Raw genomic sequence first — 72,089 nt, 5'->3', positions numbered from 1 at the left:
TGTTATCGTTTTACCTGCTCGGGACGAGCAGAACTAAGCTTGGGGATGCTGATACGTCTCCGACGTATCGATAATTTCTTGTGTTCCATGCCACATTATTGATGTTATCTACATGTTTTATGCACACTTTATGTCATATTCGTGCATTTTCTGGAACTAACCTATTAACAAGATGCCGAAGTGCCAGTTCCTGTTTTCTGCTGTTTTTGGTTTCAGAAATCCTAGTAATGAAATATTCTCGGAATCGGACGAAATCAACGCCCAAGTTCCTATTTTCACCGGAAGCATCCAGAACACCCGGGAAGGACCAGAGGGGGGGCACTGGGCCCCCAGACCATAGGCCGGCGCGGCCCAGGCCCTGGCCGCGCGGCCCTATGGTGTCGTCGCCCCTTCGACCCTCCTGCGCCGCCTCTTCGCCTATTTAAAGCCCCTGGATCGAAAACCCTGATACGTTCGACGAAAACCACAGAAACCTTCCAGAGCCGCCGCCACCGCGAAGCCAAGATCTGGGGGACAGGAGTCTCTGTTCCGGCATGCCGCCGGAACGGGGAAGTGCCCCCGGAAGGCTTCTCCATCGACACCGCTGCCATCTCCACCGCCATCTTCATCACCGCTGCTGCTCCCATGAGGAGGGAGTAGTTCTCCATCGAGGCTCGGGGCTGTACCGGTAGCTATGTGGTTCATCTCTCTCCTATGTACTTCAATACAATAATCTCATGAGCTGCTTTACATGATTGAGATTCATATGATGATGCTTGTAATCTAGATGTCATTATGCTAGTCAAGTGAGTTTTACTTATGTGATCTCCGGAGACTCCTTGTCCCACGTGTGTAAAGGTGACAGTGTGTGCACCGTGTGGGTCTCTTAGGCTATATTTCACAGAATACTTATTCACTGATGAATGGCATAGTGAGGTGCTTATTTATATCTCTTTATGATTGCAATGTATTTGTATCACAATTTATCTATGTGCTACTCTAGCAATGTTATTAAAGTAGTTCTATTCCTCCTGCACGATGTAATGGTGACAGTGTGTGCATCCGTGTTAGTACTTGGTTTATGCTATTATCATGATCTCTTGTAGATTGCGAAATTAACTATTGCTATGATAGTATTGATGTGATCTATTCCTCCTACATATGCATGAAGGTGACAGTGTGCATGCTATGTTAGTACTTGGTTTAGTCTTTTGATCTATCTTACACTATAAGGTTACTTAAATATGAACATTTAATTGTGGAGCTTGTTAACTCCGGCATTGAGGGTTCGTGTAATCCTACGCAATGTGTTCATCATCCAACAAGAGTGTAGAGTATGCATTTATCTATTCTGTTATGTGATCAATGTTGAGAGTGTCCACTAGTGAAAGTGTAATCCCTAGGCCTTGTTCCTAAATACTGCTATCGCTGCTTGTTTACTGTTTTACTGCGTTACTACTGCTACAATACTACCACCATCAACTACACGCCAGCAAGCTATTTTCTGGCACCGTTGCTACTGCTCATATATATTCATACCACCTGTATTTCACTATCTCTTCGCCGAACTAGTGCACCTATTAGGTGTGTTGGGGACACAAGAGACTTCTTGCTTGGTGGTTGCAGGGTTGCATGAGAGGGATATCTTTGACCTCTTCCTCCCTGAGTTCGATAAACCTTGGGTGATCCACTTAAGGGAAAACTTGCTGCTGTTCTACAAACCTCTGCTCTTGGAGGCCCAACACTGTCTACAGGGAAAGGAGGGGGCGTAGACATCAAGGTGTCAAATTTAATTACTAGCAGAATCCAGTGGAACCTGCGGACACGATACATGCTCAATCATGCATAACTCATCGATTAGCCGGCCACATACCATGTGTAACACCCCAAATTTCAATAAAAAGAAAGTTAGAGAATTCCAGAAAAGCAAAATTTCAAACCAACAAAAACTTTTTAAATTGCATATAGTACCATGCATAGGACTTGTGCATTTGAGTGATATGCCATGATGATTGTTATTACTTGTATTTGATATGCTCTAAAACCCTAATGTGATCATATTAAGATCACCAACCAAATAAATCAAAGAGGAAGAAAATCCATTAAATGAAAAACCCTAAAAACCCTCACATATGCCCTATGGCATTATTATAAATTTTGACCCTAGACCAATTTGGTCTTCACCAATAGTTGAATAATGTTATTAAACACTTATTACAACTTTTGGAATCAAAGAATCACAATTCAAATGAAATTCAAACACAAATCTGGCTCACATATGATAATGGTCAAAATGTACAATTATAGTCTGATCACTACTTTGAGCCATTGCCATTCAATTTTCTCAAACCAAATCTTGCTAACTCTTTGCACCATTTCAAAGTCAACATCAAGGTGAACAACTTTGGTAAAGATCACCATGCCAAAATCATCTTTGATCATGAGCAATGCTCATCCAAAGTCACAACTTTTTAACATAGGCAACATTCTCCACTTAGCCAATTTTGGCAAAACTTGGAATTTAACTTTTCCACCACCACCTCTAATCACCTCTGGTCAAATACAAATTATCTAAACACTTACATTTCAAATAGATTCACCTTTTGAATTATTTCAAATTTGGATATTTTTGCAAATTACAAAATCGGGCACTATTTGCAACTATTGCAAATATTGATCTACACAACCTAATCTACTCCAAACCTAATCTACATTGTCCCCTGGTCCCCTTAAACCAAATCAATGCCAAATAGCATGCTAGGGAGAGAGAGAGCAAGCTAGGGCATGGCCATGCCGGCCATGCCACACACGTCGAGCTCCCCCCTCCCTTTCTTCTTCCCTGGCCATGGCCACCGTGCCAAACCGCACCAGCACACCACCCTAGCCCTGCCTAGCACCGCCGTTGTCGAGGAGAGCGACGACACACGCCGAACGACGCGCGCCCAGAGCGCGCTCACCATGCCGATGACGTCGCGCATGGACATGCGCGCAGACGTCACTGGCCACGCGCCGCGCCGCCACCCTGCGCTCGCCCTGGACCCGTTCTTGACGCCTTGAGCATCACCACGACACCTGGACGCTGCCAGACACCCGCCAGACCACGACCCGCGCCCACCGCCACCGGAGAAGGAAACCCTCCTCCGCCGCGGACGCGACAGACCTGGAAGCAATGCGACACAACCAGGCCCTCCCCGACCAAGCTGTCGCCGCCATTCGCCTCGCCTGGACACGTAGAACACCGCTACACCCTCACCTAGCTCGACCAGCCACCGGAAGCGCCGCGCCATGGTCGACCGCCACCCTGCCCCGCAGCACTCAAGCAACGCTATAAAAGGAGAGCTCCCCTTGCTGATCCAAGCACACCACCAGACTCCCCACCTCTCACAGCCACTCAACCACCTCACCGTTCATCTGATTCACGCCGGAGAAGGGCCAATCGCAAGATCGCCGCCGCGGAAGCCCTACAGAAATCGATGGCGAACCAGACCACCTCGAGCTCCGCCACTGCTACCAGTCGCTTCGCCGTCGTCCACAACTTCACCGAGCATATTGCCAACCCTAGCTGGAGCCACCGTAAGCCCTCCGACCCCCTACTGCCGCCGCCGCATCGTCGGGTTCTCGTCGGAGACGACGATGAACCACGGCCGTGGATCCTCGATCTAATCCAACGCCCCAGACTCGCCCATACCGATTCGGGTTTAGTGAGCCGCTGACAGGCGGGACCCCCTGTCAGGCAGCCCGCGCGGCACTGGACCATGGCTGGGCTGGCTTGGGCCGTTCAGTTTGAATCTGGCCCAGTAGTTTTTCCCGCCGGCCCTTATAATTCAAACTCGATTTAATTAATTCCAAATGATTTTGAATACTGCCTCCACTTTGAAATTCAATAGATTTAAATTGGCTACACCAAATTTTGTGAAATTTATATTGTTGGAAAGCTAGTAAAATTATCTATCCAATGCCACTGGTCCCATGACCAGATCCATTGTAGAATTAAATTGATAAAAATAACAAGGCAGGGACTTTTCCCTACTCAAATAATTATTAAAAATCAACCAAAATAGATATTAAGTTATTTCCAACTCTAATAGCTCACATTTGACTTACACTAATTGATTATGCAATAAAATGGTGTGGTCACTTTGCATGATCATGCCATAGTTTAATTAATGGATGATATGGCTAGTTTAACTAGTTGATATTGTCCAAAACTATTAAAGAAGATTATGTGGAGTCTTATACTTCATTTAAACTTGTCTCACATGAATTCATGGGATGTTTGTACCTCTGGTCCAAACTCTCTTATATGAATTACTTGAGATTTAAATCATATGTAGTGTATTAAATGATATGAGGTGATCTACCTCATTTAAATCATTTTCCCAAATGATGATGATGAACATTTGACTTAGGTCAATATGAGTTCATATATGATTGTTTGAGAAATTAAATCTTAAGAAGATTTCAATGAGAGCAAATTATTTCTCAAGAACCCTATGGAAACTATCATTTACATATTAAATACAAAGAAGTGATTTCTATTTAAACAACACAACCCATGCACCCTAAGTAGATTATTTGTGTGCATAGAATAGTTTGTGTGTTTATATGTGATGTATGGAATAGCCATTGAATTAGTGAGTAATTATACTCGTATTTAAATTTAGACGGTAGCACCGGAGAGTACGCCGAAGAAGAAGGTTGCTACCAAGAGGAGGAGGAGGAACAGTTTGAGAACTACCAAGGCAAGCTAATATTCTTGCAAAGTGCAAAGCCCCTTGGGGCAAGGCACCATGATTCTTACCTTTTCTTACATAAGCCTATCCCAAGTTTTTACTTGTTTTCTCAATAAGTTACTTTTAGAGTTAACTTTGGTCAAAGTACAAGTTGGTTACTAGAGTAATGAAGTTAGTCTCCATCAAGCAAAGCAAGATAGCACCCCTCGTGATTTAGAGCTAGTGCTAATGAAATAAAACTTGACTACTCTAGATGGGAACAATGTGAATTTGAAATGAATTTGAAACCTTGGAATGATGATGCATTCCATTGAATGATTTTTTGAAGGTGAATATGACCAAGAGAAGATGGTGATTTTTGATAAACAATGATGTTGGTTTGAATGCGATACCTTTCCAATTATTAAGTACCCCCACAATACCTGATTATGGGTAGGGCTTAACTGGAAGTTTATGCATCTTAGTATGGGTTCCCTCTGAACACACGTCATAGGGGTTACGCTTGAGGCTGCCTCCGTTGTTGAGAAATGATGTGAAATTGAGGTGAATTGTACGGCCAAGCTCGTGCAGTTCCTGTGCTGATTGGTCTTCACTGGGAGGCCAAGCTCATGGGGAGAGGTGCTCATACTAGGATTTGTAAGTGAAAGGTTATGGTTGATGATCCACGTACTGTGTTATGATGATTCGGGGTAATCCCGACAGATGAAATCAAATGTTGTGGCACAAGTGTGCAACCTCTGCAGAGTGTAAACCTATTCGAATAGCCGCGTCCACGGTTACGGACGGTTGGAAAGGCCATACAGTTTCCAATGTCATACCTTTGAAAATGATGTTGAAAGATGATGGTGAAATGACTTGTGGTGAATTGAATTGAAATCACCACTTGAATGGTGGGAATGACACTAATGTTCCCACTTGAGTTAGTGAGCACTTGGATAAGCTTTTCTCAAATATTGTGAACTAAAACTAGCTTTATGCAAATAAACTAGAGCTTAGCAAACCCTACTAGAATGTCTAGCACTTACATTAGTATTAGTTTGCGAGTACTTAAAGTACTTACGGCTTTGTCCCTGGCTATTCAAATGGCCAGAGTATGAAGATGAACAAGGTGATGACCAACAGGACGCCTACGACAACTAAAGCGCCTTCCGACGTCAAGCGTTGGCCTGTGGACTAGAGAGTCCTTGTATCTTACGCTTCCGCTATGTTGAACTATGAACTTGTGTTTGTTCGTTGATCGATAGATCAACTATTCGTGTAATATGGATCGTGTGATTCCAAATTTGTAAGACTTATGGTTTGTAATGAATGATGACTGTGATACTTAACTATTATGCCTCGCAACAACAATATTCCTGGGATTGCGATGTATGACATAATAGGCATTCGGACTTAAAAATCCGGGTGTTGACAAGTTGGTATCAGAGCCATTGTTTGACCTTAGAAGACCTTAGTTAGAATGGGCGTTCTGAAAAATTTAACTTTGAAATCAAATGAAAGGAAATATTTGTGAAAATTTCCTTACACTCTTGTCTTTGAGACTTTGCCAAAATTTGATGAATCATGTTCTATCTTATTTGAATCAACTTAAAATTTTGCCACACTTTGCACTCTCTAACTTACTCATCCAATTCTCTTTCAGATGGAGCCGAATGAACCCATCAACACCAAGTTTTATCAGCTTGGGAACGGAGGGAGCTTGATCTTCGAGCACGACCTCAACGCCGTCTCTGACTTCCTTGGGCGCCCACACCCCGAGTTCCACGGGGTTCAGTTGGACGACACGCCCGGAGGAGAGTTGCAGTGGGTGATCACTGCCGACTTGAGGGGCAAGATGGAGCCTCCCACTTCGGAGAGGATCCTCTTCTCCTTCCGCGAGAGCAACTGGCTCGACGGACTCGCACGTGGCCTTCAGGAGGCACTTGAGCGCCTCTGTGGACAGAACATGGTGCGCATCCTCGCCTCTCGCTACGCCCACCTTGTGAGGCGTGATGCTGCGGGAGTGCCCATGGAGCTGCAGCCGCACCCGGAGTTGAGGCACCATGCTGAGCACCTGGACTTCATGCTCTACCAGACTCAGCGGGACCTCGACGCCACTCGCGCTTACGCGAACCAGGCCCATGCTCACATCACCGAGCAGGGTGAGGCGATCAAGCTACTCAACAACGACCGCAAGAGCCTTCGCCAGCAGCGTGCCAAGAAGGACGCTACGATTCGTCGCCTTCGCGCCAGGATCGCGTCACTTGAGGCCACTGTCAAGGCCCAGGAGGATCAGATTCGTCAGCTGGAGGATGACGACGGAGGCATCGACATTCAGGGAGGAGACGCCTTCCTGAGCGACGACAACGACTTTGAGGAGGACGAGAACACCGAGGAAGAAGACTACGAGTTCCTGGAGGCAGGACCCGACGACTACGTCCCGGTCGATGTCGAGGATGAGGAGTAGTTGCACTAGTCTCACTTATGTAGGTGTGAGTTGTATCCCGTCCCTTGTATCGTAGCATGAGAATGGTTCTTAAAACCATTGGAGTATGTGTGTGTAGTTGGTACTATGTGTTGAATGAATGAATGAATGTTATGTTTGTCATGAAAAGATTACAAGTTTTCAAATTGTTTTCAAACTTAACCAAAATGAGCCATAGAATGTTCCCTCTTATCTCATGATCTTCTATATCTTCAGATGGCCCCTCCAAATCGCACCAACGATGCGATGTTGCAACTGCTGCAAACCATGCTTGCCGACAGGGAAACAGAAAGAGCCGAACGCCAAGCCAACCTCATCGCTTTGCAGAACATCGCCAACCAAGGCCATGGAAATCATGACCACCCCGGATCCAAGCTCAAGAACTTCCAAAACACCAACCCTCCGGTGTTTAGCAAGACCGAGGAACCCCTCGACGCCGACGATTGGCTCCAGACTATGGAGAACAATCTGGAGGTTGCCGGAGTGGAGGCCAACGAGAAAGTCTTGTTCGCCACTCACTATCTCGCTGGACCAGCCCGCGCTTGGTGGACAAGCACCCGTGCCATGAACGGAGGTCAATTCATGACTTGGGAGGATTTCAAACTCAAGTTTAGCAAGTACCATGTACCCCCGGGTCTTATCAAGAAGATGAGGGATGAGTTCCGTGAACTGAAACAAGGTCGCATGACGGTGGTGAAATACCGCGACAAGTTTCTTACACTGTCGAGGTATGCCCCTGATGAGACCGACACCGTTGAGAAGAGGAAGGAGAGATTCCTGAACGGACTGCATGATGAGATGCAGACTGTCCTCGTCAACATCCCCTTCGCCGACCTCGAAGCCCTTGTTGACTCCGCTATCCAGATGGAGGGCAAGTTAAACCAAGCTAATGAGAACCGCAAGCGCCGCATGGCAAATCAAAGTGGATCAAGCCACCCCCAGAAGTTTCGCCCTAGCTCAAGCGGAGGTTTCACTCCAAGAAACAACAAGCCCCCGATGCAGAACTCTCGCCCCGGTTATCAGAACCGGAGTGGAGGAAACTCCAAGTCAGGAGGCTACAACAACAACTACAACAACAACAACTACTACAACCGCGCTCCACCCCGAGCCCCTAACAACAACAACAACAACACCAACACCGCTCCCAGAACCGGAAGCAATGCCGTGCCCGTTGCGAACAAGCAGGACAAGACCACCATCACTTGCTATGAGTGTGGTGTAGTGGGGCACTACTCCAACGAGTGTCCCAAGCGTCTTGCCAAGCTCGCCGGCAACACCGCTGCACCTGCTCAGCAGCAACGCCGTGTCTCCACCGGCAAGAAGTTCGCCCCCAACAACCCCAATAACCGCAACGGCCGCCTCTACCACATGAACGCCGAGGAAGCCCAGGAAGCACCAGATGTTGTACTGGGTATGTTTTCTGTCAACCACATCCCTGCCAGAGTGTTGTTTGATTCCGGAGCATCTCATTCTTTTGTCACCGAAGACTTTGCATCAACAAGTAAAATTCAACCCCTCAGTTTGAAGCATGTTATGATAGTTCAAATCCCCGGATCAACCACCAAAGCCAGAAAATTTTGCAAAAATGTACCAATCAAAATCCATGATGTAGATTTCTATGCCAATCTAATCATACTGGGAACCAAAGGTTTGGAAGTTGTCCTAGGAATGGACTGGATGTCAAAACACAATGGATTGATAGACTGTGCCAGGAAAGCCATAACCATGACTAGCAGCACCGGAATCGTAGTAGAGCACGTCTCTGAAAAACTACCCAGAAAATTTACCTGCAACCAAAGTGTATCCAAGCCAACCCTGGATCAAATCAGGGTCGTTTGCCGCTACCCTGATGTGTTTCCGGATGATCTACCCGGTATGCCCCCGGATAGGGATATCGAGTTTATCATCGAGTTAATCCCCGGAACTGGACCCATAGCCCAGAGAGCCTACAACATGAACGCAACCGAGCTTGTGGAGCTGAAGAAGCAAATATATGATATGTTGGCCAAAGGTCTGATTAGACCGAGTGCATCCCCCTGGAGATCACCCGTCTTGTTTGTGGACAAGAAGGATGGTGCAAATCGTTTATGTACGGACTATCGTAAACTTAACGATGTCACCATCAAAAACAAATACCCCCTACCCAAGATAGAAGACTTGTTTGATCAACTCACCGGATCCAAAGTTTTCTCCAAGATCGACCTTAGAACTGGATACCACCAACTGAAGATCCGAGCCACCGACATTCCGAAAACTGCCTTTACCACCAGATATGGGTTGTATGAGTACAACGTCATGTCGTTTGGACTGACCAATGCCCCCGCTTATTTCATGAATCTCATGAATAAGATCTTCATGAACTTTTTGGACAAGTTTGTCGTTGTGTTCATCGACGACATTCTTGTCTACTTCAAGTCCGAAGAGGAACAATTTTGGTGGCACGGAATGAAGAGAGAGATCGGTAGCTATATCGCCAAGTGTGATATCTGTCAGAGAGTCAAGGCAGAACATCAACGACCCGCCGGACTGTTACAACCCCTCCAGATTCCAGAATGGAAATCGGACTCCGTAGGAATGGACTTTATCACCGGACTGCCCAAATCCAGCAAAGGCAATGACTCCATATGGGTAGTGGTCGACAGATTGACCAAAGTCGCCCATTTCATCGCCGTCAAAACCACCTATCAAGGCCCAAAGTTAGCTGAACTATACATCTCCAGAATAGTCGCCCTGCACGGAACCCCAAAATCGATAGTGTCAGATAGAGGATCACAGTTCACCTCAAGGTTTTGGCAGAAAGTGCATGAAGGACTAGGCACTCGCCTAAATTTCAGCACCGCCTATCACCCTCAGACTGACGGACAGACTGAGAGAGTAAACCAGATACTGGAGGACATGCTTAGAGCATGTGTACTGGAATACGGATCCAAGTGGGAAGACTGCCTACCTTACGCAGAATTCTCTTACAACAATAGCTACCAAGCCAGCCTACAGATGGCCCCCTTTGAAGCCTTGTACGGAAGGAAGTGCCGTACCCCCCTGAACTGGTCGGAAGTCGGAGAGAGCCAAGTTTTTGGCCCAGATGTTCTTCGTGAAGCCGAAGAGAAAGTACACAAGATTCGCGAGTACCTCAAGACGGCGCAATCCAGACAGAAGAGCTACGCCGACAAGAGACGTCGGGAGATGACCTTCAAGATCGGAGACTTCGTCTATCTCAAGGTATCCCCCTTGAAAGGAATGCAGAGATTCCAACTGAAAGGAAAGCTTGCACCCAGATATGTCGGACCTTTCAAAGTCCTCAGCCGCCGAGGAGAAGTATCCTATCAACTGGAGCTACCGGAAGAAATGTCGGCTGTGCACGACGTGTTTCACATCTCACTTCTCCGGAAGTGCCTTGAAGTCCCGGAGAAGACCGAAGTGTTCAAGAACATCGATCACCGATCGGTGGATATCAACAAAGATCTGACTTACCACGAAGTGCCAATTCGCATTCTGGAAGAAGCCTACCGAACCACCCGCACCCGAAGCATCAAGTTTCTGAAGATCCAATGGAGCAATCATACCGAGGATGAAGCCACATGGGAACGCGAAGACTTCATGAAGAAGGAGTACCCAGATCTCTTTAGTACCTAACTTTCTTTTCGATCTCGGGATGAGATCTTTTGTAAGGGGGAAGGGTTTGTAACACCCCAAATTTCAATTAAAATAAAGTTAGAGAATTCCAAAAAAGCAAAATTTCAAACCAACAAAAACTTTTTAAATTGCATATAGTACCATGCATAGGACTTGTGCATTTGAGTGATATGCCATGATGATTGTTATTACTTGTATTTGATATGCTCTAAAACCCTAATGTGATCATATTAAGATCACCAACCAAATAAATCAAAGAGGAAGAAAATCCATTAAATGAAAAACCCTAAAAACCCTCACATATGCCCTATGGCATTATTATAAATTTTGACCCTAGACCAATTTGGTCTTCACCAATAGTTGAATAATGTTATTAAACACTTATTACAACTTTTGGAATCAAAGAATCACAATTCAAATGAAATTCAAACACAAATCTAGCTCACATATGATAATGGTCAAAATTGACAATTATAGTCTGATCACTACTTTGAGCCATTGCCATTCAATTTTCTCAAACCAAATCTTGCTAACTCTTTGCACCATTTCAAAGTCAACATCAAGGTGAACAACTTTGGTAAAGATCACCATGCCAAAATCATCTTTGATCATGAGCAATGCTCATCCAAAGTCACAACTTTTTAACATAGGCAACATTCTCCACTTAGCCAATTTTGGCAAAACTTGGAATTTAACTTTTCCACCACCACCTCTAATCACCTCTGGTCAAATACAACTTATCTAAACACTTACATTTCAAATAGATTCACCTTTTGAATTATTTCAAATTTGGATATTTTTGCAAATTACAAAATCGGGCACTATTTGCAACTATTGCAAATAGTGATCTACACAACCTAATCTACTCCAAACCTAATCTACATTGTCCCCTGGTCCCCTTAAACCAAATCAATGCCAAATAGCATGCTAGGGAGAGAGAGAGAGCAAGCTAGGGCATGGCCATGCCACACACGTCGAGCTCCCCCCTCCCTTTCTTCTTCCCTCGCCATGGCCACCGTGCCAAACCGCACCAGCACACCACCCTAGCCCTGCCTAGCACCGCCGTTGTCGAGGAGAGCGACGACAAACGCCGGACGACGCGCGCCCAGAGCGCGCTCACCATGCCGATGACATCGCGCATGGACATGCGCGCAGACGTCACTGGCCACGTGCCGCGCCGCCACCCTGCGCTCGCCCTGGACCCGTTCTTGACGCCTTGAGCATCACCACGACACCTGGACGCCGCCAGACACCCGCCAGACCACGACCCGCGCCCACCGCCGCCGAAGAAGGAAACCCTGCTCCGCCGCGGACGCGACAGACCTGGAAGCAATGCGACACAACCAGGCCCTCCCCGACCAAGCTGTCGCTGATGGCGTGTAACTCACACGTTCATTGGGAACCCCAAGAGGAAGGTATGATGCGCACAGCAGCAAGTTTTCCCTTAGAAAGAAACCAAGGTTTATCGAACCAGGAGGAGCCAAGAAGCACGTTGAAGGTTGATGGCGGCGGGATGTAGTGCGGCGCAACACCAGGGATTCCGGCGCCAACGTGGAACCTGCACAACACAACCAAAGTACTTTGCCCCAACGAAACAGTGAGGTTGTCAATCTCACCGGCTTGCTGTAACAAAGGATTAACCGTATTGTGTGGAAGATGATTGTTTCCAGAAAACAGTAGAACAAGTTTTGCAGTAGATTGTATTTCAGTATAGAGAATTGGACCGGGGTCCACAGTTCACTAGAGGTGTCTCTCCCATAAGATAAACAGCATGTTGGGTGAACAAATTACAGTTGGGCAATTGACAAATAAAGAGGGCATGACCATGCACATACATATCATGATGAGTATAGTGAGATTTAATTGGGCATTACGACAAAGTACATAGACCGCCATCCAACTGCATCTATGCCTAAAAAGTCCACCTTCAGGTTATCATCCGAACCCCCTCCAGTATTAAGTTGCAAAGCAAATGCACAATTGCATTAAGTATGGTGCGTAATGTAATCAACAACTACATCCTTAGACATAGCATCAATGTTTTATCCCTAGTGGCAACAGCACAACACAACCTTAGAACTTTCTGTCACTTGTCCCGGTGTCAATGCAGCATGAACCCACTATCGAGCATAAATACTCCCTCTTGGAGTTACAAGCATCTACTTGGCCAGAGCATCTACTAGTAACGGAGAGCATGCAAGATCATAAACAACACATAGATATAACTTTGATAATCAACATAACAAGTATTCTCTATTCATCGGATCCCAACAAACGCAACATATAGAATTACATATAGATGATCTTGATCATGTTAGGCAGCTCACAAGATCCGACAATGATAGCACAATGGGGAGAAGACAACCATCTAGCTACTGCTATGGACCCATAGTCCAGGGGTAGACTACTCACACATCACTCCGGAGGCGACCATGGCGGCGTAGAGTCCTCCGGGAGATGATTCCCCTCTCCGGCAGGGTGCCGGAGGCGATCTCCTGGATCCCCCGAGATGGGATCGGCGGCGGCGGCGTCTCTGGAAGGTTTTCCGTATCGTGGCTCTCGGTACTGGGGGTTTCGCAACGGAGGCTTTAAGTAGGCGGAAGGGCAGGTCAGGAGGCGGCACGAGGGCCCCACACCACAGGGCCGCGCGGCCAAGGGGGGGCCGCGCCGCCCTAGGGTGTGGGCGCCTCGTGGCCCCACTTCGTCTCCTCTTCGGACTTCTGGAAGCTTCGTGGCAAAATAGGCCCCTGGGCGTTGATTTCGTCCAATTCCGAGAATATTTCGTTACTAGGATTTCTGAAACCAAAAACAGCAGAAACAAAGAATCGGCACTTCGGCATCTTGTTAATAGGTTAGTTCCAGAAAATGCACGAATATGACATAAAGTGTGCATAAAACATGTAGATAACATCAATAATGTGGCATGGAACATAAGAAATTATCGATACGTCGGAGACGTATCAGCATCCCCAAGCTTAGTTCTGCTCGTCCCGAGCAGGTAAAACGATAACACAGATAATTTCTGGAGTGACATGCCATCATAACCTTGATCATACTATTTGTAAAGCATATGTAGTGAATGCAGCGATCAAAACAATGTATATGACATGAGTAAATAAGTGAATCATAAAGCAAAGACTTTTCATGAATAGCACTTCAAGACAAGCATCAATAAGTCTTGCATAAGAGTTAACTCATAAAGCAATAATTCATAGTAAAAGCATTGAAGCAACACAAAGGAAGATTAAGTTTCAGCGGTTGCTTTCAACTTGTAACATGTATATCTCATGGATATTGTCAACATGGAGTAATATAATAAGTGCAATATGCAAATATGTAGGAATCAATGCACAGTTCAAACAAGTGTTTGCTTCTTTGAGGTGGAGAGAAATAGGTGAACTGACTCAACATTGAAAGTAAAAGAATGGTCCTCCATAGAGGAAAAGCATCGATTGCTATATTTGTGCTAGAGCTTTGATTTTGAAAACATGAAACAATTTTGTCAACGGTAGTAATAAAGCATATGTATCATGTAAATTATATCTTACAAGTTGCAAGCCTCATGCATAGTGTACTAATAGTGCCCGCACCTTGTCCTAATTAGCTTGGACTACCAGATCATCGCAATGCACATGTTTTAACCAAGTGTCACAATGGGGTACCTCTATGCCGCCTGTACAAAGGTCTAAGGAGAAAGCTCGCATTGGATTTCTCGCTATTGATTATTCTCAACTTAGACATCCATACCGGGACAACATAGACAACAGATAATGGACTCCTCTTTTATGCATAAGCATGTAACAACAATTAATAATTTTCTCATATGAGATTGAGGATATATGTCCAAAACTGAAACTTCCACCATGGATCATGGCTTTAGTTAGCGGCCCAATGTTCTTCTCTAACAATATGCATGCTTAATCATAAGGTGGTAGATCTCTCTTACTTCAGACAAGACGAACATGCATAGCAACTCACATGAAATTCAACAAAGAATAGTTGATGGCGTCCCCAGTGAACATGGTTATCGCACAACAAGCAACTTAATAAGAGATAAAGTGCATAATTACATATTCAATACCACAATAGTTTTTAAGCTATTTGTCCCATGAGCTATATATTGCAAAGGTGAATGATGGAATTTTAAAGGTAGCACTCAAGCAATTTACTTTGGAATGGCGGAAAATACCATGTAGTAGGTAGGTATGGTGGACACAAATGGCATAGTGGTTGGCTCAAGTATTTTGGATGCATGAGAAGTATTCCCTCTCGATACAAGGTTTAGGCTAGCAAGGCTTATTTGAAACAAACACAAGGATGAACCGGTGCAGCAAAACTCACATAAAAGACATATTGAAAACATTATAAGACTCTACACCGTCTTCCTTGTTGTTCAAACTCAATACTAGAAATTATCTAGACCTTAGAGAAACCAAATATGCAAACCAAATTTTAGCATGCTCTATGTATTTCTTCATTAATGGGTGCAAAGTATATGATGCAAGAGCTTAAACATGAGCACAACAATTGCCAAGTATCACATTACCCAAGACATTTATAGCAATTACTACATGTATCATTTTCCAATTCTAACCATATAACAATTTAACGAAGAAGAAACTTCGCCATGAATACTATGAGTAGAAACTAAGGACATACTTGTCCATATGCTACAGCGGAGCGTGTCTCTCCCCCATAAAGTGAATGCTAGGATCCATTTTATTCAAACAAAACAAAAACAAAAACAAACCGACGCTCCAAGCAAAGCACATAAGATGTGATGGAATAAAAATATAGTTTCAGGGGAGGAACCTGATAATGTTGTCGATGAAGAAGGGGATGCCTTGGGCATCCCCAAGCTTAGACGCTTGAGTCTTCTTGATATATGCAGGGGTGAACCACCGGGGCATCCCCAAGCTTAGAGCTTTCACTCTCCTTGATCATGTTGCATCATACTCCTCTCTTGATCCTTGAAAACTTCCTCCACACCTAACTTAGAACAACTCATTAGAGGGTTAGTGACAATAAAAATTAACATATTCAGAGGTGACACAATCATTCTTAACACTTCTGGACATTGCATAAAGCTACTGGACATTAGTGGATCAAAGAAATTCATCCAACATAGCAAAAGAGGCAATGCGAAATAAAAGGCAGAATCTGTCAAAACAGATCAGTTCGTATTGACGAATTTTATTAGGCCACCAGACTTGCTCAAATGAAAATTCTCAAATTTAATGAATGTTGTGTACATATCTGAGGATCATGCACGTAAATTGGCTTAATTTTCTGAGCTACCTACAGGGAGGTAGACCCAGATTCGTGACAGCAAAGAAATCTGTTTCTGCGCAGTAATCCAAATCTAGTACTTACTTTACTATCAAAGACTTTACTTGGCACAACAAAACACTAAACTAAGATAAGGAGAGGTTGCTACAGTAGTAAACAACTTCCAAGACACAAAATAAAAAAAAGTACTGTAGGTAAAAACATGGGTTGTCTCCCACAAGCGCTTTTCTTTAACGCCTTTCAGCTAGGCGCAGAAAGTGTGTATCAAGTATTATCAAAGGGTGGTGCATTCTCAGCGGGGTGTGGAGTTTTCTCAACCAGGCATAGTATATTAGATACATAAGTTTTAGCATCTCCTTTTTCATTAGTCTTAGGCGTGCTACTCTCATCAAACAAATTTTCAGGAACAAGCCAAGCATAGTCATTTTCTAGTGCATCATTCATAGCTAAGAGTTTACATGGTATTGGTGCTTTGATCTCCCCTCCATCATTAATATTATTAGTGTACTTTATTCTATCCATATCCATCTTTTCAAAGAGACTAACAAAATTGGTGTAAGAACCAAGCATATTAAATTTAGCAAAGACCTTTCTAGCCTCTCTCGCTATACCACCAAATTCTCTAAGAAGGGTTTCTAAAACAAAATCTTTCTTTTCCCCTTCTTCCATATCACCAAGTGTGAGAAACATGTGTTGGATTATAGGATTGAGATTAACAAATTTAGTTTCCAACATGCGAACTAAAGCAGCAGCAGCAATTTCATAGGTAGGGGCAAGGTCTACCAAGTGTCTATCCTCAAAATCGTCAACGGTACTGACATGGCTGAAAAATTCCTCTATATTATTTCTCCCAATTATAGACCCACGTCCTACCGGTATATCTTTCGTGGTAAAATTAAAAGGAAACATGATGAATCAAGTAAAGTAAATGCAAGTAACTAATTTTTTTGTGTTTTTGATATAGCAAACAAGATAGCAAATAAAGTAAAACTAGCAACTAATTTTTTTGTATTTTGATTTAGTGCAGCAAACAAAGTAGTAAATAAAACTAAGCAAGACAAAAACAAAGTAAAGAGATTGAGAAGTGGAGACTCCCCTTGCAGCGTGTCTTGATCTCCCCGGCAACGGCGCCGAGAAAAGAGCTTGATGGCGTGTAACTCACACGTTCGTTGGGAACCCCAAGAGGAAGGTATGATGCGCACAGCAGCAAGTTTTCCCTCAGAAAGAAACCAAAGTTTATCGAACCAGGAGGAGCCAAGAAGCACGTTGAAGGTTGATGGCGGCGGGATGTAGTGCGGCGCAACACCAGGGATTCCGGCGCCAACGTGGAACCTGCACAACACAACCAAAGTACTTTGCCCCAACGAAACAGTGAGGTTGTCAATCTCACCGGCTTGCTGTAACAAAGGATTAACCGTATTGTGTGGAAGATGATTGTTTGCAGAAAACAGTAGAACAAGTATTGCAGTAGATTGTATTTCAGTATAGAGAATTGGACCGGGGTCCACAGTTCACTAGAGGTGTCTCTCCCATAAGATAAACAGCATGTTGGGTGAACAAATTACAGTTGGGCAATTGACAAATAAAGAGGGCATGACCATGCACATACATATCATGATGAGTATAGTGAGATTTAATTGGGCATTACGACAAAGTACATAGACCGCCATCCAACTGCATCTATGCCTAAAAAGTCCACCTTCAGGTTATCATCCGAACCCTCCGTATTAAGTTGCAAAGCAACAGACAATTGCATTAAGTATGGTGCGTAATGTAATCAACAACTACATCCTTAGACATAGCATCAATGTTTTATCCCTAGTGGCAACAGCACAACACAACCTTAGAACTTTCACATCGTCCCAGTGTCAATGCAGGCATGAACCCACTATCGAGCATAAATACTCCCTCTTGGAGTTACAAGCATCTACTTGGCCAGAGCATCTACTAGTAACAGAGAGCATGCAAGATCATAAACAACACATAGATATAACTTTGATAATCAACATAACAAGTATTCTCTATTCATCGGATCCCAACAAACGCAACATATAGAATTACAGATAGATGATCTTGATCATGTTAGGCAGCTCACAAGATCCGACAATGATAGCACAATGGGGAGAAGACAACCATCTAGCTACTGCTATGGACCCATAGTCCAGGGGTAGACTACTCACACATCACTCCGGAGGTGACCATGGCGGCGTAGAGTCCTCCGGGAGATGATTCCCCTCTCCGGCAGGGTGCCGGAGGCGATCTCCTGGATCCCCCGAGATGGGATCGGCGGCGGCGGCGTCTCTGGAAGGTTTTCCATATCGTGGCTCTCGGTACAGGGAGTTTCGCAACGGAGGCTTTAAGTAGGCGGAAGGGCAGGTCAGGAGGCGGCACGAGGGCCCCACACCACAGGGCCGCGCGGCCAAGGGGGGGCCGCGCCGCCCTAGGGTGTGGGCGCCTCGTGGCCCCACTTCGTCTCCTCTTCGGACTTCTGGAAACTTCGTGGCAAAATAGGCCCCTGGGCATTGATTTCGTCCAATTCCGAGAATATTTCGTTACTAGGATTTCTGAAACCAAAAACAGCAGAAACAAAGAATCGGCACTTCGGCATCTTGTTAATAGGTTAGTTCCAGAAAATGCACGAATATGACATAAAGTGTGCATAAAACATGTAGATAACATCAATAATGTGGCATGGAACATAAGAAATTATCGATACGTCGGAGACGTATCAGTCGCCGCCATTCGCCTCGCCTGGACACGTAGAACACCGCTACACCCTCGCCTAGCTCGACCAGCCACCGGAAGCGCCGCGCCATGGTCGACCGCCACCCTGTCCCGCAGCACTCAAGCAACGCTATAAAAGGAGAGCTCCCCTTGCTGATCCAAGCACACCACCAGACTCCCCACCTCTCACAGCCACTCAACCACCTCACCGTTCATCTGATTCACGCCGGAGAAGGGCCAATCGCAAGATCGCCGCCGTGGAAGCCCTGCAGAAATCGACGGCGAACCAGACCACCTCGAGCTCCGCCACTGCTACCAGTCGCTTCGCCGTCGTCCACAACTTCACCGAGCATATTGCCAACCCTAGCTGGAGCCACCGTAAGACCTCCGACCCCATACTGCCGCCGCCGCATCGTCGGGTTCTCGTCGGAGACGACGATGAACCACGGCCGTGGATCCTCGATCTAATCCAACGCCCCAGACTCGCCCATACCGATTCGGGTTTAGTGAGCCGCTGACAGGCGGGACCCCCTGTCAGGCAGCCCGCGCGGCACTGGACCGTGGCTGGGCTGGCTTGGGCCGTTCAGTTTGAATCTGGCCCAGTAGTTTTTCCCGCCGGCCCTTATAATTCAAACTCGATTTAATTAATTCCAAATGATTTTGAATACTTCCTCCACTTTGAAATTCAATAGATTTAAATTGGCTACACCAAATTTTGTGAAATTTATATTGTTGGAAAGATAGTAAAATTATCTATCCAATGCCACTGGTCCCATGACCAGATTCATTGTAGAATTAAATTGATAAAAATAACAAGGCAGGGACTTTTCCCTATTCAAATAATTATTAAAAATCAACCAAAATAGATATTAAGTTATTTCCAACTCTAATAGCTCACATTTGACTTACACTAATTGATTATGCAATAAAATGGTGTGGTCACTTTGCATGATCATGCCATAGTTTAATTAATGGATGATATGGCTAGTTTAACTAGTTGATATTGTCCAAAACTATTAAAGTAGATTATGTGGAGTCTTATACTTCATTTAAACTTGTCTCACATGAATTCATGGGATGTTTGTACCTCTGGTCCAAACTCTCTTATATGAATTACTTGAGATTTAAATCATATGTAGTGTATTAAATGATATGAGGTGATCTACCTCATTTAAATCATTTTCCCAAATGATGATGATGAACATTTGACTTAGGTCAATATGAGTTCATATATGATTGTTTGAGAAATTAAATCTTAAGAAGATTTCAATGAGAGGAAATTATTTCTCAAGAACCCTATGGAAACTATCATTTACATATTAAATACAAAGAAGTGATTTCTATTTAAACAACACAACCCATGCACCCTAAGTAGATTATTTGTGTGCATAGAATAGTTTGTGTGTTTATATGTGATGTATGGAATAGCCATTGAATTAGTGAGTAATTATACTCATATTCAAATTTAGACGGTAGCACCGGAGAGTACGCCGAAGAAGAAGGTTGCTACCAAGAGGAGGAGGAGGAACAGTTTGAGAACTACCAAGGCAAGCTACTATTCTTGCAAAGTGCAAAGCCCCTTGGGGCAAGGCACCATGATTCTTACCTTTTCTTACATAAGCCTATCCCAAGTTTTTACATTACAAGTTTTTACTTGTTTTCTCAATAGGTTACTTTTAGAGTTAACTTTGGTCAAAGTACAAGTTGGTTACTAGAGTAGTGAAGTTAGTCTCCATCAAGCAAAGCAAGATAGAACCCCTCATGATTTAGAGCTAGTGTTAATGAAATAAAACTTGACTACTCTAGATGGGAACAATGTGAATTTGAAATGAATTTGAAACCTTGGAATGATGATGCATTCCATTGAATGATTTTTTGAAGGTGAATATGACCAAGAGAAGATGGTGATTTTTGATAAACAATGATGTTGGTTTGAATGCGATACCTTTCCAATTATTAAGTACCCCCACAATACCTGATTATGGGTAGGGCTTAACTGGAAGTTTATGCATCTTAGTATGGGTTCCCTCTGAACACACGTCATAGGGGTTACGCTTGAGGCTGCCTCCGTTGTTGAGAAATGATGTGAAATTGAGGTGAATTGTACGGCCAAGCCCTGTGCAGTTCCCAGGTTGACAGTTGGTCTTCACTAGGAGGCCAAGCTCATGGGGAGAGGTGCTCATACTAGGATATGTATGTGAAAGGTTATGGTTGATGATCCGCGTACTGTGTTACGATGATTCGGGGTAATCCCGATGGATGAAATCAAATGTTGTGGCACAAGTGTGCAACCTCTGCAGAGTGTAAACCTATTCGAATAGCCGCGTCCACGGTTACGGATGGTTGGAAAGGCCATACAGTTTCCAATGTCATACCTTTGAAAATGATGTTGAAAGATGATGGTGAAATGACTTGTGGTGAATTGAATTGAAATCACCACTTGAATGGTGGGAATGACACTAATGTTCCCACTTGAGTTAGTGAGCACTTGGATAAGCTTTTCTCAAATATTGTGAACTAAAACTAGCTTTATGCAAATAAACTAGAGCTTAGCAAACCCTACTAGAATGTCTAGCACTTACATTAGTATTAGTTTGCGAGTACTTAAAGTACTTACGGCTTTGTCCCTGGCTATTCAAATGGCCAGAGTATGAAGATGAACAAGGTGATGACCAACAGGACGCCTACGACAACTAAAGCGCCTTCCGACGTCAAGCGTTGGCCTGTGGACTAGAGAGTCCTTGTATCTTACGCTTCCGCTATGTTGAACTATGAACTTGTGTTTGTTCGTTGATCGATAGATCAACTATTCGTGTAATATGGATCGTGTGATTCCAAATTTGTAAGACTTATGGTTTGTAATGAATGATGACTGTGATACTTAACTATTATGCCTCGCAACAACAATATTCTTGGGATTGCGATGTATGACATAATAGGCATTCGGACTTAAAAATCCGGGTGTTGACACCATGCATGGAGTAAACAAAAGAGAATGTGCTCAAGACAGAAACACTCACCCAAAATGGTAAGGAAATAGAATATCACTTTTGAGTTCCTGCTTTGTAAGAAACTGCCACAGGTCTTCCTCCACGTCGGCGGGGTGATGCTCTAACACATATCCATTAACAATGTGTGGGTCAATGAACCCAACATCATGGATGTTCCTTACTCTGCATTCCTTAATCTTCATTCTGCATATATAATAGTGTACACAACAATATAGTTAGGACATATATATAGTGCAGGCAATATGAACGAGATGGGGTAGAAATAAATCACTTACATAACGTAGCAACTGATGATAGATTTGTCGAGCTCGCGCAGATTGAAAAGCTGGAACAATTCACTCAGATGAATTTGTACATAGTAATGTTTGAAGTGATGCTCATATCTAACTTCCGCATAAATATATTCTTTGGCATTTTTATTTTTTATGTAACCCTTGTACCATTTCAGCAGACTTGTCATTTGTGGAGGTAGATCATCTTCCTGCGCAGGCTCGACGAGAGGCCCATTCGGCACATATGTAATTACTACCTCCTTCACTGGCGCCTCATCAAGGCCTAACAGTTCACGAAGAGTCATACCTAAGTTGGCCGCTTGTTCTCTGGCACTCGTTACAGTCAATCCCTGTGCTGCCGCAGCTTCTATGATATCGGGGGCATCCGGATCAGCGGCTTTCACTATGAGCGGGGCAATCGATTGTTTACTTTGTTACCCGAGCTGGGCAACTCGTTTCCCGCTTTTTTTACTTTCTAATTCTTTCTCGGCCTCCTCCAAGGCTTTCTTCTCCTGCTTCTCCGCCCGCGCTTTCTTCTCCTTCAACATGAGTGCCTGCCTACGAAGTTCACGTGCATAGTCGTTAGGCAGATTCTTCGCGGCTTCGGACGGTGTGCTCAAAAATGACTTAGCCCACTTGTTTTGCTCATCAGGAAATACTGGCTTGGTCTCGGGCTCTCTTTTCTTCTTGCAGTCCGCCTTCCATTTCTCATAATCAGCAGTCGCGGCCGCGTCGACTTCCTCGGCACTACGTTCCCAAGGCCTCGTGGGGAGAGGCTTCAGTGATGGCTCTGGTACCTTTGTTATCTGAGGTACATAAGGGTCCGAGTTAATACTCCAGGACTGCTTCTGCTTCTTCGCCGGAGGTGGATTGGGTGGCGGCGTCTGCTTACCCGCCCGGGGCGGACTGGGGGGCGGCGGCTGCTTACCCGCCGGAGGTGAATTGGGGGGCGGCGTCGGCTGATGTGAAGGAGGTGTAGGTGAAGCACCACCACCACCACCGCCACCGCCACCACCACCGTAGGGGGGTGGACTTGTTGGCCTTGGCGCCTCGCCTGGAAACTTGATAAACTTCTTTTGCCATAGAATGAACTGGCGCTTGACATCTCCAAGTCTTCTCGCCCCTTCAGGTGTAGCAATGTCAATCTCCAGGTCCTCAAACCCTTGGACTATGTCCTCCACCGTGACATGAGCATAGCCATCTTGAATGGGGTTGTTGTGGTGGAGTGCTCCAGGTAAACATGGTAAAGCACTGTCGATGGCTACCTTCATGGACATGTTCCCGATAGGATAATACAGATGACATTCTTTCATCTCCTTTACATCGTCCACGGGGTAGCGAGGAGGCTCCGGTGCAGTAATTTTGATCGCCGGAGGCTCTGGTGCAGTAATTTCGATCGTCGGTGCATGTGCACCAGCCAGTGGGGCCTCCGTGGAAGCCACGCTGCTTCTCCGCTGCTGGCTTCCGAGATCCGCTGGATGATCTTCATGCTGCACCCGAGCTGCATCTCTTTCTTGTACTAGTACATTCACGGTTTTCTTCATCTCATCCATTTCCGATGCCAACCGCGCCACAACATCTGCATCCCGATCCATCTTTCTCTTACGGCTTCTGTAACCGTACGGGTCATCGTTCTGGGAGAACCCTATTTTCCACGGAATGTTCCCCATGCCTCGTACACGTCCTCCGTGTTCAGGATTCCCGAGGGCTTTTGTTAGCGCGTCGTTTTCTCTGTTGAACTTGATCTTCCCCTCTTGAGCATCCCTCATTGCGTTAATAAGGGCTTGGGTGAGTTTAAACATTTTGCCCCGGGAAACACACTCCCCTGTCTCCGGGTGTAGCGTTCCCCCATGCCCGTACCACCAGCTTTTGGCCCTTGGGTCCCATCCCTCCGTACCTAGACTGATTCCTCGCGCCCTCAGCTCGTTCTCCATCTTCTCCCACCAAGGCTCCCAAAGGCGATACCCTCCTGGCCCGATAATATGATTGTACTCCTTCTTAGCCGCATTTTCCTTATTTTTTCGATATTTGAATGAACTGCTCCGATTTCTTTTGCTTCACAAATTCTGGCCAATCATGTTTCAGTTTCTCATATTGTCCTTTGAAATCCGGAGTCTTGTTCTCGTTGACATAGTCACGGGCTAGATTTTGCTTGAATTTTCGGAATGCGTCGGCCATCTTATGAAGAGCGAACTGTTTGACTAGCCTCCTCCTCTCCTTGTTTTCCTCAATCTTGTTACCCTCCTCATCGAATTTGTTGTATTCCGGAGGTAGAACGAAATGTTGCATAAGCTTTTTCAAGAAATCTTTTTTTGTTCTCTTATCGACAAAAGTGAAACCAAGACGTGCCTTCTTTGGCTCATTCCACTCCTGGACGGTGATCGAGACGTTGTCTCTAACAACGGCTCCGCATTGGTTGATAAACTTGGTGGTGTTCTTGTGGGGCTCCAGCGGCTTGCCGGTTGCACTGTCGACAACCTCGATGGTACATGTTTCTCCTTGTTTTATCGTCTTGGTTGCACCACGCTTTGACGATGTACTCGATTGTTTCGACGATCCGGCCGAGGGCTAAAATAAGAAAGAGAGTCGCGCGCGTTAGTACACACATATTTATTTAAATCAGTTAGTTTGTATCACTAGAGGCTCAATGTATATATATACCTCGGCGCCGGAGGTGGTTGCTACTTCCAATTGAAGATCGTCGTTTATCGACGTTTGTTCGGCATCATCTTGCTGACGGCCTTCATCTTCACCGTCAAGGTTCAGATAAGAAGAGATCTCTTCTTCATCTTGATCGGTCGGCACATAAAGAATATCGCCGTTTATGAGGCCCATTATATGTTCTTCAGCGTCCGGATCATAGTTGGCCATAATCGGGTCAGCTCTATCGTCTGCCATATGTCAGTCCTAAAAACATGTAGTAAAAACAAATTAATTAAGTGAAGAAGGGGGGCGGTGGCGGTGGCGAAAGGGGGGCTGTGGCGGTGACCGCGTGACCGAGAGGGCGGCGAGGGAGGCGAGAGGGGGGACGCGTATTAGATGTGTATGCGGACGATCGACCTCGCCTCGCAGTGACCGCGTGACCGAGAGACCGCCGCTCACCTCTGCCAATGGACTGGGTGATCGACGCGGCCGTTCCGCGCCGGTATATATAGGGACACCCCAACGCCGGGGGTCAAAGGCGGAGCAGGAGGAGGCGGAGAGCAAGGGTACTACGTACGTAGGAGGGGGCGAGGAAGGGGTGGGATCGAGAGTGGGTGTCGTCAGTGGTGACCTTCGTCAGTCTCAAGGCCCGCCGGTAGGGTGTGCGTCAGTGCGATCATAGCGCGGTAAGTGTATGCATACATATTTGTGAGCGTGTATTGCATGAGTTTCACGTGTTTCGCAAAAAAAAAGGATGGCATCCCTATTTTTAGAGATTGAAAATCTGAAATATTAGTTAAATTTGGTTAATTTTTAGTTATGTGAGCGTGTATTGCATGTGTTTCATGTGTAATAATCTCTGGTTAATTTTTAGTTAATTAAGACAAGATTTTAGTTAATTAAGTTAAAAAAAATTGGCCGGGGTGCGCCGCGCGCGCGGCGCCCCTGTACTGGCCGACGCCTTCTCTCTGGCCGGCGGCGCCGGACCCTTTCTCGCGGTGCGGCGTGCCCCCTTCCTCTCGTGCGGCGCCGCCCCTTCCTCTCGTGAGTGGCGCGGCGGCTGCGGCGACGGCGCGGCACGGGCGGCGGCGGTTGGATCCTTACGGGCGCGCGCGGCGAGAAGAGACGATGGAGGAGCCGGCGATGGCGGCGACGGCGCGGAGACGATGACGCCGGCGACGGCGCGGAGAAGACGAGGGCGGCGACGGCGATCGACGGCGTCTCAGAGCAGCGCGCAGGGTATCGTTCGGGCCGAGGAAGAAGAAGTGCCGTGGCGGTTCGCGCCACGCGAATTTATAGGACCCCACCTTTAGTCGCGGTTGGGGTCGCCAACCGCGACTAAAGGGGTACCTTTAGTCGCGGTTGGCCACACCAACCGCGACTAAAGGGTTTTTTCACCGGGTTTTTTCGTTCCCGCGCGCAAAGACCTTTAGTCGCGGTTGGCGAGGCCAACCGCGACTAAAGGTATTTTTTCAAAATACTTTTCTTTTTGAAAATGTTAAAAATATATATAATATATCAAAAAATTCAGAAAAATAAAACTAATTCAATTCAAAATCTTAAAAATACAAATAATATATTTAAAAAATCAGAAAAATAAAACTAATTCAATTCAAAATCTTAAAAATACAAATAATATATCAAAAAATTCAGAAAAATAAAACTTATTCATTTAAAAATCTTAAAAATACAAATAATAAATCAAAAAATTCAGAAAAATAAAACTAATTCATTTCAAAATCTTAAAAATACAAATAATATATCAAGAAAATCAGAAAAATAAAACTAATTCATTTAAAAATATTAAAAATACAAATAATATATCAAAAAATTCATAAAAATAAAACTAATTCATTTAAAAATCTAAAAAATACAAATAATATATCAAAAAATTCAGAAAAATAAAACTAATTCATTTCAAAATCTTTCCGCGTTCCTCTTCCCACCAGTTCTTCCCACCAGTTCTTCCCGGCCGCCTCTGTCTTCCGAATATGTCGTAGGGCGTGTGCACCGACGACATCTTCGAGAAGTTGCGCCACGGGAGATTTTCCAACCCTTTACCCAACACTGTTAGATGAGATGAAGTCTTTCACGGGCATGCAGGAAAATTTTCCCGAGGAGCAACTTCCGAAGATGTCGTAGGGCATGTGCACCGACGACATCTTCGAGAAGTTGCGCCACGGGAGATTTTCCAACCCTTTACCCAACACTGTTAGAGGAGATGAAGTCTTTCACGGGCTTGCAGGAAAATTTTCCCGAGGAGCAACTTCCGAAGATGTCGTAGGGCGTGTGCACCGACGACATCTTCGAGAAGTTGCGCCACGGGAGATTTTCCAACCCTTTACCCAACACTGTTAGAGGAGATGAAGTCTTTCACGGGTTTGCAGGAAAATTTTCCCGAGGAGCAACTTCCGAAGATATCGTAGGGCGTGTGCACCGACGACATCTTCGAGAAGTTGCGCCACGGGAGATTTTCCAACCCTTTACCCAACACTGTTAGAGGAGATGAAGTCTTTCACGGGCTTGCAGGAATATTTTCCCGAGGAGCAACTTCCGAAGATGTCGTATGGCGTGTGCACCGACGACATCTTCGAGAAGCTGCGCCACGGGAGATTTTCCAACCCTTTACTTCATCCATGGGGATGAAACTCTCCCTACCTGCTAGGTTGGCTTGTTGGTCTGCTTGCCAAGGCGTATCGATGCTCCTTTTATAGGCACGGCGCCGCTTCAGCTTTGGCTTGTTCCTCCGACAGGGCGTCGTGCGTTACATGCTTTATCTCATCGAGCAGTGCGTCCACCCACGCGTTCCTATCCTACCGACAGCTTTAGTCACGGTTGCACTCTCCAGCCGGGACTAAAGCTTACCCAAACATCCTTATCCCACCGACAGTTTTCATAGATGACACAAAAACCACCTTTAGTCACGGTTGCACCCTCCAGCCGGGACTAAAGCTTACCCAAACATCCTTATCCCACCGACAATTTTCATAGATGACACAGAAACCACCTTTAGTCCCGGTTGCACCCACCAGTCGGGACTAAAGATTAGATGACCAGCTCTGGATTCCTCTTCTTCCCGCCATTTCTTCCCTGTCTTCCCGCCTCTTTCTTCCCGCCTCTTTCTTCCCGCCACTTTCTTCCCGCCTCTTTCTTCCCGCCACTTTCTTCCCGCCACTTTCTTCCCGCCACTTTCTTCCCGCCTCCTGTCTTCCCGCTCCCATTTTTCCCGCCATTTGTCACTACATATATGTAGCCCGGCTTGGCCAGCATTATCACATCTCTACAATCTCTCATCACTCTCGCATGGCTTCCACTGCACCCACTCTAACCTACCAGCAGGTGGAGGAGCTTTGCGCCTCGAACTACCCTTGCCCACCGGGCTACCGCGTCCCCGCCGGCTGGAGCCTAAGCGCCGGCGGCGTGCCGGTCCCTCCCGTCCCTCAGGGTACTGCGCGCCGGGCGGCCATCACAAACCACTACTACCTCGACCTCACGCCGGAGCAGTGGATGAATCCCCGCTGGCATCCCGATAACCAGCATACTTGGGACGCCTTCTTCATCAATCGGCGTGAGAGGGCGCTCGCCAGGTATGAGGAGGACGGTCTGCCTCCTGGGAACTTCCACGAGGCCGGCCGTCGGCTATGGTGGTACGGCCGGACTCTGCAGAGCGTCATGGACTACATCACGGCCGGCGATATCCCCCGCCTGCGCTACCCTCAGTTCGAGCCACGAGCGCCGCCCGACGACAGCGACGACAACAGCGACGATGACGGCGGCAACTTAGAAGGCGACGACTACCAGTACAACGGCGGCGGCTATGAAGACTACGAGTATGCATATTATACGCCTAGGCAGGAGTATGACTAAATCACTCCAAATTTCATGTATCATCAGTGGTATCTCGAATCATTCGAAAATGGACACCAAACACATCACGGGTAATATAATTCACATGATCCATTCAACAAAGTTTGGTACAATAAATTATTACACATCATTTCTTTCCTTGTGTCCCTGCTTGCTTACGATTGTGCCATATCCATGGAGCATCCTCATCATTTAACTTAATGCTTGGGTCGGTGTTCACTTTGAAGGGCGGAATTTCAGCAAACATATTATAATCTTCTGACATGTCTGTCTTGTCCTCCACTCCCACGTTGTTTCTTTTCCCTGAAAGAACAATGTGGCGATCTTTCAGTTTCCTCGGTTTGCTACTCATGTCATTCACATAGAAAACCTGAGCGACATCTTTCGCTAGGACGAATGGTTCGTCAAGGTAACCAAGATTGTTGAAATCCACCATTGTCATTCCGTATTGCTGGTCCACCTTTACCCCACCTCCTGTTAGCTTGAACCATTTGCACCGGAACAAAGGGACCTTAAAGGAGGGTCCATAGTCAAGTTCCCATATCTCCTCTATGTAACCATAATATGTGACCTTTTGCCCATTCTCGGTTGCTGCATCAAAGTGGACACCACTGTTTTGGTTGGTGCTCTTTTTATCTTGGGCGATCGTGTAAAATGTATTCCCATTTATCTCGTACCCTTGGAAAGTCGTTATAGTCGAAGATGGTGTCTTGGCCAACATGTACAGCTGATCTACAACATCATTGTCATTCACTAAATGTTTTCTCAACCAAGTGCCGAAAGTCTCCATGTGGGCCTTCCTAATCCAGGATTCAGGCTTCCCCGGGTTGTCCAAGCGTAAAATATTCTTGTGTTTCTCAAAGTACGGAGCCACCAAGCTGGAATTGGTCAGAACTGTGTGGTGTGCTTCAGTCATAGAATGGCCGTCCATACATATCGTTGATTTCCTTCCGATCGTGCCTTTTCCACTTAGTCTCCCCTCGTGCCGCGATCGAGGATGACCAATCGGCTTAAGGTCAGGAACAAAGTCAAGACAAAACTCAATTACCTCCTCATTTCCATAGCCCTTGGCGATGCTTCCTTCTGGCCTAGCACGGTTACGAACATATTTCTTTAATACTCCCATGAACCTCTCGAAGGGGAACATATTGTGTAGAAATACAGGACCGAGAATGGAAATCTCTTCGACTAGGTGAACCAGGATGTGCGTCATAATATTGAAGAAGGATGGCGGGAACACCAACTCGAAACTGACAAGACATTGGACCACATCGTTCTGTAACCGTGGTAGAACTTCTGGATTGATTACCTTCTGAGAGATTGCATTGAGGAATGCACATAGCTTCACAATGGCTACTCGAACATTTTCCGGCAGGAGCCCCCTCAAAGCAATCGGAAGCAATTGCGTCATAATCACGTGGCAGTCGTGAGACTTCAGGTTTTGGAACTTTTTCTCCGCCATGTTTATTATTCCCTTTATATTGGACGAGAATCCAGACGGGACCTTCATACTGCTCAGGCATTCAAAAAAGATGACCTTCTCTTCTTTGGTCAGAGCATAGCTGGCACGATCTTGAAACCATTCCGGATATATGCCGGTTGATGACCCACAAGTATAGGGGGTGTATCGTAGTATCTTCGATAAGTAAGAATGTCGATCCCAACGAGGAGCAGAAGGTGTTGACAAGCAGTTTCGATGAAGGATTCACTGTAAATGCTCACAGACAAGTATTCAGGGGGTTTTGATGTAACAGTTGAATAAAGTACGAGTATGTAAAGTGCGAGAGTAATAATTGCAGCGAGTGGCCCAATCCTTTTTAGCACAAAGGACAAGCCGGTTTGTTTACTTATAATGACCAAGCGTTCTCGAGGACACACGGGATTTTAGTCTAGTGCTTTCGCTACATACGGCTAAATAATCTTCATTGTTGTGATAAGTGTTGTGTGGGTGAACCTATGCTAATGTACCGCCCTTCCTAGGACTAATACATACTTGTGATTATACCCCTTGCAAGCATCCGCAACTACAAGAAAGTAATTAAGAATAAATCTAACCACAGCCTTAAACTCTGAGATCCTGCGATCCCTCCTGCATCGATATACCAACGGGGGTTTAGGTTTCTGTCACTCCGGCAACCCCGCAATTAGCAAACGAATACAAGATGCATTCCCCTAGGCCCATAAATGGTGAAGTGTCATGTAGTCGACGTTCACATGACACCACTAGAAGAATAACACCACAACTTAAATATCACACCATTGAATATTACTCAACCATAGTTCACTACTAACATTTAGACTTCACCCATGTCCTCAAGAACTAAACGAACTACTCACGAGACATCATATGGAACATGATCAGAGGTGATATGATGATGAATAACAATCTGAACATAAACTTGGTTCAATGGTTTCACTCAATAGCATCAACAACAAGTAGAAATCGATACCGGGAGAGTTTCCCCTATCAAACAATCAAGATCAAACCCAAATTGCTACGGCGGTGACGGTGTCCAGCGGTGATGACGGCGGTGATGATGGTGGAGATGATGATGATGGTGATGGCGATGATGTCCAGCTCGATGACGGTGACGATGGCGTCGATTTCCCCTCCCGGAGGGAATTTCCCAGCCGGATTCCCTGCCCGCCGGAGAGCTCTTTTCTCTCTGGTGTTCTCCGCCCCGCAGAGGCGGTTGTAACTCTTCGCGAGGTACCCTCTGTGGCTTAGGTCTTCGGGACGAAGGGTTTGGCGAAGAAAAGGAGGCGAAAGGGTCGTGGGCCCCCTGCACCACAGCCGGCGCGGCCAGGGCACAGGCCGCGCCGCCCTAGGGTGTGGGCCCACCCCGGCTGCTCCCTGGCTCCTCCTTCGGCTCCCTTCGTCATCTTGAAAAATAGGATTTTTGGTATAATTTCCTTCCGTAGTTGATCTTCCGAAATATTGCGTTTCGACGGTGCTTTTTCCAGCAGAATCCCGGCTCCCGGTGTTCGATCCTCCAATAATGATGAAACATGCAAAATAGATGAAATAACATAAGTAATGTGTCCCAATATGAAATATATCAATGAATAACAGCAAATTATGATATAAAATAGTGATGCAAATTGGACGTATCAACTCCCCCCAAGCTTAGACTTCGCTTGTCCCCAAGCGAAACTGAGCTCGATAGACATGACCACATGTTTATGGAGTGAAGAGTCGATAAATAAAATACGGACAAGAAGCATCATATTCATTCACACAGGACATTATAGTAGACAACCTCTTATAACTCACATTGAAACAAGTATAGGGTAATCACAAGTAAAGGTGCATGAGAAATCATAATTGGTGATGGCAAACTTCGTTCTTGGTCAGAGAACAATTAACAGATTATATTTATCTCATTGAGCAGCGCTCTCATGTTAAAGTTTATAAGGCACAACTTGCATACTCAATCATAATGGTCTTCTCATGATCATTGATAACTTGCAAAGCTATATTCATTCAGATAAAACTCGTACTAAACAAGGAAGAATAAAAGACATGATGTAGCAAATCACAATATAATGGTTTGATCACAACTACTCAAATGCTTGCTTGAGATGGAGAGAAATAGGTTTACTGACTCAACATAAAGTAAAAGACAGGCCCTTCGCAGAGGGAAGCAGGGATTAAATCATGTGCTAGAGCTTTTTCAGTTTTGAAATCATATAGAGATAATAAAAGTAACATTTTGAGAGGTGTTTGTTGTTGTCAACGACCGGTAGCGGGTACTCTAACCCCTTGCCGACAACCTCCTAAGAGCGGCTCCCATATTATTTTCATTTTGTGTGGCACTCCTTCCAACCTTTCTTTCACAAACCATGGCTAACCGAATCCTCGGGTGCCTCGCCAACAATCTCATACCATGAAGGAGTGCCTTTTTACTTTGTTTTATTATGATGATGACACTCCCCCAACCTTTGCTTACACAAGCCATGGCTAACCGAATCCTTCGGGTGCCGTCCATCAATCACATACCATGGAGGAGTGTCTATTTAGTTTGATTAATTTGGGACTGGAATCCCATTGCCAGCTCTTTTTGCAAAATTATTGGATAAGCGGATGAGGCCACTAGTCCATTGGTGGAAGTTGCCCAACAAGATTGAAAGATAAAACACCACATACTTCCTCATGAGCTATGAAACATTAACACAAATAAGAGATACTAAGTTTTGAATTGTTTAAAGGTAGCACATGAAGTATTTACTTGGAATGGCAGAAAATACCATGTAGTAGGTAGGTATGGTGGACACAAATGGCATAGGTTTGGGTTAAGGTTTGGATGCACGAGAAGTATTCCCTCTCAAGACAGTCTTTGGCTAGCAAGGTTAATTAGCAAGCATAAGAGCCGAGGGAAACAAACAAATATACATATGGTAGAAACAATCATGCATCTTCCTTATAAGCACAAACAATTTTAACTTCAGAATAATGAGCTATGAGCTAACAAGAAAGACAATGAAACAACTACATGTATTTCTCTTTTCTATTTAAACCTCAAAGTGTTGTTGCTATTGACCAATGCTAAGTTTGCCAAAACCAAATAGATTTATTCAATGCTCCCAAAGTGATACCAATACTAACAACAAGATGAATCATAGAGATTGCAAACTAAAATAAGATGTGCAATATGTAAATGATAAGACTTCTCATTAATATTCCATAACGATAACTCACACCAAGGGATACATAGATAACCAACTAAAGGAGAGATACTTCCAAACGCAGCCCATCTTATACGATAACTTCCCTACTCATGATATGACACTACTTGACAATAAAAGTAAAAGGTAGTGATAATGTGATACCGCGGCACTCCCCCAAGTTTGGAACAAACCAAGGGGATGCCAATACCGATGATGAATTACTCCTTTGGCGATGGTGGTGATGAATTCTTCCCGAGCTTCTTAATAAGCTCCTTCGTCTTCAGCTTCTCAGCTTGATAATTCTGCACTAAGATTCGAAGAGATTCATTGTTATCCGAAGTTGGCGATGACGACCTTGTGACGCGAATCGAGTGGTATTCAATCAATCTTCGGAGACGGCAGTTCTCCTCCTGGAGTATCTCCACTTCTCTTCTCAGAGCCCGATATTGATCACAAAACTCATCGGTAACCCGTAGAACTTCTTCCATCATGGGGAAGGAGTCGAGGCTGAGAGCGGGTGGTAGAGGTCCCTGCAAGTTATGAGAAAAAGAACGTCGAGTGTCAACAGATCCCACCAAGATTTGCTTGCTCCCTCCGGCTTGCTGATCTTGTCTTGATGGCACCTCCTTCACTTCTTCCTCCGAAAGCCCCTTGCCCTTGTCGTTGGAGGCCATGGTGCTTCTAGACTGAAAACAGATCCTGGCAGAAACAGCTCGAAACAAAACACGTCGAAAACACGATATACGGACCTCCAGGGGTCCGGGGGATTATATAGCAAAATTTTTCACGACATAAGGAAAGTACCAGATCGAACCAGAGTCGGAAAGAGGCGACGGGACGGCCAAACCATAGGGCGGCGCGGGCCCAGGCTTGGCCGCGCCGGCCTATGGTGCCGCGCCCTCGTGCGTCCTTTCCACTCCGTTTCGAACTCGTAATTTCTCATATTTTCCAAAAACAGCAAAAATATAGTTCGGAAAGTAAATTGCGTACTTTTCATTACCGATCAAGTTACCTATTCAAAGTCGAGTTCTGGCGGATTGTCAATTTGCCCTTTGATGAAATCCTCCGGTGTTTCCACTTGAATAATATCAACATCAACATTATAAGAATCACCCGAGATATAATGCTTGAGTCTTTGTCCATTCACCACTTGCGTAGCATTGCCTTGGAGAGAGCTAATTTTGATTGCTCCTGAACGATACACCTCCTCGACAACATATGGTCCTTCCCATTTCGAGAGTAATTTCCCTGCAAAGAATCTGAGACGAGACCGATACAATAGGACTTTATCCCCAATATTAAATTCTCTTTTGATAATCCTCCTATCATGCCATTTTTTAACTTTCTCTTTAAAGAGTTTAGCATTTTCATAAGCTTCACTTCTCCATTCATCTAGAGAACTCAATTGCAACAATCTCTTATCACCTAAGCAAGTTTAGGATCTTTATTTAATTCTCTAACAGCCCAATAAGCTTTGTGCTCTAGTTCTAAAGGTAAATGACAAGCTTTCCCATAAACCATTTTATAAGGTGACATTCCCATGGGATTTTTATAAGCAGTTCTATAAGCCCAAAGTGCATCCTTCAATTTACTAGCCCAATTCTTTCTCGGTTTTATTAATGTCTTTTGCAAGATAGATTTAATCTCTCTATTTGATAATTCTACTTGACCACTAGTTTGAGGATGATAAGCAGAAGCAATTCTATGATTAATACCATACCTAGCAAGAGTTTTTCTAAAACCTCCATGAATAAAGTGAGAACCTCCATCGGTCATAATATATCTAGGTACTCCAAATCTAGGAAAAATAATTTCTAAGAGCATTCTTAAAGAGGTCTCACCATCAGCACTTTTTGTAGGTATAGCTTCCACCCATTTAGTAACATAATCAACAGCAACGAGTATATGAGTGTTACCTTCTGAAGACGGAAAAGGTCCCATGAAGTCAAATCCCCAACAATCAAACGGTTCAATAACAAGAGTATAATTCATAGGCATTTCATTGCGTCTGGAGATATTACCAACCCTTTGGCATTCATCACAAGATAAAATAAACTTTCTCGCATCCTTGAAGAGAGTTGGCCAATAAAAACCTGATTGTAGAACCTTTTGCGCGGTTCTTTCTCCGGCGTGATGTCCTCCATAAGCACTACCATGACATTTACTCAATATCTCCCGTTGTTCATATTCGGGAACACATCTTCGCATAATACCATCCACTCCTTCTTTATATAAGTGTGGGTCATCCCAGAAATAATGCCTCAAATCATAAAAGAATTTCCTCCTTTGCTGAGCTGAAAAGGTTGGAGGCAAGTACTTGGAAACAATAAAGTTAGCATAATCAGCATACCAAGGACTGTCTCGCGAGCTCACCTTTATTACAGCCAATTGTTCATTTGGAAAACTATCATTAACAGGAACAGGATCATAAGCAATATTTTTCAATCTAGACAAATTGTCAGCAACAGGATTATCAGCACCTTTCCTGTCTACAATATGTAGATCAAATTCTTGCAAAAGAAGCACCCATCTAATAAGCCTAGGCTTAGCATCTTTCTTTGTCATTAGGTATCTAATTGCAGCATGATCAGTATGAATGGTAACTTTTGAATCAACAATATAAGATCTGAATTTATCACAAGCAAAGACTACAGCTAATAATTCTTTTTCAGTTGTAGCATAATTTCTCTGAGCAGCATCAAGAGTTTTACTAGCATAATGAATAACATTCAGTTTTTTATCTACCCGCTGTCCAAGAACAGCGCCTACAGCAAAATCACTAGCATCACACATAATTTCAAAGGGTAAGTTCCAATCAGGAGGTTCAACTATAGGAGCAGTTGTTAAGGCTTTCTTAAGAGTTTCAAAAGCTTCCTTACAATCATCATCAAAAACAAATGGTACATCTTTTTGAAGAAGATTAGTAAGAGGTTTTGAAATCTTGGAGAAATCTTTAATAAATCTCCTATAAAACCCAGCATGACCAAGAACACTACGAATACCTTTAACGTCCCTCGGATAGGGCATCTTCTCAATTGCTTCAACTTTAGCTCTATCAACTTCAATACCTCTCTCAGAAATTTTATGTCCCAATACAATTCCTTCATTAACCATAAAGTGGCATTTCTCCCAATTAAGAACAAGGTTAGTTTCTTCACATCTCTGCAAAACTTTATCAAGGTTTCGCAAGCAACTATCAAAAGAATTCCCATAGACGGAAAAATCATCCATGAATACCTCTACAATACTTTCACAAAAACCATGAAAAATAGCAGACATGCATCTTTGAAAAGTAGCAGGAGCATTACATAAACCAAAAGGCATGCGTCTATAAGCATAAGTTCCATAGGGACAAGTAAAAGTGGTTTTCTCTTGATCTTTAGCTTTAACAGCAATTTGTGAAAACCCAGAATAACCATCAAGAAAGCAAAAATGAGTATTTTTAGACAATCTTTCTAGCATTTGATCAATAAATGGTAAAGGGTAATGATCTTTCTTAGTAACCTTATTAACTTTTCGAAAATCAATGCACATTCTATACCCTACAACTACTCTTTGAGGAATGAGCTCATCATTATCATTAGGCACAACAGTCATACCTCCTTTCTTGGGAACGCAGTGCACAGGACTAACCCATCTACTATCAGCAATAGGATATATAATACCAGCTTCAAGGAGCCGTAATACCTCATTCCTTACCACTTCCTTCATCTTTGGAATTAGACGACGCTGAGGTTCAACAACAGGCTTTGCATCATCTTCCATATTAATAGCATGTTGGCAAATAGAAGGAGAAATCCCCTTCAAATCATCAAGAGTGTAACCAATAGCGCCTCGATGCTTCTTCAATATTTCCAATAACCTTTCTTCCTCAATCTCTGAAAGCTTAGAACTAATAATAACAGGATATATTTTCTTATCATCAATATGAGCATATTTAAGATTATCGGGTAAAGGCTTTAAATCAAAAACAGGATCTTCCTTTGGTGGCGGTGTTGTACCCAAATCTTCCACCGGTAAATCATGCTTGAGAATAGGTTGGCGAAGAAAAATTTCCTCAAGCTCATCTCTTTCTTTCCTAAAAATTTCGCTCTCGCTATCCTCTAAATGTTGCTGCAAAGGATTATTAGGAACAAGAACAATAGATGCACATTGCTCCATTTTAATATCATTACTAGGCAAATCAGCTTTATAAGGAGTTTTAGTAAATTTAGAGAAGTTAAACTCATAAGATTCACCAGCAAATTTAGTCAAAATTTTCTCTTTCTTGCAATCTATAATAGCTCCACAAGTATTTAGAAAAGGTCTACCAAAAATAATAGGACAATAATCACTAGCAGCAGAACCAAGTACCAAAAAGTCAGCAGGATATTTAATCTTACCGCATAAAACTTCCACATCTCGAACAATACCAATTGGAGAAATAGTTTCTCTATTAGCCAGCTGAATAACCACATCAATATCTTCAAGTTCACAAGAATCAATTTCGTGCATAATCTCCGTGTAAAGCTCATACGGAATAGCACTAACACTTGCACCAATATCACATAATCCATAATAGCAATGATCACCAATTCTAACAGACATCATAGGAACACTAGCTTGTTTGGGTTTATTAGGATGTGAAACAATATTAGAAGCATCTTCACGAGAAAATAATATGACCATCCTCCACATTTTCAGTCACAAGATCTTTAACTATTGCAACAAAGGTTCAATTTTTATTTGTTCTTCGGGTTCTAAGAGGTTTCTTTTCACTTTTATGAACCGCACTATTTATAACAGAATACTCTTTCATTTTAGCGAGGAAAGGAGTTTTTTCAATATAAGCTTCAGGAATAACATTATCGCCAGTTTCAACCACTACACATTTATTAATAGATGAATCAATTTTATCTTTATACGGTTCATGATACTTATCAAAATTCTTCTTTGGCAATTCATAATGAGAGGCAAAAGCTTTATAAAGATTTACAGCAACTTGAGAATCAAGACCATATGTAGCACTCATATTACTTTTTTTTTCTGTATCCATAAAAGCTTCTTTGATTTTATATTCATAATTTATACCTGTTTTTCTATCCTTGTCGTTCTCCCAACCTTCGCATTTTCTTGGATTCGATCAAGAAGGTCCCTTTTAAACTCTTCCTTGTTGCGTGTAAATGATCCAAAACAAGAAGTATCCAGCAAGGTCTTGTCTTGAAAAGAAAGTCTTGCGTAGAAATTATCAATAATAACATTACCAGGAAGCTCATGAATGGGGCATTTGAGCATTAAAGACTTCAATCTCCCCCAAGCTTGGGCAATACTCTCTCCATCATGAGGCCAAAAATTATATATGCGATTCCGATCCTTATGAATTTCACTTGGAGGATAGAACTTAGAATAAAACCGGGGCACAATATCATTCCATTCAAGAGAATCCCCATTATCCAAGTAATTTATACCAATGCGCCGCCTTACCGGACAGCGATAAAGAGAATAGTTTCTTCCTCACTTCATCCATAGCAATACCTGCACATTTGAATAACCCGCATAATTCATGCAAAAACAGTAAATGATCACCAGGATGGACAGTTCCATCCCCTTCATAGCGGTTATCCATAACACGTTCAATAATTTTCATAGGTATTTTATATGGTATCACTTCCTCACCTGGCGCTTCATCCACTACCGTTGCAGTAGTAGTAGATTTCCCAAATAGAAAATGAAGAGAAGATCTCTCCATAATGACTTATAGCAGCAAAGAAATAAAATCAGCACAACAAGTAAGGTTTTCCTTACCAATTCCACTTACCAATAGCGCTTCACTCCCCGGCAACGGCGCCTTTAAAATAGTCTTGATGACCCACAAGTATAGGGGGTGTATCGTAGTATCTTCGATAAGTAAGAATGTCGATCCCAACGAGGAGCAGAAGGTGTTGACAAGCAGTTTCGATGAAGGATTCACTGTAAATGCTCACAGACAAGTATTCAGGGGGTTTTGATGTAACAGTTGAATAAAGTACGAGTATGTAAAGTGCGAGAGTAATAATTGCAGCGAGTGGCCCAATCCTTTTTAGCACAAAGGACAAGCCGGTTTGTTTACTTATAATGACCAAGCGTTCTCGAGGACACACGGGATTTTAGTCTAGTGCTTTCGCTACATACGGCTAAATAATCTTCATTGTTGTGATAAGTGTTGTGTGGGTGAACCTATGCTAATGTACCGCCCTTCCTAGGACTAATACATACTTGTGATTATACCCCTTGCAAGCATCCGCAACTACAAGAAAGTAATTAAGAATAAATCTAACCACAGCCTTAAACTCGAGATCCTGCGATCCCTCCCCGCATCGATATACCAACGGGGTTTAGGTTTCTGTCACTCCGGCAACCCCGCAATTAGCAAACGAATACAAGATGCATTCCCCTAGGCCCATAAATGGTGAAGTGTCATGTAGTCGACGTTCACATGACACCACTAGAAGAATAACACCACAACTTAAATATCACACCATTGAATATTACTCAACCATAGTTCACTACTAACATTTAGACTTCACCCATGTCCTCAAGAACTAAACGAACTACTCACGAGACATCATATGGAACATGATCAGAGGTGATATGATGATGAATAACAATCTGAACATAAACTTGGTTCAATGGTTTCACTCAATAGCATCAACAACAAGTAGAAATCGATACCGGGAGAGTTTCCCCTATCAAACAATCAAGATCAAACCCAAATTGCTACGGCGGTGACGGTGTCCAGCGGTGATGACGGCGGTGATGATGGTGGAGATGATGATGATGGTGATGGCGATGATGTCCAGCTCGATGACGGTGACGATGGCGTCGATTTCCTCCCGGAGGGAATTTCCCACGGATTCCCTGCCCGCCGGAGAGCTCTTTTCTCTCTGGTGTTCTCCGCCCGCGCAGGCGGTCAGTAACTCTTCGCGAGGTACCCTCTGTGGCTTAGGTCTTCGGGACGAAGGGTTTGGCGAAGAAAAGGAGGCGAAAAGGGTCGTGGGCCCCCCAGACCACAGGCCGGCGCGGCCAGGGCCTGGGCCGCGCCGCCCTAGGGTGTGGGCCCACCCTGGCTGCTCCTGGCTCCTCCTTCTGGCTCCCTTCGTCATCTTGAAAAATAGGATGTTTGGTATAATTTCCTTCCAGAGTTGATCTTCCGAAATATTGCGTTCTGACGGTGCTTTTTCCAGCAGAATCCTGGCTCCGGTGTTCGATCCTCCAATAATGATGAAACATGCAAAATAGATGAAATAACATAAGTAATGTGTCCCAATATGAAATATATCAATGAATAACAGCAAATTATGATATAAAATAGTGATGCAAATTGGACGTATCACCGGTCATCAGGGTCTTTCAAACGTTGTTGGTCCTGCCGTACTTCCTTTGTATCATTTGTCTTCCCATACACGCCCAAGAAGCTTAGGAGGTTCACGCAAATATTCTTCGTAACATGCATCACGTCGATTGCAGAGCGGACATCTAGGACTTTCCAATATTCTAGCTCCCAGAATATAGATTTCTTCTTCCACATGGCTGCGTGCCCGTCAGCTCCCTTCGGAACTGATTGTCCGCCAGGACCCTTTCCAAAGATGACTTTCAAATCCTTGACCATATCAAATACCTCAGCACCAGTGCGTTCCGCAGGCTTCGGCCGGTGATCTGCCTTGCCGTTGTAATGCTTGCCTTTCTTTCTTACTGGATGAATTTTCGGAAGAAATCGACGATGCCCAAGGTACACGTTCTTCTTACAAATTGGCAAATGTACACTTTCAGTCTCATGTAAGCAGTGCGTGCATGCATTGTATCCCTTATTTGATAGTCCCAAAAGGTTACTAAGAGCAGGCCAATCATTGATGGTTATGAAAAGCAACGCTCGTAGGTCAAATTCCTCTTCTTTGTGCTCATCCCACACACGGACACCAGGTCTGCCCCACAGCTGTAAAAGTTCATCAACTAATGGCCTTAGGTACACATCGATGTCGTTGCAGGGTTGCTTCGGACCTTGGATGAGCACTGGCATCATAATGTACTTCCGCTTCATCCACAACCAAGGAGGAAGGTTGTAGATGCATAGATTCACGGGCCAGGTGCTATGGCTGGAGCTCTGCTCGCCAAAAGGATTCATGCCATCTGTACTTAGACCAAATCTTATGTTCCTTGCGTCCGCTGCAAAATCTTTGAACCCTCTGTCGATCTTTCTCCATTGCGTTCCATCTGCGGGGTGTCTCAACTCCCCGTCCGACTTACGGTCCTCTTTGTGCCATCGCAACAACTTGGCATGCTCTTTGTTCCTGAACAGACGTTTCAACCGTGGTATTATAGGAGCATACCACATCACCTTGGCGGGAACCCTCTTCCTGGGTTTCTCGCCCTCAACATCGTCACCAGGGTCATCGCCTCTGGTCTTATAACGCAATGCAGTGCATACCGGACATTCATTCAAATTCTCGTATTCACCGCGGTAGAGGATGCAGTCGTTGATGCATGCATGTATCTTCAGAACCTCTAAACCTAGAGGGCAGACAACCTTCTTTGCTTCGTACGTACTGGCGGGCAACTCGTTATTCTTTGGAAACATATTCTTCAACATTTTCAGCAAGTTTTCAAATGCCGAGTCAGCTACACCGGCCTGTGCCTTCCATTTCAGCAAATCCAGTGTGCAGCCCAGCTTTTTCAAACCATTATCGCATCCGGGGTACAGCGACTTTCTGTGATCCTCTAACATGCGATCCAAATTCTCCCTCTCCTTTTCAGTTTCGCAGCGTCTCCGTGCATCAGCAATGGTCCGACCAAGATCATCAACGGGCTCATCACGTGCCTCTTCTTCACCTTCCCCTTCACCTTCCCCTTCACCTTCCCCTTCACCTTCAGCATCCTCCATGAAAGTATCACCGAAATGATCAAGATAGTTTTCATCGATGAAATCATCCCCTTCTTCATCTTCTTCCATTATAACCCCTCTTTCTCCATGCTTGGTCCAACAATTATAGCTTGTCATGAAACCGTGCCGAAGCAGGTGCAGGTGAACTTCTCTTGATGAAGAGTAACCCTTCTGATTCTTACAGTCAACACATGGACAGATAACAAAACCCTTCTGCTTGTTCGCATTAGCCACTACGAGGAAATCTTTCAAACCCGTAGTGAACTCGCCGGAGAGTCGGTTACCGTACATCCATTGCCGATTCATCTGCATTATTATAATATAAAATATATAATTAACCATCATGCATTTGTTAAACTAACTAGCTATAAACAATAGAAATTAAACAATGAACTACACACATGCATATTTTATCAATGACACATATGAAAGGTTCAAGTTGCTAACCGCGATCGAGAAGGAAAAAATAAATGAGGAAGCTCAAGTGTGGCTCCGACACTCCATATCATGTTTGTTTCATGCTCTTGGGGCATTTCATCAAACACCTTGTGTGCATAAGAGGAACCAAAAGCAAACCTACACCCCCTTGTGAAGCTTGTGAAGAGAAGTGGCACCAAATGGCTAAGTGCTGTGAGCTGAGGCCCTTTTATAGGGATGGGCCTTTAGTCCCGGTTGGCCTGGCCAACCGCGACTAAAGGCCTTCGGGCCAGGCCTGAGGACCTTTAGTCGCGGTTGGCCTGGCCAACCGCGACTAAATCCCCTCCCGTCCACCAGCTGGCCAGCGAGCGCGCTGGGCCCAGGTCTTTAGTCGCGGTTCGCCACCCGAACCGCGACTAAAGACCCCATTAGTCGCGGTTCCTATATTTTGGCGACTAATGGGGCTGGACGGAAGGCCATTTTTCTACCAGTGAGGCATTGTTTATTATCTTCAGGGTGAAAACCTAAGATCTTTGGTCAGGCGATGGCGGTGCTGGTGCACTGTTCCCTTCTTGGAGGCGTCGTTTTTGAAGAGTCTGTATTTCAGGTGTTGTCACGGTGGTGGTTATATTGTTGTTGCTAGGTCTGGAATGCTGTAGCGAGACTTTTATTTTTTAATTTTCTTTTATCTTTTTTTAGATTTGTGCATCCGTATTGCCACTAGGGTGGGACGTTGTTGCAGAGGCTGGATGTAATTGGTATCTTTTGATATTAATATTTTCCCTTTATCTAGGATATTACTGATAGTCTTAAACAATCCATTGAACAGCCTTTTGCGCTTGAGGTCATTATGCTAATTACCTAGGCAATTTGGTCAGAAAGAAATGACTTCCTCTGCAAAGGTATGACTCCTAATCTTTACCGATGCAGAAGAAAATTCAAAGAGGAGATGTCTTTGCTTTTGTACAAGGCAAAGAGGAAAGCCTATGTTGGCTTGCAAGAATGGGTGACTTCATTTGTATAGTTCTCATAGCGTTGTTTTTCTTGTGATTAGTTATTTCTCACTTCTCAGAGCTAGCTCGGTTTGTAACTTGAACCTCCTTTATATACATTTAAAAAAAATCACAGTGGGAAACCTAGTACTGTTTAGCTTCAAAAGAGTTAAAGGCACAACGGTTCTAGTGTCTCGCCAATGAATCAATTTTACTTTAAAAAATTATCAGATGATTTGCTAGTGTCACCAACTTTAAGTTAACGGTCTTAAATGATGATCTTTATTTAGCTACATTTTAGAAACTGTGTTCAACTTGATCAATTCAGAAATGGTTGTTTTTTCCATGGACTTAGGGATAGAAATCTTTATTTATTTATCTTTGGTCACTGCGGGCCACCAACCTAAGTAACAGACCCCTTAAAAGGGTCAACCCCGTATAATAACCGCCGAAATAAGGGGTTGGGCGCTACCCGACCGTCTAGCAGACCCCGTAAAACAGGGCCCCGTATCGATTTTTTACAATTTTGGCTACGGGGCGGCTCTTCGCCCCTTACTTGTACGGGGCGGGAGGCTGAATACAGGGCCAACCCCTCATCCCATTTCACTAGAGCGCGCGAACATTTCAGAATTCCCAACCGTTTTCCCCGCGCCGCCGCCATAGCCACCCGCGCGCCGCCGCTGAAAACAGAATATTCCGCATGATTCTGTTTTACGGGGTGGGGATACGGGGTCTGCTAGCTCGGACGAGTTTTCGGCCGGCGAAAAGTGAATACAGGACCTTCTACTCGCGTTTTAAGGGGCAGAAAAATAAGGGACCTGTTAGACATGCTCTAAGCAAAAGAACCTGAACAATGGCAACCTCTTGCCGCTTCAGAGCAATCCCAACCTCTAGCACTAGCGCAGACGGTGGCATCGCAATGTTATGCATCAGAGCAATCCCAACCTCTTGCCGCACTCCAGGCTGACGTCTAGCACCTCCTCAACCCCGTACTTATACTTGAACCCCAGCTCCACAAGCTTCTTTGTATTAGCTTGCACTCTCACTCCCTCTCCCACCACCCTAATCCACACACAAAAAGTGCATATTAACCACAAAGCATCGACACAACCAAATTAAAACATTCAGTTAAAGAACATACTCTTTGATCATCAGCTTGAGCTCCGGGTGCTTGCCAGCGTAGTGCTCCAGGATATCCTGCATGTTGGGGTACGCCGCGGCGCAGAGGTATCGGCCGCCGGCGATGTCCGCCAAGCGCTCCATGCAGAAGATGTGCGCCTCGCAGACGTCGTCGACATGAACCAGTGGCACGGAGCCGAGGAGGGCCTGCAGGAACCTGAGGTTCTTGTGGTAAAGCTCGACACCGGTGAAAGGCGACAGCATGTTGTGCATGCCGTCGGGGGTGTAGGGCAGGATGGTGTCTCCTCCGACGAGGCCGCACAGCAGGACGACGACGTCGAATGACCGCGCCGTGGTGGATGAGGAGGAGGAGTCGTTGTACTTGAGTAGCTCCTTGTCAGAGAGGGTCTTGGAGGATACATAAGCCTGCACGCGTGCAAGTCAACATGGCCAGAATGATCGTTCAATATTCAGCTATTGCGTGCGACAGGCTAGCACTGATTCTGCAATCAATGTACTACATATTTGGATACTCCCTGCGTCTTATTTACTTAGCGTTCTAATTTTTAGTTAAAGTCAAAACACATAAACTTTAAAAATATATGAAAAATATTAATAACTATAATACCAGTTACATATAAGATGAGAATATACTTTATAATCAGTCCAATACTATAAAAAAATTATTGTAGTTTAAGATGTAAATATGCATTTAAAGTTTACAAAGTTTAACATTGACTAAACAAAGAATATGAAGTAATTGTGTACGGATGGAGGATGCACCGGTATATGTAACATTATGTAACTCTTGAGACATATTTACTCCGGGACTTGATATACTCCGTCCAATCTCAATTGTAGTAAATTCAAGTCAATTAAAAGAAATTAGAGAGAGTATAGGAATGCAGTAAAAGACTATATGTATCAATCAGAGCAGAGGCTGAAGCTAAGCTTCCACTTTTCTGAAATGAAAAATGTATTAATAATGCTTTTCATTTTCGGGGCCTGGTCCAAGAATGAAAGCACTCACGTCCAAGAATTCGTTGCTATGACCGTAGGGAACCCCAAGCGGGGTCCAGCAGGATTCGTTCATGAACTCTTTGTAGCCATCCCCATCCTCCCTAAGCGGCGCCGACGCCACGACGGAGCCTGTGTGGATGACACGCCTCACCGTTTTGGACCGTTCGCATTGTTCCAGGATAGAATGTGTCGCGTCCACTATTGCCTCCGTGGTGTCTTTGTACTGCGGAATCAACGCAAAGATGGAAATAGATGGCATAGTTAGTGAGTAGAAAGTTGCAACCCTGTCGTGATTGGTATTGAAATGAAGGAAAACATTGCTCCCGTGAATAGCTTGCATGTGTAAAAGAAATATGTTAGCGGGAATGCTCTATTTAGTCATATACTATATGATATGAAACAAAAACTTTCATTAATTTTGATTAAGATCCATGAGAACTGGACTACGGTAATTCAAAGAGAAAAAGGAGCGTGCACGTGGTTGATTCTGCGTGTAACCAAAGTTATCCGATAGAGCAAACGATCGGACGACGGAGATGTGCATTGAAGTGCACTGACGCTAGCGAATGCTATAGCTATCCAGCGTGCGTCGTCTTGCGGCGACACGATAGGCTCGTCACTTGTTAGTGTCCTCTCACGTCACAAGGCTAGCTAAGCTAGACGCGATGACCACAGAGGAAAATTGATTCTTGGATATTGGATCGATTGTCGGTACCTTTGAGCTGCCGGAGTTGTGCATCAGCGGGGTGGCGACGAGGAAGACGAACTCGCATCCCTGGATCGCCGGCTCGAAGGTGGCGGCGTCGTAGATGTCCGCCTCGAACAGCGTCAGCCGCTCCGCCGCGCCGGGCAGCCCCTTGAGCAGCGCCGTCTTCTTCTCATCACCTGCAGCCCGATCGAGGGCGCGTCCGGCCATGACCGAAAGTCAGGAAGGTCGAAGAACGCACATAGAAAATTCGCCCAATCGATCGCTCGATCGATGCCGAGCTGTCTACAGTGGCATGCATGCGTGATGCGTGGAGAAATTTGACACATACCGATGTTCCGTAACGTCGCGTGGACGGCGCAGCCTCTGTCGAGGAGCTTCCTGACGAGCCAGGAGCCGATGTAGCCGGCAGCTCCGGTGACGCACACCCTGAAGCTCATCGCTCTCCCCGCCGGTTCCAGTGGCCTCGGCGCGTCGCACACTGCTCCGATAGCTGTATATACGCGTGCGGTGAACCACACCCAGCGGATCGACCTGCTTGGTCACGGTGGTAGCTTCGAGGAAATGCTGGAGCACGTACGTGTCGATCTGTCAATCACCACTTATTAGCTGCACACGAGACAACTCACAAGTCACAAGTGACGTTCGATCGTAGACCTCCTCTCGCCTCACGAAAGTCCGCACGCGGCGCCGTGGCTGAAACGCCAAACAGAAACCCGCGCGGCAAAACGTGGGTGTGACTATTTCTGAGTAAACTTCGTTGCAGTCAGGTGATATTATCTATTAAATTTCAGTTATAATTCATCTTCTAACTTATGACTAGTATGAATCATGATGCAAAATAAATAGTGTAAAATTTGACTGAGCATGAAATTACTTCAGCTAGCAAAACCCCACAAACATAGCTCGAGCTACAGAAATATTCAAAAATAATATTATAAAGTTTTGAAAAAATCTGAAAGTAAATCTAGATGTAGATAATCTTTGTGTTCTACCAACGTGTAAAATTGTAACTTGAAATATCTTATATTGGAGGCTATGCAAAAATGATAAATTCTGAAATTTATAATAGTGAACAGTACAAACTCTCAAAATCTTAAAATCTGTCAGATTTTGTCCTCGAATTTATGGTATTTCGAGTTCAAATTTCACGCAGTGACAGAACTTAACATTGCCTACATCTAGATTTTTTTTTCAGATTTTTGTAAAACTTAGAATACCAGTTTCAAAATTTTCAAAAAAAAAAAAGACGATCTACATGTAGCTCGTCCTACAAAAGTCCACACAAGCTTGCTTCAGCTTATATTTTTGAGTAAAAGAAGGCAGCCCCAGTTACATTTTCCCCGGAACAGAGCACTGCATCACACCCCGTCCATATGCACATATATATGTTGATGCAACGAGACAAGCTTGCTCATTCGAAAACGAAAAAAGAAGAAAAAAACGAGACAACCTTGCTCAACCAAGACCACACCGTGTGAGTGTATGACTGCACCCACAGAGATATACATTTTTCCTACTGTTAATCTAACAACTGACCAGCGACCTAAAGAAGAGGAGCTGACGAGCATATGCATGTTTCTGCCTCTGCTGTTTGAGTTCTCGACTCTCTAGTGCAAGCTCTTCCATCTCCACGGAAAGGATCTGGGAGCCAGTAGTTCATCAAATCTGCTGCGCCCAGCTGGTGCAATGCAGGATGTTGCCAGACACGCGCATCACAGGTCTCCACTAAAGTCAAGGAGATCACAGGCGAGCGGAGATTGTGGTGCGCCCTGTACATGTTACCTCGCACACGCCAGCCCAAGGGTCTTCTCCTCTTCACTGGGCACTGCAGCACATTGGACGACACGCATAAGACGCACAACATGGGGATATTCAGGCGTGAATGCGGAGTTTCAGTGCACAATGACATACCTAAGCATTGGTACTAAATTTGATGACAGGGAAGAAGCCTGGTCCGCCTTCTCCGTGCTATCGCTCCCAAGGAAGTCGATAAGATGTTTTGCCGCTTCCCTTGGCTTCTCGACGTGAGGAATGTGGCCGCACTGCCCTACCTGTCGTAAAATTGCGCTTGGGAGTTCTTGCTGCAATCGCTGCAGAACGCACCCAGCGCATTTAAAACGGTGCACATTCGTATCTCAGGAATGCATATGTTGCAGACTCGATCGTATGTAACATTTAGGCATTATCAGGTGAACTCACGTATGCTTGTTTATTGCTTATTATCCCATCATCCTCTCCCCATAAAACCAGACATTTTTGCTTCACCTGTCCAGAAAAATAGGAAAGCATTCATAATCATCATCAACACATTTCATTTGTCTTCTTTCCAGAGAGTGATTCAGAAAGGTTGTAATATCCAGCAGTGTAAATGCTAATGAGAGAAGTACATAGTCTATGATTGTCAGTCAGCAGATGAGAATTACGTAACCTTCTGAGTCAACGGTTCCTGTTGGTTTTTTAAAATTCAAGGTTTCAAGGTAATACAGTTACCACCCAATGATGAAAATAAAGGGAACTTTGAATCAGCACTGATAGAATGGGTAAACCTATGGTGGAAATTTTGTGTTAGCATTTAGATAGTGCCTCTTAGGAGCAGTTAGCACTCTCTTCCGTCGTATCAAGAAAAGAGATAATACTGCTGACTAATAGCTGCTACATGCCTACAACACTGTGGGTGATATCAAGATAATGAAACTAGATAAGGAATAAGAAACATTTAGCATGTTTGAACAGTGGATAAAATCATAATTTGGATGTTTATAGAAAAGAACCTGTTTTATTTGGTTTAGAACATTATAGCCCCCGGTAATCATAAAATTAACTGTAGCATCTTCCCACCAAGGAAGTAGGCAATGTAGACGGCCAATCTGCAACAAATAATAGATTAATAAAGGAGAAGAACATGACTTTAAAACCCAGCAATACAGAGGAAAGCAACAATGGTCTGATTACTCATGACATTGTCTGTGCACTGTTCAAAAGAGGATATCAGGTATATGTAACCAAAATTCAATTGACAAGAAATAATCAGGTATATATATGATTTGAATACAATTATACAAAGTGCATTATTGCAGCATAAACCAATAAAGGTTTGTATAATCATTTCTGTGCATCAAATATAGTCCTTTCAGCTTAGGCTTTCTAGTTTTGGAAGTATGTCCTTCACCACGGACAGTTTGCTTTAGTTGTTTCAGTTTTGGGTTGTTAGCCTGTTTCTTGGTTGTACTGCCCTTTACCATTGGTGGTTTGTTTGCGCCTTCATTAGCATTCCAATTTTAATACACAAAGAAACCCATTTCGATGCGTGCTTGAGAAGGAAATAAAAAGTATCTTCAAGTATAACAGAGAAAACAGCATACTGAAAAAAGCAGAGAGAAGTAATAGACCAGCAACCAGAATATGGTAGTTGTTTCGATCAGTTGCAAGACATGCATAGAGGCTTACTTGAACCCAATCAAAGAAACCATCTGGAATTGTATTAAAAGCCAAGCGTGTAGCGAAGAGTCGCAGAGGAAGACTCTTGAGTACAAAAACCTGGGAAGCAAAAAATTACACCGTGTTCCGGCCAATACAAATGCACACACTACTGGATAGGTTCAACGGAAATTAAAGACAACGATCTTATACGAATGGTTCCTGAGGGCAAGCAAAACCATTATTAAGAACAAAGAAATATACTTAGGACTACACAGTCCGCATGGGCATCAGGACACGAAAACTAAACAAGTACCAGCAAAGTAAATGAAAAAAACAACAGAATGCTTCAACGCGGAAGCAATTGTACTTAGATGCAAAGGATGCAGCTCAGCAAGGACTCACCCCAGCATATGGAACAAATTTTGGCACTCTGGTCATATCTTTCGTGCCCTCAGCATATACACTTGCACCAATGAAGATTAATTTTGATACCTGCGATGAACAGGAAAATTAGCTTCTTGTGAGAAAGCTTGTGAGATTTGTCCAGCTACAGAAAGCCACATACAATTCTCATCAGTATTTTGTGGAAATTTGCATATGTGCTAGACGGATAGCTAAGAAATAGATACAAAACAATAAGTCATAACAGGCTGGTACCGCTTCCGGATAGTTGACTGCGAAATCAATGGCAACAGCAGCTCCGAGGCTAGGCCCAACTAGTACCATAGGCCTTTTGATGTAGGTTCTCCAAAACTGTACAAAGAGGTATTTAAGGTGTATAAGCATCATATCACTAGTCATTGTATAGCAGCGTTAGTCTGACTCAGATAGTTATGATTCTGCTTAGCACAAAGTCATAAGAACTGATCTTAGATGACTAAACATATATGAACAAGGAAAGGCTGATTGAAAACTTGCTCAAAGAAAAGCATAGTGCATGCTATCCAGACAATCCAGCCCTTGTGCAGTTCAGAGCAAGGCTGGTAACTTCAGTTACTTATCAAAATAATTCTGAATTAAAGATGAAGTCCCCAAACTAGGAAGTAGGAAGTGAATTCATCTCATCACATGGAAACTAGGCCTTTTGATGTAGGTTCTCCAAAACTGTACAAAGAGGTTTTTAAGATGTATAAGGACCATATCACTAGCCATTATATATCAGCGTTAGCCTGCCTCAGATAGTTATGATATTATTTTTAAGAACAGATAGTTATGATTCTGCTTAGTACAAAGTCATAAAAGCTGATCTTTTTGAACAAGGAAAAGCTGACTGAAAACTTGCTCAAAGAAAAGCATAGTGTGTGTTATCCGGACAATGCAGTTCTTTTTTGGGGTAGAACCTTAAGTTTTTGTGCAGTTCAGAGCAAGGCTGGTAACTTCACCTACTTATCTAACTCATTCTGGATTAAAGATGAAGTTTCCAAACTAGGAAGTAGGAAGCGAATTCATCTCATCACATGGAAATTATTGACATCTACCCGACGGTAGTTATACCTGGTAAAGATGCTCGCGCTTGGACGCAATGTCACATGGTGGTCTCGTCTCTACGATCCAATAAAGCAGTATTACAAGTGGTCACAACTTTCAATTACTGAAGCAATTCCAATGACATGCAGAGCAGAGATGGGATGGCATACCTAAATCAGAGAAGCCCCACCCAAGAATGTCCACAGCCCAGGCCTCGAGTCCAGCCTCCTCCAGCAAAGGGTAGGTGTACCTCCACTCTAAACAAGAGCTGCAGCCAATAATTTTAAAGCGGCTATCCAGACTGCTCAATGCACGGCACAAGTACAGCATGACGCTTTGCAGCAGTACCCGGTGTACAATTATTGACACCGAAGCTAGACACTGCAAGTACACGCACCTGTCGAAACCGTGGAGCAGCACCACCGGGTCGCCGCTCTGCTGCTGCTGCTGCTTGAGCGGCCTCACGCAGCTGCTCTGTATCGGGTTCTTGGAGAAGCCGGTCTGATGGTTCAGAGAAACTTGGTCAGGAGTAACGAATTTGGAAGGAAAAAATGTGGAGCGATTGCGAGAGAGGCTAGCTCGCCTGGACGGGCACGCGCTCGATTCGCCTGGCCAGGCGGACGGCGGCGCGGTCGCGGATGCGCTCGACCGCCTTGGGCAGGAACGGCGGAAAGTCCTTGGCGGGGTTGGTGGCGGGGGCGGCTCGGCCGGTGGCGCCGACTTCGGCGGAAGCCGCGACCCTGAACCGGGCCCTGGACGGCGCCGGAAGCGGCAAGGCCGGCGAGGAGGAGGTGAGGAGCAGCGGCATTGGTGGAGATTAGCCGCTCGCCCGCGAGCTCGTTGGAGTGTGTTGGCTTCGCTCTGGGTTGTGCGGATGTTATGGGAGCGCGAACCGCGAAGTGGAGATGGGCAGCGGCCGCGCCGCGTGGCCCCTATGCAGCTAGCCCAGCTACCGTGGCACAGAGACGAGGGGTCGGTCTCTTTTTATCTTGGAAAAAAGTGGGAAAAACTAAACTGAACTCCCAAATCAATCCTGGAAATTACTACTCAGTCACATAACCTCGTCAAATTTCAGTTGCAACCTGAATCACGAAGAAAATTTAATGGTTTGGAGATTTTTTAGTTGTATCCCCACTTACAACTTTAAAAACTCAATTACAAACCTATTTCAAGTGCGAAAAACCACCTACAATCCAACTTATAACTCATATGCATGAATCACGATGCAATTGGACAATGTAGGACTTAACTCACCGTTAACTTAGTTCTCAGCTAGCAAAACCGCTATTTTAAACCCTAAACCTGTTTGCTCCACCGGGAGTTACAATCCCAGGCTCCCAGCCAAGATTACAGTCTACTTTTGCTCACGTCTCACTTATAAGAACCCTCTTCACCAATCTTCAGTTTTTATGTTCCCCATGACACATGAACTCCCCTCTCGATTGTGATGAGAACCGAACTTTGCAAGCGAGATTGTCGTCAACGACAGTGAACTCGAATGCCGTGTTGGGGCAGGTAGTACACAGTGGGAGTAAGCCTCTCAAGGCTCGAACAGATGACGGTGTGATTGGGGTCACCTAAGCCCGTGCAGGTAGAGGTCTCCCTGCGCAACCATGTCCGCGCCAGCACAATCGAAGCCGAGCAGCTGACTAGAGGCAGATTCCATGCGTGGGATCGCTCTGTGGCAAGAGACAACACCAAGGATGTGTTGGAGAAGGTCGCATGCGTAGTGCTACCGCTAGGCCCCAAGTTACGAACCTTAGCTGAGGAGGAGGAATTGTCCCCAACTGCGTAGGTGAAACTTTTGCTAGAGACGAGATAGCAATATGTGCTTGCGACTAGGGCAGGGTAGTGGCCAGAGCCCCTACACCATCACATCTTGTGCGCCTCCCCGTCGTATGCCGAGAAGGGGTCGTTCCCGACGGGAGTTCCACGAGCGGGGCCACGCCCCTGCAAACCTGCCTGAGATTCCTCAATGTGGCGGGCCTGGGAGGCATGTACATGAGCATGGAGACGTGTGGTTGTTCAGTCGATGATGCCTGGGTTTTACTATGCAAACCAACAGTTGTTTAACCTGGATCAACAATAGGGTTATTTATTAAAGTTCGTCCCACGGAAGCGTTGTGAATGGAAATAACATAGCCCGCAATTGAGTTGTCAAGCGCAACCACGTTCGCACCCAAACAATGGTTTGGAGCTAGCCTACTCTATAAGTTACTAGAAATGCGATAATTGAGAGATTATGAGTAACTAGTTGAACACATGATAAAGTAAACAAGAACTAATTAAAAGTAAACAAGAAAGGTGATGTAAATGTAGGATTCAATAGAGTAAAGGCGGCGTCTATGCTTACGGTCTCACTACTACTAGAGGGGCAACCATGTAGCCATCCAATGAAATTACACAAGATATTTCTTTAGATAAATAAACGATCTCCTATGGTAATCGGGTTTTCACGAGTGTGTACTACATAGAGCCTCGCGTGTTGTCAGTCTTGCAAGACAATAATAGACTCTGCACATGAACTCGTCTATCTCCTCTCTGTCACTAGAGGAGAGAGTAATTTACTAGATGGAACCACAAGGTCTAACAATGCATACTAGATCATACCTCTCCCTAGATTCAAATCAATTACTCAAACATAGATGAACACAAAGAATACTCCATTGAAATCATCATATTTTTCGAAAGGGAGACTTAGCCATAGTGTCTGCATCGATTGATGCATGCGGCCTTTTATTACTCCATTGAAATCATCATGTTCAATCTTACACATACTAGAACTAGAACAAGGGGAATAGAGAACAAGACACCGATGTAGATGATGATGATGATGATGAACGGTGTGCGCGGTGATGGTGAGGGCATCTCCTTCTCCTCCTCTTGCTTGCAGGGGCGGACCCACGTTGAGCCCAGTGGGGCCTAGGCCCCCAGTCAATATTTGCTTTTACAGCTTTAAAGCTTACTATTTCACTATTTGGGCCCCCACTTAGCCAAGTAATAAGGCCCTCATTCACTAAGGCTCCCACTAGATTTTTGGGTTGGGTCCGCCACTGCTTGCTTGGATGATGTGGTGGTGTTGATGGAGATCTAATGGAGGCTTGGTGGCGGCAGGGCTCCGCCTTAAGGGTATGTGACATGTGTAGAGTGGCCTCTTAGGTGAGCATATTTCTTAGTTGAGCATATTTCTTGTAGTGAGGGCACCTCTTCCTTGGCTTCTCCCCTCTTTATACAAGCCTAGGAGAGCCTTTGGCACCCCACAATACCGTCATTATGACTTGGGAAAACCCTAGGGACGAGTGGGGACCGAAACGATGAAGAAACGCATGTTTTCTAGAGGTTTTCGCGACCTGGATGCCGCGATACGGGTGTTATCACCAAAATTTGACCAAATCGGAGGTGGGCCACGATCAAGATAAGCCTGAAGGTTATTCTTGGAGAGAACACGAAGATCGGCCTTTTATACCAAGTTGGGCTTAATTGCCCGTGTATCTGTAAAATATTAGATCGCATCTTAGTTTAGAAGTTAGAATCTTACTCGTGCACGGTTTGGTGCACGCCCACATTAGAAAGTCCCCTGGACTATAAATATGTATCTAGGGTTTATGGAATAAACAACAACTCACGTTCAACCCAAAACAAACCAATCTCGGCGCATCGCCAACTCCTTCATCTTGAGGGTTTCAATCAGGTAAGCGACATGCTGCCTAGATCGCATCTTGCGATCTAGGCAGCACAAGCCCCACGTTGTTCATGCGTTGCTCGTACTGAAGCGTCTTTGATGGCGAGCAACGTAGTTATCATAGATGTGTTAGGGTTAGCATAGCTCTTCGTATAACATGCTTACGTAGTGCAGCCCTTGCATGTCTAGCCGCCCTCACGCCTATCTCGTGCGTGGGGCGGCACCTGCTTGTTCATCATCTAGTAGATCTGATCCGTTACGATTGCTCCGTGCTCTGCAAGGATTAGTTTAATATCTGCAATAGTTAGGCCTTACAAAGGGGTGGAGGATCCAGCGGCACGTAGGGTGGCGTTCGCAAGTCCTAAACAGGATGTTCCGAGGATCAACGTCATGTTGGTTTTTAGGCCTTGTTTAGGATCGGCTTATGAGCACCGTGCGTGGCCGCGAGGCCCAACCTGGAGTAGGATGATCCGATTATGCGGTGAAAACCCTAAATCGTCGTAGATCTCATTAGCTATATCTTGATCAAGCAGGATCACCAAGTATTCGTGCACCCCGTACGGATCATGGGTGAATCGGCTCTTTGAGCCGATTCACAGGATAACCTGAGAGCCGATCGAGGCTCGTATTTAATGTTTACGTGTATGCCATGCAGGAACTAAGCGAGGCATCCCCATCACCTTCCTGACCAGGTATAGGTCAGGTGGCACGCCCTTGCACTTCGCATCGCCGCGTGTGACCAGAAGAGCATTGCGGGCCGTCGCTCGGAGGGGTCTCAGCCAGCCGCAGCTCTAGGCTCTTCCCGGCTCTACCGTGTTGCCAGGCCGCTGCCCGCCGGTGGGTTTTGGCAGGCAACACATTCTGGCACGCCCGGTGGGACGATCGTCTACATCAACCACATCGCCATCTACATCTGAGATGGCGGCGGACGGCACGCCAGTCACCTACGAGGAGCTGCCTGACGAGCTCAAGAAGAGATACGACGAGATCAAGGTCACCCTCGAAGCCGACCTCATCGGCTCTTTCCAGAGAACCCGTTCCCATGGCATCAGATGGAAGGGATTCTCGCCGCAAGGTGCACTCGATGGGATAGATCTCTCTGCCCCGTCGGAGGAACGCACCAGGGGCCTACGGCAGGAGATCAACTACTTGGTGGCTCACTCGCTACACCGCCACTCTGAAAACCTGGTCAACGTGTTGGAGCGTCTCGCTCTGCGCGTGATCCAGGAGATCATGAGCCACCAGTACTCGCCGTCAGGACCAGCTCTCGGGACGCATCAAGGAGAGTTGCCGCTCCAGTCCCGTCCACCGCTGCCATATGCGTTGGCAGCACCACCTGAAGTGCCGGCTACACCGGCATTCGTCGTCTACAAGATTGGTGGTGATCCTAGTGACTACCAGTTCTTGACCGAGGCGCCTAAGGAGATCCCTCAAGGATACGCGTGCACGTATGTGCCAGATTGTGGCAACTGGGCACTCTCAAACTAGGCCACAACATCAGGGACTCCGGCGAAAACAGGAGAAACGTCGGCTACACGAATCCCAACGGAGCCGAGGTACGAGTAAGGCGCATTGGCATAATACAAAGCCGATACCTGCAGTCACCTGTCAGGTTCGGCTCGGGGGAGGCGCATATGGTGTTATCAGACAGACGCATGGGCAAGAAATGTCGGGAGCCGATGGAGAATCGGCCAGTAAAAAAAAGAAAAAAAAAAAAAAAAAAGGGGGGGTGTAGCAAGTACAGAAAGATCCAGTCCAATGAAACATCATTTGTCTCTGAAGGCCCTACTGAAGAAACACACCGAGGGCGAGAATGGCGTCGACACGGACGCGATCCGCCTCAGCAATCTCAGCCTTGTCATCCTCGTCCTTACCCGTCACCAGCTGATGGCTCAGGGTACGGATTTCAGCCAGATCGGTCTTCAGACCGGCCGTGAGGCTTTTTGCTTCGTCTTGAGAGCGGGCAACAAAGGCTTCCTTGTCCTGGATGAGCTGTTTGGTCACCCTTACCCTCTCTTCAAGATCCTCCAGCTCCTTGCGCAGGGTCTCGAGTTCAGCACGAGTAGCAGAAGTATCCGTCTTGGCGTCCAGAGCAGCCTTCTTCTCATTAAGCCGTCGACATCTTTCGGCGATATCGGCCCTCAGCGGAAGTTGGGAGTGGCGAAGAGCAATCCTTTGGCGAGCCGATTGCACCCTTGACTTAAAGACCGGCAGGGTAACAGCGGGCCAGAGCTTCACTTGCAGGGTCATAGGGAGATGAAGCTGGATATCCTCGAGAATGCCTTTGGCTTCCTCGGAATCTTCAATCAAAGTCTCAGTTGGGGCAGAAAGCAAATCTTTGAGACGCTGGAGCGGACCACGGACCGTACTAGGGATCGGCTCCCCACCTGCCTTGGAAGAAGTTGGTTCGATGGATTCTGGATCGAACGAGAGCAAGCTCGAGAGATCATAACCCTGGCAGGGCAAACCAAGTGAGTTTAGCAGGCAATGGTGGAATTGATGGGGCCAAGGAGGAAAGACTTACCTCTCCCAAGGAAGGGGGAACAGCCGATGCAGTGACGATCGGCTTTTCTGCGGACTGAGATGGGTTAACCATTTGGGCAGCCGCCACCGCCGGGGTGGCCAGGTCCAGAGTGGCGGACGGCATCTGCATCTCCTCGACGTCTCCGCTGGAAGTTTCTTCGGCCTGCAAGAGGAAATGATTAGCCGATCTGTACGTAACGACGGGAAAGCCTTAAGTATGATCAAGAAGATGACTACATTTGAGACCTCCTGGCTTGATGAAGAGGGTCGTGGGTTTTTGCGAGCCCTCTTGACGCAGCGCTTCTTTGTGCGTGACCCCGATCTGTTTGGGGCTTGGGGGGCAGGGGGTTCAGTGATCGATTTTTCCTTGGGAGCCGGCGCTGGTGAAGCCGTCTGGCTTTGGGTGGTGGACCTCTCGGAATTGCCCGAGCTTGAGTCCCCTTGACTGGTTTCCTCAGCTCCGCTGGAGGTTCCTTCAGTGGAAGGCTGTAGGAAAGAGCATGAGCATACTATAAGCAAATGATTGAAAGCGGACAAGCGTCTGCAGGGTCGGGACCGACTTACGCGCAAGCTTTCGTGAGCCGGAGCTTTACGCTTCAGGGTTTTTCTGGCAGCCACCTTCCTCACCACTGTCCTCGCCTGAGTCGAGGCTCGGGGGGCAACCGGTCCCGAAAATGCTTTACTCTTGGGAGCCGATTTCGGTGAAATCGGCTGACCCTGCATTATGACTTTCTTCAGAGGTGGCGAGTTCTGGCAGAAGAGAACCACTGGTGCAGGGGGGAGGAACACGAAAGGGGAACCATCGGCTTGAGTGGGAGCCGGACCATCTTGTTGCTGCCAGGAGAAAGGATTAGGTCACAGATAATCGCCGTAAGGCGGGTAGAGGAAATGCTTGATGGTACCTGGTCTGCAGGGATGTCATACTCGGCGTCGAGCTCTCTCAGCAGTGGTCCTAGAGCCTTCTGGAAGACGTGGGTCTTCCACATAGACCACCAAGTTTCAAAACCATCGGTGGTGGAGGAGAAGCGGAGGTCGTGAGGAATTGGGATGGCCAAAGCATCAAAGAAGGTATAACACCTTTGGGCGGTGATGATGTCAGGCAGGTCAGCTCTACTTGCTGTCAGATGATGTAAGAAGAAGTGTGGAGGCACCTGTCCGAGACCAAGCTGTCGGGCTGCCACGACCGGTTGGTAGCACTCATAACCAGGCTTTGTGATCCGGTTTGAGGTACTCATGCAACAGGGAGGAAGCAAGGGCGAATCATGATGGAGTACAAATGCTGTGTGCCGGCATCATCGGCAAGGTCACCCAATCGGAAAGAGACGGGGTTTTCAAAGTTTGCCGATTCAGTATAAGGATCAAACAGGGGGTTGTTCAGACCTTGGAAGAAAATCTTGAACCACCCTGCTGCTTCCTTGGGGATCAGCCTGCTGCCCGGGAGACCATACAGGGCTTGGCCGTAGCTGGTGCATCGGATTTCCTTTCCATTCACATCCGGAAAGGTGTAGGTGGTCAGTGGTGGGAAGTCTGGTATCTGGTTTTGGAAGTATAGTTGTGCCCAAAGCTGAATGAACCACCAGGGGCCGCCAGTTTTGACTGTCTTTCGATGGAACAGTTTGACAGACATCAGTTGGAGGGATCGATAAATCTCTCCAAGGAATAGTTTGCCTAGGCCGAGTTGGGTGCCTTTAGCAAGTTCATAAGCCAGGGAGAGGTAATTCTTGGTAGGAGCAAGTGATGGGCCGCAGAATATGAAGTGCTCCAGCCAGAAATTCAGAAAGGCTGTGTGCTCCCTCTCTGTCACGGGGCCTTTGTTTTTCATGTAACGATTGAGGTAGGCACCCCAGCTGGTACACTCTTTTTTGGAGGAGAGGGTGAAAGGGACTTTTGGCAGTTTGAATGCAGAAGGGCTGGGGGATGCAATGTCTAGCCCCATGATCATAGCCACATCCAGTAAGGTTGGTGTCATAGGGCCATGACCAAACATAAAGCAATTCAGTGCATCAGACCAGAAGTAGCCGATGGTTTTCAAGATGTTCTCGTTCTTCTCAAGGGGAGATAATGATAGTGACAGAGCATCGGCTATCCCTATGGTTTCCCAAGTGGCATAGTGGGATTTTGATACTCTATTGTACCATGCCACCCAACCTTTAGGAGGATTAGGCCAGGCTCGTAGGCAGTCGGCCCAGGAAGTTAGATCTAGGTTTTGGCTCACAAAGGGGATTCTGTTAGCTTCACACGAAATTAACAGGGCAGGACTCTCAGAAGAACGAGGACCGAGGCACATCGAATTTGCGAGAGAAGGGTGTGGCAGGAGGATATCTGAAGCCTAAAATAGTAGCGGAGCGAAACATTAATTCAGGTGTTTGCCATTAATCTCATGTCAAGTCGAACAGCGAGAGGGGGGTTGAAGATTACCTTCAGTCCGGAAGCTGTGGTATCGGTGTTGGATGTTTCCGCCATGGGATGCGTTGAAGGAGCCGGGGGCGGCGTGGCCGAGATCTGTGTGGATGGTTGTGGGTTGGAGCTGTTCAGACGGCGATTTGGGGATCTGAGTTCGCCTTCTCAGATGGAGGTCGCAGGTTACCGTTTGGAAGGACGGTTAGGTCTACGTTCCTCGTATTTTTATAATGGAGACCGATGCAATGCCGTCGGCTCTCTTTGGAGATTGCGTGACTTTGACCATCGGCAAAACAATTGATTGGAGAATACTTCTTTATTAACAGAGGAGGGTTTGTTGCAATGAAGAGCCGATGGTTCAAAGGGGAACAGAAGAAGAGCCGATTGCTCGCATCTTGCTGGTGCTATGTCACTAGTCCTCGCTACCTTCGTCGTCAGCATCGCAGCTGTCACCGGCACTGTTTCTGGAGAATGCCTCGTCACCGCTGCTCTAGCCCTCGGAAGTGATGCAGAGCTATCGAGTTTTCTGGAAGAGCTGACAGGGCATAATGATGACGGAAGCTGCGACGACTCTGCTATATCATGACATGACCCGACAAAGGAAAGCATGATGATTTTGGAAATGTTATTTCCAAAACCAGGGGGGCATGTGTTATCACCAAAATTTGACCAAATCGGAGGTGGGCCACGATCAAGATAAGCCTGAAGGTTATTCTTGGAGAGAACACGAAGATCGGCCTTTTATACCAAGTTGGGCTTAATTGCCCGTGTATCTGTAAAATATTAGATCGCATCTTAGTTTAGAAGTTAGAATCTTACTCGTGCACGGTTTGGTGCACGCCCACATTAGAAAGTCCCCTGGACTATAAATATGTATCTAGGGTTTATGGAATAAACAACAACTCACGTTCAACCCAAAACAAACCAATCTCGGCGCATCGCCAACTCCTTCATCTTGAGGGTTTCAATCAGGTAAGCGACATGCTGCCTAGATCGCATCTTGCGATCTAGGCAGCACAAGCCCCACGTTGTTCATGCGTTGCTCGTACTGAAGCGTCTTTGATGGCGAGCAACGTAGTTATCATAGATGTGTTAGGGTTAGCATAGCTCTTCGTATAACATGCTTACGTAGTGCAGCCCTTGCATGTCTAGCCGCCCTCACGCCTATCTCAGGCGTGGGGGCGGCACCCTGCTTGTTCATCATCTAGTAGATCTGATCCGTTACGATTGCTCCTTGCTCTGCAAGGATTAGTTTAATATCTGCAATAGTTAGGCCTTACAAAGGGGTGGAGGATCCAGCGGCACGTAGGGTGGCGTTCGCAAGTCCTAAACAGGATGTTCCGAGGATCAACGTCATGTTGGTTTTTAGGCCTTGTTTAGGATCGGCTTATGAGCACCGTGCGTGGCCGCGAGGCCCAACCTGGAGTAGGATGATCCGATTATGCGGTGAAAACCCTAAATCGTCGTAGATCTCATTAGCTATATCTTGATCAAGCAGGATCACCAAGTATTCGTGCACCCCGTACGGATCATGGGTGAATCGGCTCTTTGAGCCGATTCACAGGATAACCTGAGAGCCGATCGAGGCTCGTATTTAATGTTTACGTGTATGCCATGCAGGAACTAAGCGAGGCATCCCCATCACCTTCCTGACCAGGTATAGGTCAGGTGGCACGCCCTTGCACTTCGCATCGCCGCGTGTGACCAGAAGAGCATTGCGGGCCGTCGCTCGGAGGGGTCTCAGCCAGCCGCAGCTCTAGGCTCTTCCCGGCTCTACCGTGTTGCCAGGCCGCTGCCCGCCGGTGGGTTTTGGCAGGCAACAACGGGCAGCCAAATGGGCATGACCTTCCCGTATGGCTGGTCGTTAAACTTGCAGATGTCTACACTAAAATGGTTGTCATTTCCTCGTATGGACGAGGGCTACACAACCATGGTCTTGGATTTGTATCTATTATGGAAAATTCACCTTTTCCATCCTATAAATGCCTAAGTCTGGTGGTTGCAACTCCTCCATATTATGTCCTCTCTGCTCCCCTTGCCTTCCCTTAGTCATAGATGTGTCTTGCACCTACACACATAAAAAGCAAGAGAATGGTAGTAGAATCCTAATAAAAATAGCAGTTGTGCAACACTCATTGAAAGTGAAAGAGAACTTGCAAACATGCATAAATAGGCATAGTTCGAACTGGAAGGGGCATGATATGAGTGGCATTAGCATATTTACATGCCTAAAATATGTTGTTAAATGCACTCATCAACATTTCCAAGCTTAGACCTTGCCCGCCCTCGATCAAGAAGGGCGATAATAACTTCATGCAATCATCTAACTTATTATTTGTATTCAAGCTTATGGTAAGATAGAACGTAATCATTCAAGGCAACATAAGCTCAGTTATTTAATTTCCAACCACTAGGGATTAATCAAAACTTCTATGCTCGATGTCAAAAGCAAATCTTACTTGCAAGCAAACTTGTGATCCTCCTATTGCTTCTTTTATATTTTTCTATTCTTACTTTGTAAGGTAGAAGCTTAGAACAAATAGATGTTTAGACACTAATAGGAAAGTAAATCTACCCAACAATGCTAGTCAGTCAAGGTTCTCAAGTGCAGAACATTAATTAGTTATTGATTTTCAGAAAATTTATCCATTAGTAATGAGGCTTATGCCAAAAGGAAATGTGGGGTCATGTCAAAAGAAGCATAGCATTAGAGAACTCATATCTATCAAACACTTCTTTTGTATTCTTTGCTTTCTAGAACTTCATTTTTTTAGTAACGAGACCATGCCAAATCTTAGTGTGTTAGAACATCAATATAATGAAGACCACAACGCCAACGCCAATGTGGAGGCCGAGAAGGCAACACGGAATAGGTTGGTGCACTGTTTTTTGGACATAGCAAAAAGCTCCCTCAATTAGTGCGATTTTTTATCTGTCATTCCCTACTATTTTGCATATGACCCATTTTTCTACTTGCATTCTACACTTACCGATTTGCACAATATGTTTCTGGAAGAGATAACCAAATAATGAAATATGCTTCCATAATAAGTTTTGTTATGACCATCGAAATAAAAAACACTACTTAGATCTGTTTAGGCCAGCTACAGAAGAGAACAATGCTAATTAAGATATGTATGTCCATTTAGATATGCATAGCTTTTCAGTTCAGATCTCCAGAAGGACCAGATCCAAAGAAAAATACTACAATAACTATATGGTAGCCTTTTCAGATCGGAACCAAATCCATATTTGAAAGTATCAACCAAATCGGATTCGTCGGAAACATAAATCAGACTGGTGCTTGGGATTGGGAGAAAAGAGAGGCAAATCACGTGAGATAGAAATACAGATCAAACTGAAAGTAAACATGGAAGAGGAAAACAAACATTCATTTAGACCCTGGGACCATCCATCTCCACCGCTGCATACGCCGCGTGATGCTCCCTGACTCTCCAGCAGCACTGCGCTCCAGCAATACGAGAAATTGCAAATACCTTCGCTTCCCGTGGACGCCATTTCCGACGTCACTGTCACTCTATCGTTGTCACGCTCAACTTACTCGGACACGCCGGCTTCATCCGGAGCATCAAGCGAGGAGTCGTTAAACTCACGAAGTGCTCGGGCTAGCTAGAGAGGAGATCAAGCCGAGGGATCGGTGGAGATCGGTGAAAGCATAATGATGGAAAGAGAGGAAAAGATAACGAGAAGATGTGCGAGATATGGCACGCATCCGACCTATGTGGCGTTGGGGGACATAATAAGTTAGCGCCGCTTTAATCATGAATTATGCCATGTTGAGGCTTTATTAATTTAAAGTCGGGCTCATGTCAACCTACCATCTAAAAACAATCTGAACAATACTGGCCTACCACCTTTCAAACATCTAGCAGCTCCGGAGCCACACCAAAAACACACCGCCTTCAAAGCTTCACCAAAGAAAGCACAGACCTCAAACCTACAGCAAATAGCACGAAAAATAAAAAAATATAAAGAAAGAATTAGACAAAACCAAACCACCAATTAATGAACATACGTGTCAGCTCCACGTTAATCTAAAACAAGAGTCAAAAATCTGGAAAGAATCGAGGTTGTTGAGGTTTAGTATGGAGTAGTACATATGCTTAGAGCCTACTTGTAGTATGGATTAGGACGCACGTAACGGACCTTCCACCAGCCCATAACGTACTTCAATAGCGCCAAACACATGTGATCGCGTTCAAGCTCCAGCCTCCAGCAAGCAATCATCCGTAACGCACCGTTGCCAGTAAGCTTCAAATACGAACACTGTACTAATTGATGGATTCCTGGCGCCAACGGGCGTGGCTCGTGCGCCGACGATCGATCTCTGTGCACCAGCGTCAGAGCTACCGCGTCGACGCGCGTCCACCGGACGGGAGGGGAGAGTGCCACCCCGCCGCCGCGTGCCGCGCAAGAGAACATCGGAGTCTGCCCGGCGCGTAGCGACGACGGACGTCCATGCCGCCGCGACATCGGAGTCTGCCCGGCGGCGACCACGGAACACTCACAGTCACAGTACGTATATACAGATATAGACCGTTGCAGCGAAAGCCCGCATTGCTCTGTACGTACTGAACTAGTGATGTGTGCGCGCGCAGAAGAAAGCACAAGTACACTCAACAATGGCTGATGCAGAACATCCACGTTGTCTCCGAGACCGATGGTGATGGCCCAGCTTGTGTAGTCGATCCGTGCAGGTTTGGACGGGTCGATCGGCCATGGAGCGCGGTTTTCCAAGAACAAAGATGGGGCACGGAGCAGTCGTCGTACTGTACCAACCACGAAACCAGCGTCAACGTTGCCGGCTTTGGGTGCCGCACTGCCGCGCCTCGCGTCGGGTGTGATCGCGGCCAACAAACGAGGGGAATGGAAAACGAATGGTCGCGGCCAACGGAGCAGCTGTAGAATCCCTAAGAGCACTAAGCTCCCAGGGTTCCGCTAGCCTGAAAAGACGCTATAGTCCTTGATTAGGCGGTTCGATTGACCATGTCCCTCGATGTAGCAGCAAATCTGGGGTTGTCTCCCAACGGCCCAAATCCCGTCTCCAACTCTGCACTCGAATACTCGGATGCGGTCGGCGGCCTGCAGTGGGCAGCGGCGTACGCGTGACGGCGTGCTTGGGGGCGGCCTGCAGTGCGCGGCGGCGTGCGCGTGCGCGGCGGTCTGCTTGCCAAGTCACCCCTCCCTACCGTCCCAGCAACGGCCTGGCTCGCACGCCGCCGGTCCAGCCTCGCTACCGGCCTGACTTCCCCGCTTCGCTTTGTGTCCCTACGCGCTCACGGCTCCCTCTCCGCTGATTCATCCTCCTCCCCTCCTGGTTCCAGCCCCACCCGTCGACCCGACCCTTGCCAGCCACCGATGTACGCCGCCCTGCTGCGGCGCTCCTCGACTCATGTCCCGCCTCCTCCCGTCGCATCCAGGTGCTGCGATGCACCTCTGCTGCTTGCTGCGCTCTCTCTTACCTCCCACCACTGCCTCTGAATTGGTGACCACGGTATTGTTAGTGGATGGGGCCGGCTGCGCACAATGACATCATCAATGGGCGAAGTGAGATAAGTGAATCAATGGGGCTACAACTGTATGGCTTCAGATGACTACATCATCCTGAGCAACTTCTCTATCCTCTCACAAAGTTCCGATTTTTTCTTCTTTTTTATGTTAGGGTCAAAATCTGTTTTGGTTATAACGATTATGATATAGTACTCCCTCCGTCCATAAAAGGACGTCGGAGATTTGTCCAAATTTAGATGAATCTATACACTAAAAACTATCTACATATATCTAAATTTAGACAAACCCGCGACATCCTTTTATAGATAGAGGTAGTAGAGTTTCTATTGTAGATGCTGATTTTTTGATATTCAATTAAAGAGATCGCTTGGTTTGCAAGAAAGAAATTTCTAAGCCTTTTTCCCCATGGGTGATTTTTTTTTGCGAGGTTGATACATTAGGGTTGATACATTAGGAGTGAATTAAGAAGATTAAGATCAACATTCAAATAGAAAGAAGTGGAGATCCATATTCATTCCTGGGCACCGTAACAGAACTACTAAACACATGTAACTTGAGATGTAAGGGTATCTCCAACTGAGGTTTGCATTTCAGACACCGAAACTATCCGTTTCGGTTCGTTTGCGGTGTCCCGCGGAGGCCATATCCCTTTGCGGGTGGAAGTGCACCCAACAACGCTCCAGTTTGGTCAGCGGTTGTGCAGTTTTTTCACCAATTTCACTAAGTTTTTCAGATATTTTTGCACACATAAAAATATTGCGGTTAACATAGCATCCTAGTTCACAAAAAAAAAGACAAAACCTTGGTTAATTCATAGTTTATTACAATCATTTGAACTCAAATAGAATAAATAGGAAAGGACTAGTGGTTTCCAACATGATTTTATATATGTTGGAACAAATCTTCTTGGAGTCGGTTGTGAGTTGCACAGTCTTGCACTTCATGATGCTCTTAAAGAATAATCAACCAAGTCCACCGGTGGTCCGGGCTCGGGGTGCAACCAACTCACCCTGAAAGTTTCACCCTTGGCCATACACGTTTTCATCACGCTCCTCTTCAATAATCATGATGTGCATGATCACACAAACAATCATGACCTCCCACATTGTCTCCCTTCTCCATGTTATAGCAGAGTGACTAACAATATCCCAACGAGAACTGCATCACATCAAATACCTGCTCAAAATCCTTCCTAGCAATTTCTTGCTCTTTAGCAAACATGTTCTCTTTCTTGTCTTCGGGTTTGCTAGATAACACCCTTTGTCATAACGGTGGTAACTGATCACACAGTTGACTATTGGAGCATTTTCTTCCGCAAGTCAAGAAAACACCATAGATCGCTGAAGCACACTGATATTATTGTCAGAGACTGCCATGCCAAAGAAAAAGTGTCAAATCCAGAGAGATCATGTGATGCAACCACCTCAAGTATAACTGCGCACCCTTCCATATGGCCATGATGTTGCCCTTTCCACGTAAATGGATTGTTTTCCATTCCCAGCGCATACAATCTATATTTACAAGCAAACCAGAAAATTATCTTGACTCATTCATTGAAAATAGTGGAACCGTTATGTAGAATTTGTTTCCTTCAAAGTATTCTTCTACAAACAACCGAGCCAACAAGTACATTGACTCAAGGCAAGTGGGAACTCTCTCGTGCGAAAGTACGCATCCACTACTTGACAGAAAAACTCCATATGTAAGCATCCTCATAGTCGCAATGCATCCACTAGATCCCTGGAAGCTAAAATACATGAAACAAAATTTTCTGCCATGCATGTTTATAACCAAAATAAAGGGGATCATTGGTAAATTTTTCAAAATCAATATTAAATATGGATATACCATTATATATGCTACAAATATGTGGAAATATGTATCAACAAACTACAAAGTTCATGCATCCATTTTTACATGCATCAACATCCTCAAGCTTAACCTATACTCGTCCTCGAGCATATAGGTAATAAAATTAACATGAACTTTGAAGTTTATTGCTTTGCTTCGTTTCATTGTCACACAAAATTGAAGGTTCAATTTTTAAAGAATAACAACAAGCAAGTGCTATAAAGTGATATCTTTTATACTCTACAAAATATGCTCAATAATATGTGGTCTTATGTTCAAATAAATAAAAATTATTACAAAACATAAAGCATACTTAGATGAACCTATAGAATTGTTGGAAGACTTTTTTTATATTATAAATATTTTAACTTTGGATAACAGAAAGAAGGTAGGAAACACATGTGCTAGTTCTCCAATAAAATAAAAGATAGTTGGGAGGAATAAATAAAGATTTGAGATATGTAGTTCATGTCAACGATAATCATAGGATGGAGTTCCAATCATCTTTTATTTCAAAGATTCATATGATTTATGTGCTTGACCTCTTACAAATTAAATGTTTCGTGCACCTTCACCATGATTCATACGGTCAGCTTGTGATTCATCGCTAGGCCTCGCCATTAGGCCACATGGACAACAACGAAAATCAAGTGACTTAAATTTATCTAAATTTACATGTAAATTGAAATCACCTATCGTTAGATGGAGGGCCTACTAACTAAGAGCATCTCCACCGGTGGCCCCCATAGCGTTCCTGATAGCGGCCCCGATGGGGGCCAGGAGCGAAAAGGGCTCGCACCGGTACGCCCAAACGGCGCCGGCCAATTTTCGAGCCCAATAGAATCACCGGCAACCCCGTGCCAGCCCCTTCGCTAAGGGCACGAATCAGGCGCGCCGGCGCCTCGCGGAACGACGGTTTCCGCGGGTGGGGGCGCCTTGTCAGTGAGAGGACGCGGCGGTTCGCATCGGAAACAACGCGGGGAGGATGGTCATCGGCGTTAATGGCCTCCCGCGCAGAAACCCAAATGGCGAGGGCGGCGACTGGCCACTCGGTGTCCACCTACCTTACCCACCCGCCTTCAATGCGCGTCCGCCGCCTCCCTTAAAACCCCACCGGCGTGCACTTCTCGCTTTTCCCAGCCATCCAACCCTAGCAACCGTCGTCAACCTCCGCGCGAACCTCCCACGCACCCCGCCGATGCGATGGCGCACAACGACCAGGCCGGCGGCAACGGCGGCGGCGTGCTCCGCTCGACGCAGCTAACCTTCAACGAGGCCGACATACTGTACTGGCACCGCATCCCCGTGCCAGTACAGTACAAGTTGCCGCATGGCTGGCACGTCTCCAACGACGGCTTTGATGTGCCGCCGCCGCCACCGCCTGGACCACAGACGCGGGCCCTCGCCAGGGAACAACGGGCCCAGATGACGTCGGAGGAGAGGAACCTGCCGGACAACACCCTCGACACCCCGCCGAGCTCGTGCGGACGGACAACCGCTCGGGCGGCCGCTTCAACAACGTCGGCCGCCGTGCCTGGTGGTACGGCCGCTCCGTCGACGACACGCTCCACCAGTACGGCTTCCGTCCGCGCGTCCGCGGGCAATGGGAGCCGCTGTACTTCCCGCAGGCGGCGAACATGGCACCGGCGCCGGCGCCGACTCTGCAGAGGGCGCCGAAAGGACGGCGGCGTCCGGAAGCTCGCACACAGGATCGTCGTCTACCGTCGCGCGCACGCGCTCGGCTGCACCCGCGCCTCCTTCCAGAGGCGTCGTCATCCGCGACGAGGCGAGGCGCGCGTCCTCTGCTCCGGCTTGTCGGACGACGGGGTCGGGCCGCCGCTCCCGTGTCAAGGAGGAGGACGCCTCACCACCACTTCCGCCGGCGAAGAAGCAATGGTGGGAGAAGGAGGCGGAGGCACAGGCGTCCCTCCGTGGCGACAACGACGAGGAGGAGTTCCCCGCCCTACAGTACATTGTCGGCCGCTCCGTCGACGAAGACTACCGTCACATCGCGATCAACCCGCGGCAGGCGGCGGTGTGGTCCGCCAGGGACCACGGCGCCAACTACGTCGACCTCGCCGGACAATCCGAGCAGCCGGCGCCAAAGGAGGAGAAGGCCGACGAGGAGGAGGCCGACAACGTCGACAGCTGGTCCTTCGGGTCATCCAGCGGCGACGACCTGAACTTCAACGCCTTCGACTCCCAATGCCGCTAGATGTTTTTTTTAGTTTTTTAGTTTGAATTCGTGTTAAATTTGTACAAATTTCGTTCGAACTTCGTATGAATATCGTTTTCAATTTTTGAATTTGATTTTCTAAATCTATCGGGGCCGCCTTTTTGGGGGCGCCGGTGTGGGAGCAGCGTCCCCAAATAGAGGATGTGCTGTGCCGGCGTCCCTGTCGGCGCCTATTGGGGGCTGCCGGTGGAGATGCTCTAATGTAACCAATAAGTATGCTTGCTAGTGTCCTGATTGAGGATCACTCACCTATGTTGCTTGCTAGTGTCCTCCTTGATCTTTAATTTCATGGCTTGTGCACTCATCCCCTATTCCCTCCCAAACCGTTGATGATTCACAGGAACATCTAAGTCCCATGGTGGTGGCAAGGTCAAGCCATCCTCTCGTCGTCATCGAGATGAAGACGAGCAAGAAGAGATCGTTCCAGCAAGAACCACCAAGCGTCAGAGGGAGGCAGCAGCTGGTGCAAGGGCTCCTCAAAGGTCAATGATTGTCCTCAAGAAAGGCCAATTCATGGAAGTACGAGGGGCCAATCCTTATTTGCTACCGAGGAATGCTCGTCAATTCCCCAATCCCTATTTTCATCATGTCAACCAAGAGAGGATCTACAATGAAGTCTATGGGGCCAAGGAATTCAACTATTGCCCCCAATACTCCATCAGCATGGACAAGCTCAACTCCAACGTCGAGTACTTTGGAGAAGCGCTTGAGATATGTGATGAACAAGGACTTACACCTTTGATGATCTTCTCTCACAACTACTCCAAGGAGGTGATATGCCAATTCTACGCCACGGTTGTGTTCCTTGAGGATGAAGGAGGCTTCCGCTCCTTGAAGTGGATGACTAGGGAGCATGTGATGGAGGCCACGTGGGAGGATTTTGCTAGAGGCATTGGATATGAGCTTCCCGACTATGACACCAACATCTTCCGGATTCATCTTCATGCCAAACCAATGGCCAAGGAGAAAATGGTCGACCTCTACATCCGCGGGAGGGTGTTGTGTGGAAGCACCAAAAACCTCCTTCCCGTCTACGACATCATGAACCGCATCTACCGCAACACCATCAACCCCAAGCACACCAACCATGATGAAGTACATGGGTTCCTTGTGAACCTTCTTGTGCGCACTCATGAGATGAGGGGCCGCGGCAAGCAACTGGACGTCATGGACTACATTTGGCATGAGATGCGTGATTGTGCCTTTGTTCGCAAGCTTCCTCAGTATGGGCCCTACATCATGAGGCTCATTTATCTCAAGTGGGCACAAGCGGGCCGTGGAAATCTTCTTGAGCTATGCCGCCCCAAAATCACTATCCATAAGGAGAAGAGTCCCCTTGTCAAGAACCATGATCTTCCACGGTTCGGCAAGGGAGCTCCCAAGGACAAGGAGGAAGAGGAAGCCGATAGTGATGACTCCGACTACGTGCCCAACTCCGTCAAGACAAAAGGTCTCTTCGCCAAGCTCACCGCTTGCCTCAAGAAATCCTTTTGCTTCAAGAGGGACCTTGAAGATAGGATGTATCAAGCTCATCATGACAACAAGAAGATCCGCTAACGCCAAAAGGCGATGATGAGGCACATGCAGCTTCCTGTCTCCGAGGGCTCCGAGGACAACATCACTCCTCCCGGTGAGTGGAAATCCAAGCTTGTTTGGTCAAGCTCCGAGGACTCTGATACGTCCAAAACGTATCTACTTTCCCGAACACTTTTGCTATTGTTTTGCCTCTAATTTGTGTATTTTGGATGCAACTAACACGGACTAACGCTGTTTTCAGCAGAACTGCTCTGGTGTCTCGTTTTTGTGCAGAAATCCAACTTTCGGGAAAAACCTCGGAATTTATGCAGAAGGCCCTATTTTCCCAGGAAACTAACGGAGCCAGAAGGACAATTGAGGTGGAGGCCCGAGGGCCCCACACCATAGGGCGGCGCGGCCCAGGGGGGGCCCGCGCGGCCCTGTGGTGTGGCCCCCTCGGCCGGCCTCCGACGCCCTCCTTCGGACTATTTATCGGCCTCGACCTAAAAACGCACGGGAAGAAGTCGAAGTCGCCAGAAACACTCCAGAACGCCGCCACATCGTGAAACTCCGTCGCGGGAGCCAGAAGTCTCCGTTCTGGCACTCCGCCGGGACGGGGAATTGGAGGAGATCATCGCCGCCATCACCGCCAACGCCTCTACATCAACCAGCCATGTTTCCCCCATCCATGTGTGAGTAATTCCCCCGCTGTAGGCCGAAGGGGATGGTAGGGATTGGATGAGATTGGTCATGTAATAGCATAAGATTGTTAGGGCATAGTGCCTAGTGTCCGTAATTGGTACTTTGATGATATTGTTGCAACTTGTTATGCTTAATGCTTGTCACTAGGGCCCGAGTGCCATGATCTCAGATCTGAACATGTTATTGTTTCATCATGATATTCATTGTTTATGGTCTTACCTATAAGTTGTATACACATGTCGCTGTCCGGAACCGATGGCCCCGAAGTGACAGAAATCGGGACAACCGGAGGGAATGGTAGCGATGTGAGGATCACATGTGTTCA

The 72,089-nt window shown here is 45.9% G+C and overlaps 2 protein-coding genes across 4 annotated transcripts; both read right to left on the bottom strand.

Annotated features, from left to right (window-relative positions):
• Positions 1-44,350: 44,350 nt before the first annotated feature.
• On the bottom strand, positions 44,351-46,919 carry LOC127332736 (NADPH HC-toxin reductase 1). Of its 2 annotated transcripts, XM_051359067.1 has the most exons (5): positions 46,765-46,919; positions 46,443-46,612; positions 45,738-45,950; positions 44,730-45,133; positions 44,351-44,650 (listed from the first exon to the last, which is right to left on the bottom strand). In XM_051359067.1, the coding sequence occupies exons 1-5, from the start codon at positions 46,871-46,873 to the stop codon at positions 44,518-44,520; spliced, it is 1,029 nt and encodes a 342-aa protein (XP_051215027.1). In that variant the 5' UTR covers positions 46,874-46,919; the 3' UTR covers positions 44,351-44,517. The 2 variants fall into 2 exon arrangements, with proteins under 2 accessions (XP_051215027.1, XP_051215028.1); XM_051359068.1 differs by lacking the exon at positions 45,738-45,950.
• A 793-nt stretch (positions 46,920-47,712) lies between these two features.
• Positions 47,713-52,262, bottom strand: LOC127332735 (alpha/beta hydrolase domain-containing protein VTE7). 2 transcript variants are annotated; one of them, XM_051359065.2, is made up of 11 exons: positions 51,907-52,260; positions 51,721-51,824; positions 51,494-51,591; positions 51,351-51,400; positions 50,514-50,609; positions 50,259-50,348; positions 49,884-49,973; positions 49,208-49,303; positions 48,636-48,701; positions 48,348-48,526; positions 47,713-48,261 (listed from the first exon to the last, which is right to left on the bottom strand). In XM_051359065.2, the coding sequence occupies exons 1-11, from the start codon at positions 52,129-52,131 to the stop codon at positions 48,252-48,254; spliced, it is 1,104 nt and encodes a 367-aa protein (XP_051215025.1). In that variant the 5' UTR covers positions 52,132-52,260; the 3' UTR covers positions 47,713-48,251. The 2 variants fall into 2 exon arrangements, with proteins under 2 accessions (XP_051215025.1, XP_051215026.1); XM_051359066.2 differs by lacking the exon at positions 49,884-49,973 and having other exon boundaries at positions 51,907-52,262.
• Between the last annotated feature and the right edge of the window lie 19,827 nt (positions 52,263-72,089).

This window comes from Lolium perenne, chromosome 2, assembly GCF_019359855.2.
Source record: "Lolium perenne isolate Kyuss_39 chromosome 2, Kyuss_2.0, whole genome shotgun sequence".
NCBI classification, from domain to species: domain Eukaryota; kingdom Viridiplantae; phylum Streptophyta; class Magnoliopsida; order Poales; family Poaceae; genus Lolium; species Lolium perenne.
This window is presented reverse-complemented; position numbering and strand designations above follow the sequence as displayed.

Excerpts from the sequence above, each read along its gene's own strand:
- LOC127332736 (XM_051359067.1), bottom strand. The coding sequence starts at position 46,873 with ATGAGCTTCAGGGTGTGCGTCACCGGAGCTGCCGGCTACATCGGCTCC. Across the intron at positions 45,951-46,442 it reads ACAACTCCGGCAGCTCAAAG|TACAAAGACACCACGGAGGC; the intron begins GTACCGACAATC and ends TTGATTCCGCAG. Across the intron at positions 45,134-45,737 it reads ATAGCAACGAATTCTTGGAC|GCTTATGTATCCTCCAAGAC; the intron begins GTGAGTGCTTTC and ends GCACGCGTGCAG.
- LOC127332735 (XM_051359065.2), bottom strand. The coding sequence starts at position 52,131 with ATGCCGCTGCTCCTCACCTCCTCCTCGCCGGCCTTGCCGCTTCCGGCG. Across the intron at positions 51,592-51,720 it reads CTGCTCCACGGTTTCGACAG|CTCTTGTTTAGAGTGGAGGT; the intron begins GTGCGTGTACTT and ends TATTGGCTGCAG. Across the intron at positions 50,610-51,350 it reads AGCGCGAGCATCTTTACCAG|TTTTGGAGAACCTACATCAA; the intron begins GTATAACTACCG and ends CTCTTTGTACAG.